Source organism: Pleurodeles waltl, chromosome 11 (assembly GCF_031143425.1).
Source record: "Pleurodeles waltl isolate 20211129_DDA chromosome 11, aPleWal1.hap1.20221129, whole genome shotgun sequence".
NCBI classification, from domain to species: domain Eukaryota; kingdom Metazoa; phylum Chordata; class Amphibia; order Caudata; family Salamandridae; genus Pleurodeles; species Pleurodeles waltl.
The window spans coordinates 556,851,360-556,923,448 of NC_090450.1; positions in this window are offsets into that span (position 1 = coordinate 556,851,360).

Here is a 72,089-nt window from a genome sequence, read left to right on the forward strand (position 1 = left end):
GTTTGGTTTCCAATGCAGCACAAGACTCTCTGATGTTTCCTCGGTTATACTCAGATACCTCAAATTTACCTCTGATCTCCTCAGATAAAGAAATCAAGAGGTTCTGTACTTCAGAATCATGGTGGGATGGACCTGACTCTAAAGACTTCATAGACAAGGGGCCCTGCGCCCCGCCACACTTCACAGTTGAATTTGCGCAGCCTCTTTCTCACCAGCCTGCTTCCCGTTCCCAAAGGAAGAGGCTAAGGGGGCCAACGAGCAAGGAAAGTTCTCTAAAGATTGTGGAGGCTGCATCTCTACGCTGCGTAAAGTGTTTCTCAAAAAAGGTGCAAGGGGAGATACCAGCTTACCCCCTTCAGATAATAAGCCTTGAGCGCAAAGAGCTTTACTGATATTACTAAGTTTATTATTATGCCTCTTTCTTGTCTCAAAGTCAGGCGGAAGGGGCACGGGAAAACTACCTTTTATAGATTTTATAGTCCCCTTCCCTTGTGCTCTCTTGTTACCGGACCCCCCCCCCTCTTACTGGGAACTGCTGAATTACTAATGAGAGCTTTTTGGAGGGCCTCTTCACCCTCCCCTATACAGCAAAAATCTTTCTGCTTCTGCGCCAATGGGGGGCCCCTACTAGACGCCCATGCTCTTAATTTTCACTGGCGTCATAAACAAGCTGACTCCCACTGAAATGGCTGAATAATACTAGCTGCGAGCCTGGGATTCCTTCCCCAAAACGTGGCCCCCGGAAACAGCAGAGGGCAAGATAACGTTTCCCTAGATGGGAAAGGCAGGATGCCTCAGCCCAAGATCCGATACGTGAGACGCTGAAGAAAATCTGTGAGAAAATCCGTCTCCACGCCTTGCCCTGGCTCACGCAGGGGGCTGAGACGGAGCGAGAGGCTCATCAGCTGAGCTGAATCTCGCGGTGTCCAGGCACGGTGTTAGGACGTTGCAGCACACAATTCCGTGTGCCGGCCGGAGAGAGCTCGCGACTGCGAAGCTTACACAGCCGCCATGTTCCCGAGCTCCGATCAATGTTTGTGTCTGTTGCGTGTATATGATTAGTATGTATATGAGTGGATGCTGAGTTTTAAGTTGCACAGAAACACTGTGTTGCCCTCATCTGCGAAGTGAACACCATCTTTTCTATATATATCATCCATGTCAAAGTGCAGGTTATTATTGTAATTGAGCCCATGTTATAGCCTCTGAGGAATGCTGAAACAGTTTAATTAATATGTTTCCTGGCTTTGTCTATTTGTGGACAGAATTCAGTTGACCACTTCCATTTTTGCCACTAAGGCAGTGCGAGGGAAAAGGTGCATTAATTGAACAGAGTTATCCTTCATTAGGATTTCCAGTCTTACCACAGTCAGGCCCATATTTATACTTTTTGACGCAAAACTGCGCTAACACAGTTTTGCATCAAAAAGGTTAGCGCTGACTCGCGCCATTTTTTAACACCACCCGGGCGTCATATTTAGGCAATTTGGCAGCAGATAGTGGACAAGATTAACAGTGTGGCAGAGGTCAGGAAAACTGTCACTGAGTGCAAGAAACGCTGGCATGACTGCAAGCGGATGACAAAGGAAAAAAAGGGAAGGAACAGGAAGACAGCACTGCAGACTGGAGGGAGGAGTCCAGCACCAGAAGAGGACCTGGACAAGATGGAGGAGATGGTTGCAGTGGTCATCCCTGAAGAACTGGTAACTGGTATCGCAAGACAAGACAGCTCAGACTACCAGGAAACAACACATATGCAGGGTAAGTTGCATGGGGGAAAAATATGCCAAATTTTTAAGTGCAAGATGGGGTAGCACATAGGTTACACACAATGCATGTCAGCCCTGCAAATCAGGCAGTGGAAAGGGCAAAGAGCCAGGGCATGGGACCCCCTGCACTGCCCATGCCAGGTGCATGGGCTTTGCAGGGGCACCCAGGGGCACACCACAACACAACACCAGCAACCTCTGCATGGGGGTTCACCGCCATGCCAAGGCTGGTGGAAATGCTGAAACAGACCAGGAGGGTATCGTTGAACGTAAAACTGGTCTGGTGTCACAGGACAGGTGGTATCGCCAGTATGTAATCTGCAGGAAACTGCCCAGTGCCAGGCCATTGGCCCAGGGGGCATTCCCCATTGACAACAGTTGCCACTACCACCTGTGCTGTTGGCGCTGGTCATTTAGGAAATGCCAGTTAGGTGCCCATAGGACAAACACACTGGAAATGAGGGTTCATTATGACTACCTGATCAATTCCCATCAAAGTAGCATCAGGCCCGATCCAACTCCTGTCAACTGGTCATGTCCATAGACTCGTTAACCATCAGACACTGTCACATACATAATGATGTACACAGCAGTAATCTCGTACTCATGCCGACCATCCCTTGGTTTACCCCTTTCCCTGTGTCACATTAGCTTCAATGCCACCATGCAGCATCTCAGGTATCATAGTGCAAGGAGGACTGCATTGAGGGGGAAGACATACATGTGTAGGAAGGCAAACACACCTGCACAGATAGAAGATGAAATGGAACTCTGGAAGGTCCATCAGTGCAATGCAATGTAGCACACATGCACAACCATCAACATGAGGAACTACCAATGATAACAAGAGCATTGTGTCTTGGCAATGCCATGCATGGGGTGGTGCTAGGTCTCAGCACCGCATGGGTGTATGTGAAAGATGAAAGACTCGGACCGGGGCATATTTCCATGTGTGGTGCTGTGGCATCAGCCCAGCAACACCCATTGCAAGGCCTCACCATGTAAGTGGAAGCATAGGGAGGGATTGATGAGGACAAGAAGGTGCCAAACCACAAATAGGACATAACTCACACCTAGAAGATGTGACGCAGATAATTGCGCAAACTGCCCTTTCCTACATGTGACATGCAGGTGGGGCATAGGGCTGAGAGACTGCAAACATTAAGTACAGGAACAATGTATGGGAACCAAGATCACAATGAGCCACCAATAGGAAGTCAGTGACGTAACATATCAACTGCCACAACACAGACACACTAATTTTACAAAGTCTCATTGCAGAGGACAATGGCTCTCCTGCGGATCTGCCTGTCCTGGACTACCCTGATGACTCGCTGACAACCATCAGCCAGGAGGCCCTCCAAGATGTCCTGGGAACCTTCCAGACACCACCTCAATGTCGCAAGGAGGAGCATTCATGGAGCAGCCATCCCAGAGGCCCCATCCACCACCCCAATAGTACTACCTGCAAGCTCTAACACAGCTGAGGACTCCAAGGACACAGGGACCACCTTTGGGAGGACAGTAGTGGGAGTCCAGCGGGAGCTGGCCAAAGAGGTGCAGGTGGGGATGCAAAGTATGCAGCCAGTCTTGAGGGTATGCACATGTCCATCATAACGGCCACTGAACAGACAGCAGCGAAACAAGGCCCACAATCCCCACTGCATGGAGTCCAGCAGTGTCTGAGGGACCTAACCACTGTCATGAGGGAGTTGACACAACACCTGCCCTCCCAGTCTCGCTACAGCATCCATGACAACAAGCTAGACTCCATGCACGGGGAAGTGGCATTGCTAAGGGCAGACATGGCTACCTACCACAGGGATGTTGCTGCCATACTCAAAAATCAGCAGCTCCTCTTTGCTGCAGTGATACCATATGTAGTTCCACAGATGGCAGCTGCTGGGAATTCCGTGTCCACTTCTCCAACCACTGAAGTGTGTGTGGCCCCCTCTAACCCATCACCACCACCACCATCAAGGGCAGAGGAGACAACACAGACATCAGAAGATCAATCAATCAATCAAAGGCATTTGTATAGCGCACTGCTCACCCGGAGGGTCTCAAGGCGCTGGGGGGGGGAACGCTACTGCTCGAACAGCCAGGTCTTGAGTTGCTTCCTGAAGGCGAGATGGTCTTGCGTTGTCCGGAGGTGGATGGGGAGGGAGTTCCATGTCTTGGCTGCCAGGTAGGAGAAGGATCTTCCTCCGGCGGTGGCTCTGCGGATGCGGGGGACGGTGGCGAGAGCGAGGCTGGCGGAGCGGAGCTGGCGGGTGGGCTTGTGGAAGGTCAGGCGGCTGTTGAGGAACTTGGGGCCCAGGTCGTGGAGGGCCTTGTGTGCGTGGGTGAGGAGTCGGAACGTGATTCTTTTGTTGACGGGGAGCCAGTGCAGGTCTCTCAGGTGTCCGGAGATGTGGCTGTGTCGGGGGATGTCCAGGATGAGTCGTGCTGAGGCGTTCTGGATCCGTTGGAGTTTCTTCTGGAGTTTGGCGGCGGTGCCGGCGTAGAGGGCGTTCCCGTAGTCCATCCGACTGGTGACGAGGGCCTGGGTAACCGTCTTCCTGGTCTCGGTGGGGATCCACCGGAAGATCTTTCGAAGCATGCGCAGGGTGTTGAAGCATGAAGACGAGACGGCGTTGACTTATCTGGTCATCGAGAGAGAGGAGTCCAGGATGAAGCCTTGGTTGCGAGCGTGGTCCGTTGGCTTGGGGGAGGCTCCCAGGGCGGGGGGCCACCAGGAGTCGTCCCAGGCGGAGGGTGATGATCCCAGGATGAGGACCTCCGTCTTGTCTGAGTTCAGTTTCAGGCGGCTGTTCTTCATCCATTCGGCGACGTCTTTCATCCCTTCGTGTAGGCTGGCTCTGGCGGCGTCCGAGTCGCTGGTGAGGGAGAGGAACAGCTGGGTGTCGTCGGCGTAGGTGATGATCTTGAGGTTGTGTTGACGTGCGATGGTTGCGAGGGGGCTCATGTAGACGTTGAAGAGGGTGGGGCTGAGCGATGACCCTTGTGAAACGCCGCAGATGACTTCGGTGGCCGCTGACCGGAACGGGGGGAGGCGGACTCTCTGGGTTCTTCCGGCGAGGAACGAGGTGATCCACTCCAGGGCCTTCTCCTGGATGCCGGTGTTGTTCAGGCGCTGTACCAGGGTGCGGTGGCAGACAGTGTCGAACGCTGCGGAGAGGTCCAGGAGGATGAGGGCCGCAGTTTCCCTATTGTCCATTAGGGATCTGATGTCGTCTGTGGCTGCGATGAGGGCGGTCTCCGTGCTGTGGTTGGCTCGGAAGCCGGATTGCGAGTGGTCGAGGGATCCGTTGGTCTTGAGGAAGGCGGCTAGCTGTCTGTTGACGGTCTTCTCGATGACTTTGGCAGGAAACGGGAGGAGCGAGATGGGGCGGTAGTTCTTGAGGTCGGAGGGTTCTGCAGTTGGTTTCTTCAGCAGTCACCTTGAGTGGTGGGTACATTGGATGGCAGATGCAAAGACAAGTAGATGTGTTGTAGCTGCCAATGTGACAGCTCAGTTGTACGTGGGAACGAAAATGTCAAGAGAGGGTTCTGGATGCAGGACAGAATCCCTAGGCCAACACACAATTCTCACTGTACACTCATGGGAAGACCATGATACCCAAGCATATGACACATGCAGTAAGGGAGTACCCACAATTTTATTATATAGGTATAAAACTGAACCAAAAACTATGAAAAATGCCTTTCCTAACCTAAAATATCCAACCTATACATTACCCACAACTGGCCCTAACTACCCTATGCTAAACTTAGATACCATGTTTAACAACACACTCTAAACATTGCCCCGCCACCCCCCTTATATCACGAGACACATGCAGGACAACATATACTAACCAAAACATATACTACCTGATCCTAAACAATTTTTTTTTTTTTTCTATTTTTGTGGGGGATTTTTTCACATAAATGCCCCAACATTACCCCCCAACCCACCCACAAACTAACATGTCATAATTTGAAAACCCACCCCCAAACCTACTTATCCTATCTAAACAACTAACCTAATCTAACCTATCACTAACCCCCTAAAACCCACTACAAAATATGAAAATAAATGAGGAGGGAGGGGACTGAACTGGGGGGGAACCGGAGGTATCAGTTCATAGGTTGGCTCTTTTGAGTGTCCTCTTGATGACCTTCAGTCTCTTGGAGTTCGGGTCCACCTCCTTCTTGAGGCTGTCCAGCTTCTTGAGGACCAGTTTCATATCCCACTGTAGGTCTTTAATGTCTGACATGTCCATGGCATCAGGCGTGGTGGGCTGTGGTGCAGATGTAGAGGGTGTTGCAGTTGGGGCAGAAGTGACGGTGGCGGCAGTGGCCCCCTGAATTGCTGTAGTGCTTGGACCACTCTGTGTGGGCAATGTGGGTCCCTCCTGGCTGAATGCCCACCATTCCCCAGTGGCTCGCTCCTTCCGACAGTGTTGTGACATCCTGCGGTACCCGGACTCCACTGCCAATATGTAGTGATAGCGCACTGCCCTCTTCTGGAACGCCCTGAATTACTCACTGTCCATGTTGACAGCTTTTAAATTGAGACAGGCAACCATCAGTGTCAGCATTGTGTGATGTGTGTGCAGATAATACTCTAACACTCTACCTCGATTTGCATATGCACTCCAAATCACATTCCAGATAATACAATGTCCCTGACTAATGTAACGGTAACGCTGCCTACCCATCATGTCATTGACATCAAAGCAATGCACCACAAGATTTGGAACCCAAACAACTTATCTGTGCACTGATTTAGTGCAATGTGTCACAATGCAAAGGCAGCAACAACTTCACATGGGTTAGGGCCACTAATCTTCATCATCTGAGTCAACCTTAAACCACACATCACCAGTAATTAGTAGATGTTATTGGGAGCATGGTATGCAGTTGGTAATCAGTGTTGATTGGGACACATGCAAGACTGATTGAGATGGCTGTGATCTACACTGTGACCATCACATCTACCTACAAATATGTTATTCCCCTACCCCTGTGCCTCAGGGGGGATGGCCATGCAATCCATCATCACCACTGTTGAGGTCAACCACTAAGGCATGTCCACTTATACATGGAGTTAGGGAGTGGACCACATGTGAGGAGGGCTGCCAACTAGGAACCAGGTATCCAAAAGGTCATTCACATCTATATTCATGTGTCCAGGTGTGGGCACCCATCAACACCTGATCTTCCAACACTATTCCCTAAACACCCGTATCCATGCCAGCACACGTCTAGCCTTGACCTGATGCACGCCTATTACAGACCACATAAGTCTCACGTAAACGGAATACTAGTTATGGGGCACCATGCTGGTGGACAGTTGCCCACCCAATCCTACATGTACATTACAATTCAGGGATGCACCAATTTGTATGGAAAACTGGTGCATCACTGTGTTGTGAGAATGACGGTATGACCCAATGCCAATATACTGACAGTGGTGCACTTCCAAGTCACAAATGGGCCTACATGTGGCTAGTTATCACCTTGTTCACACACTGCTGCCCATTGAGCAGCACAAGACTCCCAACATATGACTCTCTGCTCGTGAATGAGTAACCCTTGCATGGGACACAATGTCACCATCCAGCCTACTTTGAAATCTTAACATGTGCCAGCTCAATATATCTAGCATGGAGTGCAACACACAAGACTCACTCACACAACAACCACAATCACTACACAGGTCAGACATTATCACACTTACTGGATAGATCTGGGTCCTGAAATCTTGCCACTTCTCCAATGATGTAGGGGCAGGTCCACCTGTAAGACATGGATGGAGAAACATGCTCAGTGTCATCTCACTGTCAATACGAGTGGACAACATATGCCAGTGTGTAACATCTTAGATGAGTGAGCTAGTGATTCTGCTTGAAGACAGTGCAACAGACACACCACTGCAAACTCACATTGACACTGACACTCTGGTGATTGAGAGCCACACATCTGCACACATGCACTGGGCCTAAGACTCATGTAGTACTATACCCTACAACAACCATATTTGGGCAATCCATTAAAGATGGTACTCCATGGCATGATTTTGGATTTGGGTGACAAATCCATGGCACTACCCTGGTGCACTGCAATACAAGTGGCTCAGGTACTGTGGCTTGTTCTTCAAGGCACACAGATTAACTGTTTGATGGACTTAGGGCTCAATTTTTAGTCTGCAATTATCATGTGTTCAGTGATCCATGACTGATGTGGCACAGTTTTATGTTGGTAACAAATGCCCCACTGCCAGTGTCCCCTAAAGCGGGTATGCCCCATTTGCCAACATGATGACAGGCATCATGTAGGTGTAATGATGACATTGTAGTGCTATACATGGATTGCCCACTTTGCTGTCAGGATCCAGTGAAATATGAAATGCTGCCAGTGTCTTGCCTTATAATCATTAACACAATACTGTTAATGCCATGGCCCCTGAAATGTGTGACTAAGTGATAGTCGTACATGACTCAACAAACCTCTGACCTGCATTGTTAACATGTATAGACATGTGAACTCCATCTCAGTACTAGGACAGTTACACTTCGTTCTGTTTGCAATCAACCTGTCCACAAGCATTGCATGCGGCACGCCAACACATCTGCTAATGTCACTCAGGAGCATTCTACAGTAAACTTATGTCAATGGGATACTCGCCAACAGGGCCACCAATCACCACAGCCAGATGGTTGAGCAGATCCTGCTCTCTGGCCACCAGATCATTCCAACAATGCTTCAGCTGGTGCTCATTACTGCTGCTACAGTACACCCTCTTCAGGTGGTGGAGCACCTTGCCCCACTGCAGCCGCCTCCATCTGATACCCCTGTATAATTCTGCTCCCATCTCAAGCATCATTGGCAAAAAGTGGCCCACCAGCCACACGGAGCCTCTGAGCTCCTCCTCCCCATCCGTGTCAGCCTCGCCTTTCCCGACATGCCTCTCATGCATGACGTGAAAAAGTAAAAAGCAAAAGAAAATGTGACAAAAAAGGAAACTTACAGTCCAAACTTATTAAACCAAACTAACCCAACTAACATAATACCTGAACAGACATCCCACACTACAAGTACAAGGAGAAATACTGAAAACTACACAAAATCAAGTAACAGTCACAATTCACAGCAGACACAACAAGAGAGACACCAAAAGATACAAAAATCGCCTAAAACACAACACCAACACCAAGACACTGCCACACAGTGGAACGATGCACAGACTGTAAAGTAAAAGTGAAAGTGAAAGTACACCCACTGTACCATGCCTGTAAATAGGATTTCCTATTTCCTGTCCCCTTGCATCACGTTTGATGTCATGCGTGTATTTTTTTGACACATAAGATATTTGCATGACTATTTCTGATGCATTACCTACGTATGCTTCAAAATACGACGCATTACCTGTATGCTTCGATTTCACAAGATAGCTGCATGAGTGTAGTGCGAGGGAGGAATTCACGCTAATGGCCCATGGTTCGATACTTTGCGTTTGCGGATGTTTTCGACACATTTGCGTCAGGATCTTTGACTCTATTCGTGATTGTGTGATTTTGAACCATTGACCATTTATGCACCCTGTATCAACATGCAAATGGGATGGGATAGGCTGCAGTGTGTATTATTGTGTATGTCCGCATGTGGTAGACCATGCAACTTTTGTGATTTGGGTGTGTATGGTCTGTTACACCGATGTGTATGTTTCTGAATGAACGGCATGCAAAACTTTGGACGTCATGCATATGTATGCATGTGTGACAACTGTGTATCCACATTGTTTGGCAGTCAGAGATCTACAACAGTCATGGAATGTGTTTGTGAATTGTGTTGACTCATGTGATGTGTGTAACTGTTTGACTTACAGGGCATTACATTGAAGACGAAATACACAACTCAGGCATTGTTGATGATGGTTGATGAGTGCTATGGTGGATATGTTACTCCTCAACTGTCTCAAAATGTAGGTCATGAGTATATGGTGACTTCTGTGTGGACTACACATATGTCTGACATGTGTACATATTTGGTATGTAGTGTGTTTGACACACTGTGCCTAAATTCCACCCATATCATGTTTTGAACACATAAGTCAGTTTGTATTCATTACAATTAGCTATATTTATTGTGTTGTTGTGGTGGACCTGCTGCCCTAGCTGCCTATGTTCTCATTATTTCTGATTTGCATTCCACAGAAGTGTCCAGTCCAAGTGTGTGGGCATGTGCACCCTGTGTCCAGATTGGGCCCCATGGCAGTGGCAGGACTGATTTCCATGGAGGTGCTGTGCAGGGCAAGTGTTTTTACCATTGCTTGTTATACCTTGGACAATCAAGATGTTCATTGTCACCAATGATGCCTCCCCTTATCACACAAGCTCCTTCCAGCCATTGCAAGTCTCACACTTAGTATTGTCAGTGGTCTGTTCATACTTTCCTGTTCTTCTGATATTTTACATCCACTGCCTCATGTGTGGGGTCCTTGTTTACCTCATTATTGGAGATGTTATATTTGTGTGTCATGAGCTACAGTTGTACAAGTTGGCAACGTGGATGTAACTCATATGTTGTGGTCCATAGATTGTGTCCTTCAGTTGTGACATTCAAGTGATGAGTCTAATTGCGATATGTGTGAAGGTAACAGTACAATCATAAATATCACATGTGATGTTGCAACAGAAGTTTTCAGATATCTATTTGTGACATGCTCCCTGAGGTAATACTCACATTCCTGAGGTACATGTGATGGAGAATGAAGACACTAGAGCAGGACTGTGTGATCAAGTAAGGTGTTTATTTACACATATTTATAAGGTGTGTAGAGTGACTATAAAGTGAAAAAGTTGTGTAGGATTTGCTGCCTCTGGCACATTCCAGCAGCTGTGTTCTGGTGTTCCCCCTCATTTTCCCTGCCACTGTCCTCCTCCCCGTCCTCCTCAGGCAGTTCTTGGTCCGGCTCATATAATGGGATGTTCATCCTCACACAAATGTTGTGCAGGATAGCACAGGTCAGTATAATTTGACAACCAATGTGTGGGGCATATAGGAGGCTGCCTCCTGTGATGTCCAGGCACCTGAATCTGGAATTCAGGATGCCAAAAGTCATCTCCACAATGGTGCATGCCCTCCGATGTGCCTCATTATAGGCACGGTTCACTGCTGTGTTTGGGTTGGGGAATGGGGTCATGATCCATGGCTGGATCCCATAACCCTGATCCACTGCAAAAGATAATAGGAGTGAGTATTTTGTTAATGCTTGCAACAGGATTGTCATGTAGCATGGCAGATGATATATTGTGTTGTTTGTGACTCATATGCCCTAATTTACCGTCCTCTGGGATCAGCACAACATTTTATAGATCTATTCCCAGAATACGTTGCTGAGTTAATCTGTAACAAGCCTAATTTTACAATTGTAGGGCATTTTAATATGCATGCAGAAAATGAGGACAAGGCCATAGTACAAAACATTATGGGGGTCATTATAACATTGGCGGGCGGCGCAAGCTGTAACCACCATGCGGCCGCCAATGCGGCCGCACTCCCGCGGTGCCTATTACAACATCCCGCTGGGCCTGCGGGCGCAAACCTAGTTTACACCCGCCGGCCCAGCGGGGATGCGGCCACAACATAGGAGCCGGCGGTGTTGCGGCCGTGCGACGGGTGCAGTTGCACCCATCGCGCTTTTCACTGTCTGCTATGCAGACAGTGAAAAGCTGCACGGGGCCCTGTTAGGGGACCCATGCACTGCCCATGCCAGTGGCATGGGCAGTGCAGGGGCCCCCAGGGGCCCCAGGACTCCCCTTACCTCCAGCCTCTTCCTGGCGGTGCAAACCGCCAGAAACAGGCTGGCGGTAGGGAAGTCATAATCCCCAGGGCAGCGCTGCTTGCAGCGCTGCCCTGGCGGATTATCACCGCCGAGGCTAAAATGGCGGGAAACCGCCGGCCCCGGCGGTGCGACCGCAAACGGGTCTCCGTACCGCCAGCCTGTTGGCGGTACGGACGCCACTTTAGCCCTGGCGGTCTCAGACCGCCAGGGTCGTAATGACCCCCTTTGTCTGACATGAGAGCCTTGGACCTCACACAAGTAATCACAGGTCCTACACATAACAAAGCCCATACTATTGACCTGATTTTTAGAAACATAGCTAATTTAACAGTCTCTTCACCTACCCCTTTAGCATGGTCGGATCACTTCTTAATTGATTATAGTCCTCTGACTTCGCAATCTGGTAAATTTTTGTCAACCACATCTCAACCACAGAGACGTTGGCATATGCTCAGGGTTACTGATTGGTCTAACATATTAACTAGTACTAAACCAGCTTTGAATGGGAACTTGAGTAGTTCCCTAGATTCTGTGAATAAATGGATCACAAATAGTTTGGACATCCTGATACCCTACACAGTAAGGCGTGAAACCCCCTGTAGAAAGAAAAGGGCACCCTGGTTCTCGTCCCAGCTGCAGGTATTCAAGAGAGACTGCAGAAGACTGGAAAGGAGATGGAGAAAGTCCTATAGTACTTCTGCCAAACAAGACTATAGGAGAGGGATCAGACATTTCCACTTGGAAATCGAAGCAGCCCAGACTTTATTACTCGACAATAATCGAACAGAATGCCAACTCTTCTAAAGTAATTTTTCAGCTGCTAAAAGACATTGGGGGTCATTACGGCATTGGCGGTCGGCTACCGCGGCCCGCCAAGCAGTAACCGCCGTGCGGCCGCCAATGCGGCCGCACTCCCGCCGCCCCCATCACGACATCCCCGCTGGGCCGGCGGGTGCAAACCAAGTTGGCGCCCACCGGCCCAGCGGGGATGAGGCCGCAACATAGGAGCCGGCTCTGGAGCCGGCGGTGTTGCGGCCGTGCGTCGGGTGCAGTTGACCCGTTGCGCTTTTCACTGTCTGCTATGCAGACAGTGAAAAGCTAGCCGGGGCCCTGTTAGGGGGCCCCTGCACTGCCCATGCCAGCGGCATGGGCAGTGCAGGGGCCCCAGGACACCCCTTACCGCCAGCCTCTTCCTGGCGGTGCAAACCGCCAGAAACAGGCTGGCGGTAGGGATGTCATAATCCCCAGGGCAGCGCTGCCCTGGCGGATTACATCCGCCGGGCCATTGTGGCAGTAAACCGCCGGCCCCGGCGGTGCGACCGCGGCGCTACCGCCGCGGTCAAAATACGCCGGGAGGCACCGCCAGCCTGTTGGCGGTGCTCCTGTCGTTTTGGCCCTGCGGTTATAATACCGCCAGGGTCATAATGACCACCATTGTGCTAAAAGACATTGCCTCCTCACACTCGGAAGGGGTAAAAGCCTCCCATAAGCATAATAAGGATTTAGGCTCCTTCTTTCAGGATAAAATCACTGCTGTTTATTCAGCCTTTCAGGCCGACCCTGTGAGCCCCCTAAACACAGAGGTACAACCTTTTAATGGCACAGTTATGTTTTCAGATTTTCCCCCTTTATCCCTTGAAAGCGTTGTAAGATCTACGAGCACTCTTAAATCAGGATCCCCTCTTGACCCCGCGCCTTCTGCGATCCTAGCCCATGGATCGTCAATAATAGCACCCATTTTGACTGAGCTACTGTATCAGTCATTGGAGAATGGCAATTTCCCCTCACAATGGAAACATGAGATTGTTAAACCCCTCCTCAAAAAACTTAATCTAGACCCTTCAATTTTAAATAATTAAAGACCTATTTCCCTGCTATCAACCTTTGCCAAAATACTAGAAAAACATGTAACAGTCATTTGTCTGTTTATCTTGAGGACAACAATATCCTCTATCCCTCCCAAATGGGCTTTAGACCCATGCACAGTACCTAATCAGCTTTGATTTCAGTAATGGAAGAGGTTAGACGGCGCCTCGATGATGGCTTGGCCTCGGCAATCGTGCTACTTGATCTCAGTGCCCCTTTTGATACAGTAGACCATAGTATTCTACTCCAGAGGATGAGGGAGATAGGAGTCACAGAGACTGCGCTGAATTGGTTTAGTGAGTTTCTAAGCACACGGTCATTTCAGGTACTTGATCGATCTTTTTATTCAAGTCCTTTCAATAGTAGATGGGGGCTACCTCAGGGCTCTTCTCTTAGCCCTTCATTGTTTAATATCTATATGCTGCCTCTTGCCAAAGTAGTGGAACCCTTTGGCCTCTCTCTGATGTCGTATGCTGATGATACACAATTGGTGTTTTCCTTGACCTCAAAACACAATTAATTGGAAACCTTACTCGGACGGATGTCAGACTGTAAACTTAAACTTAATGCAGATAAAACAGAGGTCATGCTTTTGGGCTCCCAAGCCCCATTAAATCCGTCCCCCTCTGTTCTGTCTCCTCTTAGAGATCTTCCAGCTCCCAAGGAATATATCAAGAGTCTCGGGCTCTGGCTTGATCCGTGGTTATCCATGGATGAGCAGGCAAAGAAAATCTCGGCCATTTGCTTTGGCATATTCAGACTCCTTAGGAAGGTGTTCAAAATCCTTCCGTTCATGGCAAAGAGATTAATCATACAGGCATTGATCAGTTCATGCTTGGATTATGGGAACGCTCTTTTTCTCAGGTCCCCAAAGAATGTGAAAAGGAGACTTCAAGTGGTGCAGAATACTGTTGTTAGACTGCTCTTTAATATTCCTAAACATGGATCAGATAAATCTGCATTTCTCACTTTGCATTGGCTCCCATTGGAGCAGCGAATAAAATTCAAGGCCTTATGCTAAATACATAGGTCCCTACATGACAAAGGGCCCCCACAGTTGCGTTCTTTGGCCACTTTTTATAAGCCCTCACGACATCTTAGGTCATCGTCAGCAGCCTTGGCGGTAATTCCCTCAGCAAAAAAGACCAGATGGGGTGGAAGATCCCTGTCACATTTAGGCACGAAGCTGTGGAACTCGCTACCTCTTTCTTTACAGCTAACTGACCAGGAACCAACCTTCAGACGGCTACTGAAAACATGGCTATACTGATCTCCTTATGAAATTGTTGGTGAGGGTCTGCTGAAGAGCTGGGAGGCCCTTGGGTAGCTATGTGCTATATAAATCTGTTAACATAACATAACATATGTGTTTGTGGTATGGTGTGAGTTCCCGGCCTTCTGTAAGGTCTTGTCAGCACTGGGTTGTTGGACATGACAACTTGTGTTTGGCTGAAGGACCTGGGATATATGATTTGGTTTCCGAACTGTTGGTCAGTACGTATGTACCATGCGCTGTGTAGTGTCCCATATGTGTCAGTGTGCTTTCACTAGAGAGGACATGATACATCCACAGACACAATGGGTTCAGATGTGGTGGTAACATGGTCGCACTACATGGCCTGGACATCCCATCCATTTAGACGTGTCATTGCAGATGAAATGTAACACTGAGGCCCATTGAATTGGGTAGGTGACAATGCACAACACATCTCCAAAATTGGCAGCACTGACTTGATAAGTTTTGACAATGCACGATTGTCCCATGGGTGACTTGTTTTTAGGCAACCCTTTGTTGTGCCCTCTGCCAGTTACTCATGTGCAGTCGTGCACCTACACTACCAACCTTGCACCAGGGATCCTGGCTAACTGCCTTGTAGAGATGGATGTATCTATGCAGGAAGGGCCACGTCCCTATACATATGCTGTTTTGATGGGCAATTGGCTCTTTCAGTGTGTGCAGCAGTGTGCAGTGTGCATTGGTGGCATACTAATATGTGTTCATAGCACAGTCCACTTCCTTAATACAACCTGCAAACGGCACCCCTGGAGTGAGTCAGCATCATCATGCTATGTATCTCCTGGTGTAAGACCTGCTGCAAAACACATTGCACACCCTTTCCACGCTACATACTGCTTGGGAGGGTGGCCGATTGACTATGTGGCCTCAAGTCATTGGAAATAGTTAATCTTCCAAGTTGTATTTACAGTGCAGGCCATGACATTGTCACTGTGGGATTTAACATTGGTCCCTTGATGCTCCTGAGTGACAGCTAATGTTTGTGGCAGCCATCAGGTGTCCAAGGGTGTGTATCCCATTGTGTCAGGGTGTACAACATGACTACCAGTGTCACACCTCAGTGTCACCCTACCCATGTGTTTATGTAGTGGTATATGTTTTGTGTGTCCGACCGGGTTGTTGTGCTGTGTGTATATTGCTAGGTTTGGAGACTTACCGACAAGTAGGCCATTGCCATATTGTCCATCCTAGAAGTGCTCATTGATCCTTCTGTGCCGGAATATGAAGGAGTCATGGACACTCCCAGAATACTTTGCCAAGATGTTAGTAAACAGTCCCTGGTGGTCAACTATGGCCTGCACATTGATAGAATGTGTGTGCTTTCTGTTCCTGAATAGGTGCTCTGTTGCTGCAGGTGGGACGATCCAGACATGGGTGCAGTCAATTGCACCAAGCACATGCAGGAAGCCATGGATTTGATAAACCCCTGTTTTATCTCCTGCTGCTTCTACTGGGTGTTGGAGAAGCTGATGTGGTGGGGTGTCAGGGAGATTATGGCATCTTGAGCAGGAAAGCCGAGAATGAGGGCTGTGATACCCCAGCGACTAGGGCACCCGTTGTCTTGAAGGAGCCACTTGCCAACATATGCAGGACAGCTAGCAGCTTGGTTAGAGGTGGTATGTTATGTGGTGTCTGCAGGCTAGCTGTTAGTTGTGGCCCTATATGGCGCAGCAGCTGCTGTATGGCATGGCAGTTGAGTCAACAGCATCGAATGATGACCTGATCCCTGAGGCCAAGGAGGGTTGTCCTGTTTCTGAAAAGTCTCTCTTGCCTTCTGAGTTGCCTTTTGGGACGTGTTGGGGTGATGCTGGTTGCTGCCGTTGGTCCTGTGCTTGGCGTTGTCTTGCAAGCTTCATCAGTACATTCGCCATGTAGTCCTGTTGGTCTGTGATGTTGCTTGTGTGTGTTTTCCTTAAGTATTAGTGAGTTTGCCTCATTTTAATGCCTGCCCTGACCAGGAATGAAAATTTGACGCAAATCGTAGCTAACGTCATTTTTTGGGTCTGCCTCCCATCCGTGCGTCAAACTTGCCCAGTTAGATAAATATGGTGCTAGGTGCTTTGAGTCATTTTTTGGATGGGAACGCCTTCCTTGCATCTCATTGATGCAAGGTGGCTTCATGCATCCAAAAAATGACGTTATCTCCATATTTTTGATGCTAGACGAGTCTAGTGTCAAAGTCTAAATATGGAGTTAAGTTTGCACTGAATTAGCGTAAAACAAAATGATGCTAATTCAGCGCAAACAGAGTATAAATATGGGCCTCAGTGTGTCTAGGTCTTTACCACAACCATGCACAATCATGAGGTGAGGGGGTTGGCAATCTCGAATGCGTTCAACCAATGGAGGCAACTGCTGCCACTTTAACCCTCTTTGGCCAAACCAAGAAATATCCACATTAGGCAAACCCAGGGGCCTGTTAATGCTACTCTTTCTCGTATATTCATTAGCCCCATAAACATAGCTGTGACCTACAATCCGTGCTCTGAGCATTTTTAAAGAAAGGAGCAGTAGCACACAGTAGAAGGCTGCCGCTGAATGATAACATTTTCTGAATGTGAGGTGCTTAAAATAGTGAGACAATTTTGATTAGATATTGTATATAGATTGGAAGAAAAAAATAGGTTGTGGCATAAAATATTCTCAGTCAATTAGTAATCGGTTTTTATTTCTCCATAATGAAGTAAAGCCATTCTGGTCACACTAGCATTATGTAATAGTCAACCACACCTGCTACAGCAGACATTGATGCTTGTCTGTTGGTAAAAAAAATGCAATAAACTTTTGAACTACTGTTACAGTACAGGGTTCTAAATGTGGTTGTTATGGCAGCTGAGGTGAAGGAGTGTGTGGGGAAGGTGAACTGTTGAAGGACACATACAATTTTTTTTAAATAAAAGATGTTTTCTCATACAAAGAAATATATTTAATATTTTTTCCAATTCAGTGATATCACAGGGTGTAAAATGTTGAAGAAATTGTGAAAAAAATAATGGGACATATATTTTCAAACCCCTGATTGGATTCGCAACTCCATCGCAAAGTTACACGGGGTGGTCTGCACTGGGTGCCGTGATAGAGTCGCGATTCCAGGAGCATACAGTCACAGATTGGGCTTCTTACCAAGGAAGCTTTTCATTTTGATTATTAATAGGATGAGAACTTTAGATAAAATGCTACTGGGTATGAAAAGATACAGCCAAAGAAAAATAAATATTAATAAAACTAATTTTTGTTAAATATTTAGGCCCAGATTTAAGAAAAGTTAGTGCCTCGTTTGCACCATGATTTTTTACACAAAATCTGCGCCAACTTAACAGCATATTTAGATAGATTCTGACGCTAGAGCAGTCTAGCGTAAAACTTTTCACTTAGCGTAATTTTTTGGGAGCGCCACCGCACCGTGTGTCATTTAACGACAATGATATGCAAGGTAGGCATTCCCTCCTAAAGAACTAAGCTGAGCCGCTAGCGCCAAATTTATAACCCAACGGAAAAATGATGCATGCAAAGGACTGGCTCCAAAAAATGACACTACGTCCGAGTAGCATAAAATTTTTAACCCCTGATCAGACCAGGTGTTAAAATGACACACACTACTATCTATCAATCAATCAGTGTATTTGTAAAGCGTGCTTCCACCCGCCATGGTCTCAAGGCGCTGGGGGGGGGGGGGTGCTGCTACTGCTCAAATAGCCAGGTCTTGAGCCACTTTCTGAAAGTCAGCAGGTCTTCAGTCTGTCGTAGGGGCAGGGGAAGGTTGTTCCAGGTCTTGGCAGTGAGGTAGGAGAAGGATATGCCTCCGGTAGTCGCTCTTCGGATGCGGGGGACGGTGGCGAGGGCGAAGTCGGCTGAACGGAGTTAACGCAATGGGGTGTAGAAGTTGAGTCATCTGTTGAGGTAGGCTGGGCCGGTGTTGTGGAGCGCCTTGTGTGTGAGGGTGAAGAGCTTCAAGGGTATCCTTTTATTGATGGGGAGCTAGTGTAGGTTTCTCAGAAGGGGAGTGAGGTGGCTGTGGTGGTGGGCATCGAGGATCAGGCATGCAGAGGCGTTTTGTATGCGTTGCAGTCGTTTGAGGAGTTTGGCCGGGGCTCCTGCGTGGAGGGCGTTTCCGTAGTCAAGTTTGCTGCTGACGAGGGCTTGGGTGACTGTTCTTCTTGTATCTGTGGGGATCCATCTGTAGATCTTGCGGAGCATGCAGAGGGTGTTGAAGCAGGATGAGGAGACAGCGCTGACTTGGTCATGGAGAGTGTTGAGTCAAGGATGACGCCCAAGCTACTAAATAAGGGAAACACACAGAAGGAGCATTGGACAGCAACTGGATACCATGGAAGTGTTAACCCTACAGCTTGGCACCTGTAGAAGACGACAGTGACAATGGCAAGTGATACCAGCACCACCGCATGAACCACAAACACCACCAAAGCAGCCACAAATGCAGCATAGGAGACGGGAAAGGGTCTTTCACCAGCGTGCAAGCATCCTGGCTCTCAGGGAAGTAGAGGTGATCAGACTCTACTGTCTGAGGCGGGAGTACATTGTTCGCCTGCTCCATCACATTGTGCCGGACATCACAGCAAGAGTGCGGGGTCACACAGCAATTCCACCCATGACCAAACTCCTGGCTGTCTTCCACTTGCTGGAATCAGGTCCATTCCAGACAACTGCTGCACAAGTACGTGGGATCTCACAGCCATCCTTCTTTGCCTTCCTTACAAAGGTTCTGGATGCCATCATCAGACTCACACCCCACCGCATCTGGTTCCCCAGCACTTAGGAACTGCAGCAGGAGACCAAGCAATGTTTCAACCAGATTGCTGGCTTCCCGCATGTGCTGGGTGCAATAGTCTGCACCGATGTCCAACTAGTCCCTCCTGCAGCAACCAAACACCTCTACTGGAACAGCAAACATACCCACTCAGTCAATGTGCAGGCCATAGTGGACCACCGTGGAATTATCAAAAACAGCCTTGCTAAATATCCCGGAAGCATCCAAGATGCTCACATCTTCAGGCTCTCCACTATAAACCAACAATTCCAGGATGGACAATATGGCAATGGCCTACTTGTAGGTAAAATACCACACGACTCATAACACACACAGCACACCAAACTTGTAGTTCAAACAATACAAACACAACATCAAACATACATGGACTGGGAAACACAGATGTATAGACCACAACACATAAGCCACATGCCACACTACACTGCATGCAATGCACATCACCCTCACATGCGCCCATATCTACAAATCCCTGGCACCATTTGAATGACACATCACTAGATGGACAGGTGGAGCAATGTCCCCTATGAATACAAAAGCTGGACTCAAACAAATACATGTGCCCACAGGTTCAAAATAAAACACAGAGGCACACTTATACTGTGTTTGCGCGATTTTGTGCATCATTTTTTTACACAAAAACGGTGCAAACTTAACACCATATTTATATTTTGATGATAGACCCATCTAGCATCAAAATATAGGAGTTAACATCAAGTTTTTTTTAAATGCGTGCACCCACCTTGCGTTAAAGAGAAGGAAGGTAGGCGTTCCTGTCCAAAAAATAACTCTTAGCCCGTAGCGCCATATTTATCACCCGTCCAAAAATGGTGTACAGGTGGGCCTAAATAATGGTGCAAAGCCTACTTATGGTCATTATTTAATGCCTGGGTCAGACCAGGCGTTAAGGTACCTGTGGATCCATTTCCATTGCCAAACACCATGGAATGGGCCCATAGGTGCCCACCCCAGCCCCAGGAACACCCCCACCTACACCAGAGGATGGGGGACCCCATCCCAGGTAAGTAGGGTAAGTATAGGTAAGAATTTATTTCAAAGTTTCTAAGTGCCATTTGGGGGTCCTGACATGGGGCCCTCTGCATGCCACTGGGTGCAATGGCCATGCCCAGGGGACATTGGTCCCCTGTGCTAGCCACTGGGGTGGTGGGCATGACTCCTGTCTTTGCTAAGCCAAGAATTAAGTGTTATGGATGGTTGTATGTCAAGAAATTAGGCTAGGCTGGTTAACAGCATTTTCTTTCCTCTAACCAGCCTAGCATCATTTTTAGAGGCAAAACCCCCTTCACCCTTACCGCCACCCCCACCTGGCTAAGATAATTTTTTCTGACAGTAGCCAAGCTTAGCACCGGCTTGCGGCATTCCATAAATTTGGCACCTGGCTGGCAGTTTGGAATGACGCAAGCCGGTGGTAAACATTTTAACACAAAACAGCCTTAGCGCAGTTTTGCACCAAAAAGTATAAATGTGGGCCACATATCCTACACACATAAAACACTTACCAAAGAATCACTCTGCTATGTGATTTGCATTGGGCATTCAAACGTCAAACAACTCACATATTGGCACTGCTCCACATTTACTATGCTGCAGAGGTTTCAGGCAGCACTGATATCTATTGCCGCCTGAGTGGTCCCATCACCATCTACAGATCACCTAAATATGATATATATACTCATTGTGTACAACTTTTCCTTGTGTGGTGCATAGTGCAACACACATTGAAATACAACATCACCATCAATGAAAGATCATGTGCAGGAATGGACACCTCACAGCACACCAACAAACACGCCAGTAAATCCCACATCTCCATACCATGATACAAGGGCACCAACAATGGACGGTGCCAGATGTATTACTGACAGTGTACAGGGAGAGGCCAGAAATGTGCATAAATGAGGATACATGGAACTTAGCAGGGCTTGACTCCTGATGGAGGGCACTGCTAAAAAGCACAGCATGCCCTGTCCTGTCTTGCAGCTTTCTCAAAAATCATGCATACATCACAATGCATCCCATATAACTGTCCCACACTGGGCATATGAACCTCATGTGCATATGTATGCCAGGCAGCAATTGCGAACAACAACACTTCGTGCAAGGGAGGTATTGCTAAGGCAAAGGAGTGGGATTCACATACAATACATAGGGTCCTAGACCTGCTACATGGCACACAACGCACAAAATAGGCACATATGTCTACTACATAACTCATCTCCAGGTCTAAAGTGAAGGCACTAGGGCCACAAGTCAGAAAAGTTGGACAGCATCTAAAGCAGTGCTACCTCAATTGAGCACCTTAGTGCCTCCCTACAGTCAACATGTGTGTGCCGTAGTCAATATATGGTGCACCATGGTGCAGAATAGGTGCAATAGTGTCTACATGATGGATGCCATCGATGGACTGTGTAGGATAAATATCAATTGTATGGTGGAAATCCTGCCCAGTACATAGGCCCACATTTGAAGCAAGGGTGTGCCCCATTTTTACGCCAGCTCTGTTCAGGTGTCAAACGTACCAGATAAAAAATATGCTTTGGAACCTCTTATATACCTCTGCACCATTTTAGCTTTAGCCAAATGGGGGAACACACTCCGTACATACAAGATGCTTTGCACAGGCATAACATGTTGCTAAGGTATACTATGGGGGGGTCATTAAGAGCTTTGCGAGTGGAAAAGCCTGCCTGCCAAACTCAAGCGGTCAGGCTGCCACCAATGTGGCAGCCTTCCTGCGGGCCCCATTAGGAGTTCCCCACTGGGTCAATGGGTGGAAACTGTTTTTCTGATGCTGGCCCATCAAAGAACAGCCCACAACATTGAATTCAATTCAATTATGAGCCGGCGGCAGTGTTGCTCTGCGAAGGGTGGAACAGCACCCGTTGCTCTTTTCACTCTCTGCAAAAAGTGTGACAGGGCTGTCCATGGGGCTGCCTGCACTGCTCATGCCAAGTTCATGGGAAACCGCCATGTAAAAGATGGCGAAGAGGGAGGTCCATAATCCCCAAAGGGGTACTGCACTCAGCGCTGTCGGTCAGATTAGGACCGCCAGCACTGCCAGTCCCTCCAGTGGAGGAACACTGGCAGTGCTGGCGGTTTGACAGTAGCCCAACTGCCACGGTCATATTGTAGCGGTCTGACCGCCGCTTTGGTAGCAGTCAGACCGCCACTGCAGCCCTGGTGGTCTGAAGATAGTAATTAGGGCCTGAGTGTTACACAACATGGGTAGTGGCCCTTTCTAGATATGGCACTGTTATTATTTGCCTAGTTGGGCCACAATAGTGTCTTAAAAAATGAGGCTAATGTGGTGCAAGGATGTTCTAGGGCCTTGTAAATCTGATCCCCTGACTCAAATATAGAGAACATCGGACATATTTGGCATGAGTGAACTGTCAGACAAAAATTCCAGTTACGATCACTATGTACCTAAGCCACAACCCATGATCAGAAAGTGCATCACCACAGACCAATGCAACTATACCTCTAAACAGGAACACACACAATAGCAGATGCAAGTCTGATACACCACTCCACCCAAAACAAATATGGGCCATGGAACCTAGCAATTAACTTATGTGCATGATTTAAACATGTTCTAACATTCCTTTGCAGCTGACCAAAGTTACGGCATCAAACCATGGGTCATGACACCTTTTGGAAATCTTACAGCAGGTGCAGAGCGGGCCTACAATGAAGCCCACATAAGAACCAGAAATGTTGTGGAGTGGACATCTGCCTCCTTAAATCAAGCTTAAGGTGCCTTTATCAGGTGGGCAGATCTATGCACCACACCTTGCCTACAAAATTATCCTGGTGTGTGCCATTTTTCACAACATTTGTCTACGCACACATGTCCCCTGGGACGACCAAGTAGATGTCCCCAATGAGGAGGATGACAGCAATGGTGTACAACTGGAGGAGGGTGAACAACACAATACTGCTGCTCAAGTACGCAGAAGAGAACTAATTGTGCAAAACTTTTTCACATAGAACTGTACTCCAAAAATCACCTTATAAATAATTCAGTAAAATCATGTAAACTCAAAATGTACACAGCACACTCTTTTACACCATCAAATACTAACTGTATATTGTGCATATCTCAGAGAACATGACTACACCACAAAACTTGAAAACAACTTTGGGACATAGGCCCTGATTTAAGAGGTCCTAGTGCATTCTTGTGTAACATTAGTGTCAAATATCTTACGTTAATGTGGCCCAACTATGCAAATATCTGAGCAGCAGAAACGCATAGTGGCGCAAGTTAGGCACTGTGCCACTTTTTAACACCTTGTGCCACAAAATGCCTGCAACAGGCATTGAGGCCCATATTTATGCTTTTTGCCGCAAAACTGCGCTAACGCAAATTTGCAGCAAAAAGTTTAGCAGCCGGGCACTGTATTTATTGAATGGCGCAAGCCGGTGCTAAACTTGGGCTAGCGTCTTTAAAAAAGATGCTAGCCAGGTAGGGGTGGCGGTAGGGAGGAGGGGGTTGTGCATCAGAAAATGACGCTATCCTGGTTAGAGGTAAAAAGAAAATGCCTCTAACCGGACTAGCACCATTTCCTGGCACACAACCACCAACAACATTACTCTTGGGAAAGACAGGAGTCCTGCCCACCACCCCAAAAGCCAGCACAGGGAACGTGTCCCCTGGGCATGGCAATTGCACCCTCTGCCTTGTAGGGGGCCCATATTTAGGGCCCAGATAGCACTTTGAAAAAAATAAAAACATACTTACCTGTACTTACCCTAATTACCTAGGATGGGATCCCCTATCCTCCGGTGTCCCTCTGGTGGGGGTGTTTCTGGGGCTTGGGGAGGACACCTGTGGACCCATTCCATGGTGTTTAACAATGGAAATTGGTCCACAGGTCCCCAACACCTGGTCTGACCTAGGTATTAAATAATGGCTCAAAGCAAGCTTTGCACCATTATTTGGCCCCTCCTCCCACCCGTGCGTCATTTTAGTACAGGGGCATAAATATGGGGCAATGGGATAGCACTATTTTGTAGAGAGGAACGCCTACCTTACATCTCATTGACGTGTCTAACATCAAAATATAATTATGGAGTTAGGTTTGCACTAATTTGTTTTAAAAAAATGATGCAAATTTGGCACAATTGAAGTGTAAATATGGGCCTAAGTACTCACATGGGGAGTGTAGCTGGTGGGGGGGAGCCAAAATGGAACAGTGGAATCTAACAAAAACAACTGTGCCAAATATTGCCGCTAGATTTGACACCTGCTAAGAGTAGCTGTTTAAAAGGGGCACACCATTGGTACCAATTGGACCCTGAGTACTGTTCATGGTAAGGGCCTAAATCTTAGCTGGGACCCTGAACAGTATATCAATTGTGTCAAATACCTCATACGCTATTGCCCCCTACCCTGTCCCATGGTGTGGAGTCTGTAAAATACAGTGCACACATAGTTGTGGTAGGGGGATGCTAAGAGGGGGGGGGGAGAAAAGTGGCCCTGCACTGGCTTCTCTGCCACTTTACTTTAATCTGCCCCACAGTAAGGAGCAATAAACATCTTCTAATTAACTCACTACCACATGAATGTGTTGGTGGAATGTAGGCATTTTCTCTAGCTAATACTATTTACATTGTCACACACACATCACACAAGTGTGGTGGCTTGACATACACCTGTAGCAATCCAGGAAATTTACATGAAGACTGCTGTACAAATGTATGGGCTAGGTAGGAAACGTCTAGCCACTACCTACAGTGGCAGGTTTGTGTCTGCTAGGTAACCTAGCTAAGTCTGAATGACAATATCACACATTAGTACTGAGAACATACTTCTCTGTGCCACTTACATGTACTAGCAAGAGAGTGACATACAGGGACCAATACATACAAATGTCAAGGTGTATTTCAAACAAACAACTCAGAATGTGCATGTAAGCCATGCAACGTACTAACAAGTCACTGACTCTTGGCAAAATGTATTTGTGAAGAATAACATAGAAAGCTTGATTGTGGCATTCTCTCTACTTATCGCTAAGATGAGTAATCACAGTACCAAAATACACTCATTGGGAATGTTACACAGGTTGTGGAAAGCAAATGTGAACATGTGACGATGTGTGAAAAATGATGGGAAGCCACAGTAGAACAGTTGTGAGAAGTTGGAAGACTTTAAGGGCTGATCCTGCTGAAATGATGTATGGATACTAGTGGCACCTCAAAATACCAAGGGTCCAGCCATGGACCTGTTTGTGGACGAGCTCATCCTGAATCAGCTACAAATATGTGGACTACCACTTTTTTTATAGGTGGAGAGAGCCCACGGCATCCCAGGTGCACCATAAAAGCCTGAAGCACACACTTAGCCCAATATAGCAAGACTCATAAACGTCGGATACCAGAATGTGAGTCACCAAGCAACTTACAGTGCTCCTCCATTGCATATAGGTAAAGCTTGGGTTACCTCTGTCCACAATTTCTGTCTTTGGGTCCAGAGGCTGTACCGCGGTGTCCTCTAGGTGAAGAAGGCTCTGAGAGAATGGGACCACAAGTAAACAATGACTTATCCGGTTCAGCTTTCCTTAATTGCAGCATGCAAATCTCACTTTTTATCAAGCCCAGAAGCTTTCCGTGATTGGCTGGATTGAATGTCAAGTGGCAGGAGGGTCAAGACACTGCAACCACCCTAAGAGGCGCTGGGCAGGCAGCATGGCAAAGGAGTATAGTGAAACACTTGAAATGGGGTTTCAGGTCACACATATAACACGAAGCCTAGGGCATCGTCCTGATCACCCAAACAGATCTTGGGACCCATGGGGAGACAAGAGTGGCTTGTGGGATTGTAAATGTGGCTCTGGATATGTACCCAAAGGGTCTTGTGGGTGGGCTGGGAGCAGGCTATGATGGTCGTAAATCGATAAGTGGGAGCAAGATTGAGACAGAGGATATGAGACACCAACTTTGTAAAGACATTCCAGTAAGGGGCTGGGTGGAGGCCAGAAAGCGAGGTTGGAGAGGTGGCCAGTTTGAAATCTGCAGCTCAGTGTAGCAGGGAGGATGGAGTGATGATTGTAGAGTGGTAATTGGATAGTTGTTGTAGTTAATGTTCAAGCAAGATTCATCCGGCCAGTCAACATAGCTGAGGTACACAGGATATTCACTCTCACAGTCTGAACCCCAGCCAGTTTAGAGTCAGCACAACCCATGTGTGGCCCTTTAACCATACAGTGGAATGTCCAAAGTTAGTATGTCAACCCTAAGGATAGTATCCTGGAATGTCAATGGCCTAGGCGACAAAGTCAAATGGGGAGTGGTGCCCCAGTACATCAAACCATATTTCCCTGAGATGGTTCTCCTACAAGAGACTCACCTCCTAGCTCATAGGTGTAATGCCCTTCACCATTGGGGAAATAAAAAGGCTGCTAATGTGGGCCAAACCACCTCCTCTAGCGGAGTAGTAATGTTTGTGAGAATGCTGCCCCTGGTCATTTGGCAAATATGGCCCGATCCGCTGGGTCCCTATGTGGTGCTCTCTGGCACCTTGGAGGGGGGCATCTTAAACATACCTTCAGTAGATATCACAACATGACTTCACAACACGGTACTACCAGCTACACAGGCTTACAGATAGGGAAATAATCATGTGAGGGGACCTCAACGCTGAGTGATAGCATTCTCTGACAACCCTTCAGGCCCTTGGACTCAGTCATTAGCAAACTTCCTCACAGCCCAGGGACTGGCATATATCTGGTGTACCCTTAACCCTGCAAGCCAGCACTACATCTTTTTACTTGAGGATGCATTATAGTCTCTCCTGAATTGATTACTTTCTCATGCTGACTCACCAGCTATTAAAAGTCACAGAGGCCCCTAACTTAACCGCAAAGAATTTCAGACTATTCTCCCCTTTGGCTGATGTACGGCCGGGCTGAGAGGACAAACACTACCTGCATCATATTGAGCCCTTGGCACCATAAAGAGCCAAGAATTTAAGATTGAATGTTAGCTGCAAAAGACCATTTTTTTTCAGGGAAACAGTCTCCAGTCTGTGTTGTGTGTGGTCTACAAGGCAGTAGTCAATGGGGTGCGTCTCACCATAATGGCACAAGGGAAACAACTAAAAAGGGACAAATTGAAGGATTTTGATTGTGAGTTTTTGCCCCTTGAGGCCGGGTTGCCTGAGGAGGAGGGATCAGAGGGAGCCAACATCCTAGCCCTGAAGCAAAATTGATACTGAGATGTGGCCTAGGAAGCTGTGAATATGCACCATAGGGCAACACAGCACAACATCAATGTAATGGCGGACACAACAGGAAAAATATCGGCCTGTCTGGCCAGGTATGAGGCAGCGAATAGATGGGTACCTGGGATCCAGAAGGAGTCAGGGGAACTTGCTAGTGTTAGACAAACCATAGCCCAAATGTTTGGCCACTACTTTGGGAAAATAGATTATGCAAGGTAGTTTGCCACAAAAAAACAAAGCAGGTCAGCTTTGGGGTGACATCTCCCACCCAAACCTCACTACAGAGGATAGGGAGGCCTTAGAAGGTGACTTTCCCTGGTGGAAAGTGTAAGAGACATCAGGGATGTGAAGCCCTTCAAAGCATCAGGGCCCAACAGGGTAACAATGGAACCTTATAGGTTGACAGCCATTTAGCTTGCCTCACATCTGAAGCAGATGTATGAGAAGAGCCAGAAGGGTTAAGTACTGTCATTAAACCAGTGCCAGGCTTCTATTGTGGTCATCCACAAAGAAGAGAAGCCCAGAAAGGACAATATCTGTACCCTGGGTCTACACTCAAGACACAGTTAAAAAAAATATCAATGACCTAACCAAGCATCCAAAGATTAACCACACTGATTCTTGGCAAATCATGTGAAACAATGGAAACTGATGAGACATGTGCTACATAAACAAGCTGCCATTCCGCAGCGTATGATAGCTCAAGCCTGACAGCGAGTACCTCAAATGCAACTACACGTACTTGACCATGGGACCACAAACGTGCAGGTGTATGTCTGCATGGGACTGTGCATTGCAATGCAGATGATCCATCATGAGGATGGGAGATCACCACCCAGTGCCCCCTCAAACTCCTGAGTAGGCTACATTGACCTTTGTCACAGTCAGGGGCCTGCTGATTATGCACAGTGAACTGAGTTGAGGTGACCATCGTCAAACGGTGTTCATTCATGCAACAATGGCCCCGTATGGCCATTCAAATTGCAACAGGAGCATTGATGACTAGAGTGCCGTCACTGCATGAGAGCACTCCTGCCATACAGATTACACTCAATTTCATCAATCTGCCAATAACATCTATCTTTGAGTAATTGAACTTTGAAAATGTATATTGTTAACACAACATACTTAACATACCTAAAAGTATCCACACATGTCCCAGCTAGGTGGACCATGCTTGTTGCTGTCAATTTGCAGATGGACAAATGAGTACAATTTACATTATGTAATGTGTACGTGTCACATGATTACTTACAACTTATCATGACCAGTACAAATGCTCCTCCTCCATTGTGAAACATGTTTTACACAGATATGAGTACACAACTTTGGAAAAATGGCCTACATATAAGAAAGCTGTATTTGAGATTTGGTATGTGTCTAATCCATAAACACACCACTGTATCATGCAGCACTTATAAGACATGACCTATAAATTATCACACAAAATACATGTCACATATATACCTATAATAATGACACACGTCAGCACACCATCTCAAACATTTAGCATGCATGGGGAACCATATGTTACATATGTTGCTCTGCATCATTAAGAGGCTCATTATGACCCCGGCGGTCGGCGTTAATATGGAGGAAAGTACTGCCAACAGGCTGGCAGTACTTTTCTCCATATTATGACATTGGTGGTTTGGCTGAAGGCAAACCACCAATGTACCACATCGACCGCCACGGCGGTAATGACCACTGGACTGGAGACTTCACTCTCCAGCCCGGTTGCCGTCACTTGCCCACCTGTGGGATTATGACCCCACCTACCGCCATGGTTTTCATGGCATCCTTACTGCCACGAAAACCATGGCGGTAGGCACTATCAGTGACAGGGAATCCCTTCCCTGTCACTGATAGGGGTCTTCCCCACCCCTCTCCCCCTCTCAAGGTTTCCTCCCACCCCACCTTCCTCTCCAGACCCCCTTCATACACACCCCTCCCTTCACACATGCACATGCATACAGACACCCATTCCAACATTCATCTACGCATGCATACATCCATTCACACGCACACACACTTACATGCATACACACAGACACGCATTCACACAATTCAACATACACGCACTCTTACCCCAAACATGCTCACACATACAACACGCAACACACAACTGCATACACGCATGCAGAGACATACACACACACCCACACCCACACCCCCACACACACAACACCCCCCTCCCCTGTCAGAGCACCCGACTTACCTGTAGTCAGGGGGTCCTCCGGCAGGAGACAGGACGGGGCGCTGCTGTCAGCAGCAGCGTCTGCCAGCAGAACTCCGCCAGGCCGTATTATTCTCATAATACAGCCAGCAGCGGCCTACTGGAATTGCAACGCTGCTGGCAGCAGTGCCATCTTACCGCCATCCGTCTGCACGGCCAAAGCTGGATCTCTGCCATCCTTCTGGCGGAAATCCAGCTGTGGTCATGATCCACTAGATGGCTGGTAGCTGCGGCGACAGTCATTTGGCACCCGTCACCGCGACTGTAGGCATTTGTTATTGCTGGGGTCATAATGAGCCCCTAAGTCTGTTCCTTACAACACACCAGAGTGTGCAAATATGTGCACTCACATTTAAATGGCTTACAGGAAGTCAACGGCATCCTTTGCTAAAGATTTGTTATGGGTATGATATGCCTGAACGTGTATTGCACTTATGCATAGTAACGTACAGTCAGGATTCTGACTGTGATACACAGTAGCATCCCATATGTACACTCAGTACACATGCATAAACATGGATATGGATAAGAGTATTCATACACAGGCACATTTGCAAACTGAACCAGTCCTCACATGCATCACACACATACATACATACATATGGTAACACATTCCTATGTTACCGGTACACAATAAAATGCGCATGCACACACATGTAGCCATACCATAAAACTATACAGATGCAGCCTTTACATCAAAATCCACACATGGAAATTATGCGTCAAACATTTTGACACATATGGTACATCTCCATACAGCACAAATCACAAAAATTACACCTGGCACCATGCACGTCTGAACTGTTTTCCTGTCTCAGCCTTCCCTCAAAAACCCACGTATGCCCAGTTTGCATAAAAAAATTTGACGCATACCTTTGTCCTACAAACATTGCAAATTCCAGAAATGATGCCCGGGCTCTGCACGTCAATTGCAAGTCGACAGGCCTTGTCAGCATTAATGGAAAAAATCCACTCATTTCCGTCATGTATAAAAAAAACAACGCATATCAGGAAACGTGATGCATATGCCCAGGAAGTGATGTAACAGGTCTTCCTTGCTGCACACATGTTAAAGTGAATTTACTTTCACTTTTACTTTACAGTCTATTGTGTCTGTGGTTGAGAGAGGTTGGGAAGAGCTGGTGCTGGTTGAGGAGTGCTGGTTGCTAAGAGTTTTGTGTTGTGTCCTGTTGCTATTTAGTCCATTTTGTTGTATTTGTAAGTTTTGTGTGGTGTTATTGTCCTATCATTGTATTTGTATTGTCAGGTGTTAGTCTGGGGTAGTGTAGTTTGTTGGGGTATTTGGAGTTAGGTGGATTTATCATAATTGTTTTTGGGTCACTGGTTGCTGTGGTGGGAGACAGCAGGATGTCTGGGAAGGGCATAGCGCATGAGTCCAGATGAACTGGGGGAGGTTTCATTTGGTTAGTGTGCCACTAGCTCCCCAATATGCTGAGAACGGGTAGCTGTGTAATCATGGGCTACCCCACAGAGGCCAGGAAGCTGTACTGGGGAAGGTCCTGTTCCAGCTGCACAGGATCTTCAAGGTGGAGCGCACAGACCACCAGATCAATCACCGATGGGCAGACCTCATTGCCAGGGAAGGTGATCTCCTGGATCACCTGGTGGTTCGGGTTGTCGGACCTGTTGGTAAGTTATCCTGCAACATTGCTACATCCTCCTTTGCATGCACAGAACCGTAGGGCATTAGGAAAATAATAACATTTCATGAGAAAGGTGAGAACATCAAGGAGCAGATGTAAGAAAAGTGTTGCTGCACCCAGTGCAGTACTACTTTCCTTGCACCCCTTAGCACACCCCTACTGCCACCATGTGTGCGCCTTATCTTAGATACGGCGCACACATGGTGGCAGTAGCTGGGTGCTCAGGTGTGCAAGAAAAGTGTCATTGCACTGGGTGCAGCAACACTTTCCAGTTATCTGCCCCTAAGCGTTGCACAATTAACAGCTTCCTGTCCCCCAGAAAGTGTGACGTATGAATCAGAGACATGTATGTATGGGTAAGTCACATTGCTATATATGTTTTTGGGTGCTAGCTATGTCTGTCTGACTGGCATGCTGTAGATGGCAGTACGTCATTCTTAACACTAAGTTGACTAGGTCATTCAGCTAAACAAGTGCAGTGTGTAACTGTTGTCCATGCTAATCTTTGTTCACAAATCATAAAGTTATGTTTTCCTGTCATGTCTTGCAGGTGGCCCTCCACCCTACACCATAAGAGAGGTTTCCACTTTTGAAGAGCCTGATGTAACCAGTAAGTGTATGTCACAGGTGTATGCAGTGTTGTGTCAGAGAGGGTTTGATGTGTATTAAGCCATGTACAAATGGCATGTCTGTCAATTTCGACACCCTCATCTATCCTTGGGTATCAACATTATGTCTGATGGTATGCTGAGGATGTGGAATATATAGAATGTTGTACAGGTGCCAAAGTGTGCTGCTATGGATTAGTGGGTCACAGGAACATTTTCGTATGCCCACAAACACACTGATGTCAGTCACAATATGTGTCAGAGGTGCTGGCTTTCTGCGATGCATGGATGTAGTAAACATATGTTTTCCCAGCACCAGTTCCAGCAGAAATAAGAAAAGACATGGTAGAGGTGAAGACTAGGTTGGCTAGACTTGAGACAGACAATGACAGAAATTATACATTACTGGATTTTATCAAGCAAAAGCTGAATAAGCTGTAGGTGTGGCCACTCACCACTTCCATGGACCTTCCCTTCCGCAGTGTGCATTATTCAAAGTTTTAGTGGGTTTTAGAGGGTTTGACATAGGGTAGGTCGGACAGAGTAGGTTAGTTGCAGGATTTAGTAAGTCTAGTTTGGGGGTGGGATTCAGGCATTGTTTATGTTTGGGGGAGTTGTGTGGGGGTTATGTTTAGGGGTATATGTACAAACAAATACAACTTTTTTTTTTTTTAAATAAAAATAAATACAAAGAAATATATATATATATATGTTTAGAAAATAGGATTACTTAGTATTTGTGTAGATTTAGTTCATGTTTTCCTACATGTCTACTGTCTCATAAGGGGGTGGGGGGGACAATGTTTATTGAGTGTCATTACGTATATAAGGTAAGTTTAGAATAGGATAGATAACTGTTGGGTTAAGTTACAATAAGTTAGTATAGGTTAGTTGGTGTAGGTTACTGGGTGAGTTAGGTTCTTAATAGGTTATGTTTTTAGTTGCCAATAAATCCTGTTGTATTTGGGACAATTAGGTGTCCATGATGATTGACTGTCTGGGTGTTCTCATGTCTGCACTCGCCAAGATGGGGATATGCCTTAGGGTATGCATTCAGTATTGATTTACAGGTATGACTATGGCCCTCATTATAACAATTGGGTTAATTCCCACTTACCACCACGCTGACGGCTGGCAACTTACTGCTGCGGTAGCAAATATTGTTCACCATATTATGACACACACACACCAATCTGACAGAATACAGCCACATACACAAATCCGCCAGCCCAAAGGCCAGTAATAAAGTGACGGTCCCAAAACCCATACCGTTACGCCAACAAAACAATGCCCACCACATTATGACCTACGAATCACTGCGGCGGACATTCAACGACGGTAAACCATTGGCGGTACACACCGCCACGCTCAGAATGGACCAAAACAACACAAAATTACACACACCTGACACCCATACACACACCACACCCACACACCCACACCACTATAAAACACACACCGCATTACCCACAAGCCCTTATGAACAATTGCCACCAGGAGACTGAGAAGAAGAGCACAGAGACAACCAGACACACACACCACTTATACCCATACACCCCTCACGCACTCCACATCACACACCCCACCACATTACTCAACACACCCTCACTAACACACATCACATAGCATCTATGGCACCACAGAAGCACCCCTATTTCACTGAGGAGGAGTTAAGGGTCATGGTGGAGGAAATTGTCAGGGTAGAGCCACAGCTCTTTGGAGCACAGGTTCACCAGATTTCTATTACAAGGAAGACAGAGCTATGACAGACAATCGTGGACAAGGTCACTGCCGTGGGACAGCACCCAAGAACAAGGGACGACATCAGGAAGAGGTGGAAAAACCTACAGGGGAAGGTACGTTCCATTGCAGCAAGACACCAGCTCACCATACAGAGGATGGCGGTAGACCCCCACCTCCTCCCCCACAGCTCACAGCATGGGAGAAGCAGGTACTGGCTATACTGCATTCTGAGGGACTCGCTGGAGTAGCCGCCGGACTGGACACTGGTAAGTCAACATTTAACCCTTATCACCCCCAATACTGCATGCCATCACCCCCCCTCACCCTCACTCCCATTACTCCACTCCATCCCACACACTGCACCCACACATCTCACTAATCCCAATGCCAAGCCCTGCATGCCATACCAATGCATGGACACCCCCCCCAGCCCTGCATGCACACCCATCACTAAAGCATGCACAGCATAGGTAAACTAACATAACCACATTACATCACCATATACAAGCAAAAGCTAGCAGGGTAATACCAACCATAGAGGGGAAGCTACAGAAGTACACATGTCATACACTTGAAGCATAATATATCATTTACATCCCCAAAGGTACCCCAGCCAATGTCAGTGGAGAGGCGGTGCCACCACTATCCAGTCCCCAAACAGAAGAGGCTCCCAGTGATGACAGTAACTCTGGGCTTCAGGATCTGGAGCACCTACCTGGCCCATCAGGGACCACTGGACATTCGGTCACCCAAGGCCACTCACAGACCACCACAGAGCCTCCCCCATCAGGAACCAACACCACAGCACATACCCAGCGTACCCACACCTCTGTCTCCAGGACACGCCTATCAGCAGTGTGCCCACCTGTACAGTGACCCCAGGCCACATCTCACAGCCAAGACAATCAAGGAGATGGGTTCCGTGGCAGTGGGCACACCATTCAGGGGACAGAGGCACAGGCCAACAGGGACACTGGGAAGACTGCTGGGCACCAGGGGGAGGACAGGAGCAGGGAACCGACTCTCCAGGAAGCACTCTCCCAGGTCCTGGGAGCCTACCAACATTTCCAGGACACGATGGGCCAGATCCTTCACAACGTGCAGGAGAACAGGTGGCTGCAGGAGGGTCAGTATCAGGGGATCAGGGAGGACTTGCAGGCCATCAACACCACCCTGATCTCCATAGCAGGGGTGCTGCGGACATGGCCAACATCATGAGGGAGGCTACAGAACACCAGTAGGCCCCTACCACTAGCCAGTCCATCGACCAGCCCTCCACTTTCACTGCCGCTAGTGCGCAGGAGGCCCTGCCACAGGACCCACAGGCCACCAGCATCCCTCCCACTGCAGAGGTTGAACCACCCCTCAAATGTTCCCTGCGAACCAGACAGAAGCCAGAGACAATTGCCAAGACTACCGCCAGGAAATGAGACTCTCCTGATTGTCCCCCTTGTGTCCCACTCTGTCACCTTGTCCACCTTTCCCCTATATTTTTTAGCACTACAATAAACACCCTTGGATAAAACTCGACTACTAGTATTTCATGTATTGCAAATTTGTATTGATTGAAACAGCTACAACCATTGCATATGAAATGTACATAGAGAGAGTATAAAATGAATGACCTTCTGCTGGCTGTTGTGATCACATCAGGACATTATTGTCATACCACCAATATCTGTAAAATGACAATCCATAGGGAACAGTACGTAGGGGAAAAATGTGGTTATTGCCAGCATGCCAATGCCACACAGAATACAATGGTCATAGAAATGTGAAGTTTCACTGTCTCCCCTGTGTGTGTCTTTGGAAGTACTGATGGATCACTAATGTTCTGTTGTCCACATCCTCATTCTCTGCCTCCTCATCCTCACTGTCCTCAGGGTCTACTGCTGCCACAGGGGCATCTCCAGTCTCCTCCTCCTGCAGAAAAGGTATATGGCGTCTGAGGGCCAGGTTGTGCAACATGCAGCATGCCACTACTATCTGGCAGACCTTCGCGGGTGAGTAGCACAGGGATCCACCTGTCAGATGGAGGCACCTGAACCTTGCCTTCAGGTGGCCGAAGGTCCTCTCAATTATCCTTCTCGTTCGCCCATGTGCCTCATTATAACATTCTTCAGCCCTTGTCCTGGCATTCCTCACAAGGGTCAGCAGTCACGATAGGTTTGGGTAACCAGAGTCACCTGCAAATGATGAGGGACAACATTTAGCCACACACTATCCTATTTGGCTAACAGCATACGTATACACCAACATACATTGGGTAGGGACCAAGGCTCACCTATAAGCCACACCCTGTGCCTCTGTAGTTGGGCCATCACATTTGGGATGCTGCTATTTCTCAGGACAAAGGCATCATGCACCGAACCAGGATACTTTGCATTGATGTGGGAGATGTACTGGTCCACCAGCACACCATCTGCACATTCATGGAGTGGAAACTCTTACGATTCCTGTACACCTGTTCATTTTGCTGGGGGGGACAAATGCAATATGTGTTCCGTCAATCGCCCCAATTATATTGGGGATATGTCTCATTGCATAAAACCCAGCCTTCACAGTGGCCAAATCTTCACCTGTGGAAAAACAATGTAGCTGCACATGTGTTTTATGAGGGCGAACAACACTCTTGCCAGCATTATTGAGAACATTGGCTATGATATTCATGCTGCCAAGCCCACTGTCACTAGGAAAAAAACAGTTGCCAGGAAATGGAGCACAGATAGGACTTGCACAAGAGGGGGGATCCCAGTCGGATGATGGATAGCTGATATCAGGTCAGACTCCAACTGGCCACACAGCTCTGTGATTGTGGCCCTGTCCAGTCTATAGGTGAGTATTATGTGCCTGTGTTCCAGTGTAGCTAAGTCCACAAGGGGTCTGTTCATGGGGGTATGGCTCCACCTCCTATTCATCCGCAGTGGTAGTTATTTAAGGGACACAAGAGTGAGTAGGCTGTCACAGATGGAACAACTATACCACAACAGCAGTCCACATCGTGCAATCATGTATTGGGACAGAGTAATTTGCAAAGTATGTGTTTTTTATCCTGTGACGCAGCAATTATTGATAGGCCTGTTCACCCACCTGAAATGACGACCACCTGTCCTGTGTGAAGGGACAGGTGGAAGTGAGGTAATTCCACCGACGTTGTGCGCTGTGGCGGTAAGCGGTCGTGAACTGCCGTGCAATTCCTCATTGGATAATATTGTGCTCTATGGGGTACAGTGGCCAATGTGGATGTACGCCGGCCGTGACGGTATACACCATGTGGACGTGACCGCCATTTTATTTCTCATTCCTCACTTGTTTCCTGACCTCCCACAGGAGAGGACCTACACTGCATGTGCTGCTGTGATCCGTGTCTGGAACCTACCCTGGCCTGTGTGACCTGGGAAAGGGCCCCAGCCTTCACTTCTGAGGAGTTGGAGCGACTGGTGGATGGGGTCCTACCCCAGTACTGACTGCTGTATGGGCCTCCAGACCAACAGGTGAGTACACTGTGGGCACGATGCATGTGGCATGAATGCATGGAGTTGTGGGTGAAGGCATCATGTAAGGGTGGGTGGGGGGGTTGGTGGGTTTCCTCTTGGCGGTGTGCATGTTGTGAACTGGCCTATTTGTTTTGCAATGTTGATGTGATCGGATTTGGTGGGCCATGTATGTGACAGGCTGGACTGTTCATTTAATTAAGTTCTCCTGTATCTATTACCTCTGCAGGTCAGCGTTAATCAAAAGAAGGGATTATGGCGTGCCATTGCCAAGGAGGTTCGGACCCTGGGGGTCTATGGCAGGCTGTGCATCCACTGTTTCAAACTGTGGGATTGACCTGAGGAGCTGGGCACAGAAGACTGCAGAGGCCCAGCTGGGGATGGCCTCCCAACGAGGAAGGGGTGCCCATCGGAACCTGACCCCCTGATGGCCCACATACTGGCGGTGGCGTACCCTGAGCTGGATGGGCGCTTGAGGGCATCACAGCAGCCACAAGGGGGGGGCACTGTGGGTATCATTACAACTTATGGCTGGTGGTGTGGTATCTGGGGGGTGGCTGTGTGTTAGTCTGTGCCCCTAAGGCCAGGCCAGACATAGCAGTGTAGGTCCTCTGAAGGGTAAGGGTTACATGGCAAATACAAGTATCCTAGCTTGTTAGTATTCACTTCTAGGCAGGGCTACGTGGGTCCCAGGTGTGCCCCAGTTGGTGGTGTGTGTTCTTCCTCATGCCTTGGTGAATAGCCATATCACTGGTAGTATACTCCATAGTGTGTAGGCCTTTTCCCTGTGTGTGAAGATGCTGTGTACGCCAACAGTGGTGTTGGTGCAGTCATTGATCCAGTGTATCCTTTATCTCTCTCCACCCTTTCTTGTTTTGTCATCCTCTCCTTATCTACACTAGCATCATCTGGCAGAGGAGCAGAGGCACTGGTAACAGAGTGAGCTGCATCCCACAGGACCATGGAGGCAGAGTCCACCGATGACGAGGGAACCAGTGAGATGGAGGGCAAGGAGAGCACCACGGCGGAGACTGGAGGGGACAACAAAGACTCTGATAACTCCTCCGAAAGGAGCTCCCTGGTGGTGGCAGACACCTCTGTGACCACCCCGGCTGCAGGTACAGCCGCCACCCCTGTACCAGCACTGCCCTCCCAGTAGCCCCTCAGCGAGTTGCCCGTGCCCGCTCACCCAGGAGGGTGGGCATCTCCTTAGCCCCAGGCACCTCAGGCCCTGCCCAGGTGAGCCCTGCTGCCCTGAGTGAGGAGGCTATTGACCTCCTGAGATCCATCTCTGTAGGGCAGTCAACCATTGTGAATGCTATCCAGGGGCGGGCATCCCAGATGCAGCAATGCAATGCATTCCTGGAGGGCATTCATGGTGGATTGGCGGCCCAATAGAGATCGATTCAGGCTCTGGCCTCCTCTCTGATGGCAGCCATTGTCCTTGTTTCTACCGCCCCTCCTCCAACTTCCACTTCCCAGTCCCATTCTCCTCAACCCCAACCCATCCCAAGCACACAAACAGAGAAGCATGCACACAAGACAACACTCAAGAGTGTCACAGGCAAACGCAAGCACCACACTTCATCCTACAGGCACTATACCATTGCAGACACAACAACATCCACTGCCTCCACTGTCTCCCCTCTTCCTCCTCCTCCACCTCCCTCCCAGTTACGTCCACACTCACACCTGCATGCACTACATCAATATCCACTACCAGCATCACCATACCAAGCGAACACAGACCTCACTGTCAGACACCTCCACAACATCCATGCACGCGTCCCCTGTGTCCTCTCCCACCATGTCTGCCCCCCTACTAAAGGACACAAACGGAAGCCCTCAGACACCCAACAGCCATCCACCTCACAACAACATACAGCCCATGCACCTGCACCCAAATCCAGCAGACATACGACTCCAACAACCATTCACTCATCCTCCACTCCCATTCCTCCCTCCTCCTGCTCCAACGACCCTAAAAAGCTTTTGCTTTCCCAAATTGACCTCTTCCCTACCCATCCCTGTCCCCGTCCTGCAGGTATGGGAAGGGTACCAAGGACACAGCCCAGCACCTCAGCCAAAAGGTCCACGGGGACAGTGGTAGCACCACCTACTCGTGGTGGTAAGGATACAAGACCTACAACACTGAAGGGAAAGGAGCCAGCACCACCTGGGATGTGAGGGAAGAGTCCTGCACTAGCTGTGAGAAAGGGGAAGGAACCTGCACCAGCTGTGAGGAAGGGGAAGGAGCCTGCACCAGCTGTGAGGAAGGGAAGGAGCCTGCACCAGCTGTGAAGAAGGGGAAGGAGCCTGCACCAGCTGTGAGGGAGGGGAAGGAGCCTGCACCACCAGGCAGAGAGGGAAAGAGACCATCCACCCCTGCCAGGAAGGGTGAGGGATCCCGACCCATGTACAGAAGGACAAGAGGCACTCTACACCAGTGGAAGCTGTCAGGCTAACACTGCCACCACCGCCAGCTGTCACAGGGCCCCCACCGCAATCCGTGGATGTGCAGCCATCAGTGAGTGCAGGGGCTGCCCAGGAAGCTCCCCCAACCACCACCACCCTGCAACCATCAGTGAGTGCAGGGGCTGCCCGGGAGTCTCCCCCAACCACCACCACCATGCAGCCATCCCTGAGTGCAGGAGCTGGCCAGGAGCCTCCCCCAACCACCACCACCATGCAGCCCTCACTTCTGGCAGGCGCTATGTAGTTCACCCTACAGTGGCTACTGTGCGGGATGCCCCCTCCAGAACCAATGGGCAAGACACTCACTTGAGAGACTGTGGCCTTGCACTACCCAGGACAAAGTAATGGCCATGATGCCCCCTCCAGAACCAGTTGGCAAGACACCCACTTCAGAGGGCTGTGACCTTGCACTCCTCGGGACAAAGCAATGGCCATGTTGCCCCCTCCACAACCAGTGGGCAAGACACCCACTTGAGAGACTGTGGCCTTGCACTCCCCAGGACAAAGCAATGGGCATGTTCCCCCCTCCAGAACCAGTGGGCAAGACACCCACTTCAGATACGGTAGCCTTGCACTCCCCAGGACAAAGCAATGGGCATGTTGCCCCCTCCAGAATGAATGGGCTTGTTCCTGCATCCAGCTGAGGTGCCACCCCCCCCCCAAGGTGCCTGCCTATTTGCAAACTGATGCCCCTGCAGTGTACTATCCGGATGTGCTCAGGATTCGAGTTGGGACTTAATTTAAACTGTGCCCTGTGGCCATGTGGGCCCTTTGAACTTTGGACTGGGCAGTGTCCCTTTTTTGTACATGTGTACATATCTGTTTCATTGCCAAATCAACTTATTATTTTTTAATGTGATCTGATTACAATCACTTTCATCAATTCCTTTTGTCCTTGCAATTTTCTGTCGATTTTTGAGGACAAATCGTTTTTGTAGTGCAGCTGGTTGTGTGTATGGTGTGTGTGTCTGGTGTGTGTGGTGCATGTATGTATCACTGTCTTTTTCCTCCCACCCTCCCTTGTGTGCTAGGCAGCTCTACTCACCGTCGTCATCTTCGTCTGCGTTGTTGTTACAGGTGGAGCATAATGTAGAAGATCATCGGGAAAACTTCCAGTTCAGGTTCCATGGCGGCGTAGTTCTTCCCTGTGTCTCCAATCGAGAGTCCTTTCACTTCTGAGCTCTGTTTCCACCAGGCTTTTGTTGGCATTGGTATTGCCCTGGAAAAGGTGGCAGTTTCCTTGTCTTCTGCCTGGTTGTTGGCGGCTACCGCCATGATGACTGGCTGTTTATTGGAGATATCACCGCCATGGTCATAATTTGGTGGATTTACTGCCAGCCTGTTGGCGGTATTACCGCCACTTTATCACCCTCCGCCAGGGTCGTAATGAGGGCCAATGTGTATTCCCAATGACCAAGAAGCTGTCTGATTGGCAGCACTATGACATCAGCTGCTCAAGACAGTTTTCAGCGCACTTCCTGACACTCTGATTGAGTATGGATACAATATCTTTGACAGGTAATGATGCAACTTCAATTGTCAATGCTAAGATTTGTCTTAGAAAAGTTTTGTACAATAAACTCCACCTTATTTGGTGTATGGATACTGGCCCACTCACAGCTCTCTGTCCCAGTTTTAAATATGCTCTTCAGTTCCTCACATATTTGTTGTATTTGTACATTCGTCAGGGACATTTCCTGACACTTGAGTTCTGAACCATTCATGCCATATGTCAACTTGCATGGAAATATGTTCAATATGCTTGGGAGGATCAGTAAGGTGTTTGTAGTCCACAATACTACTGGTCACATTTATCATGTTTGAGTCCTAGTGTGTGCCTTGGTGTATGACAGTAAGCCATTCATGTAATTTGGTTCTGTTCTCATTGACATTGCTTCATACAATGTAGACATTTATATAAGTTGATTAAACACTGAAAAAAGTGCATGATACATGTCATTATGGTGATTTACTTACATGTACAAGTTTATTTTCCAGTGCAGTACATTGTCCAGTTCACTGAACCCATAAAAGAGCCTGAGCCATTTGATGTACATTCAGAGTCCAAGGGTGAGGGACAGGTCATGAGACGTGTAGGAGAAGTGTGCATTAGTGAGAGGTGTCAAACTTGGCAATAGGTAGGAATAGAGACAATGACAGTCCATAGAAGATAAGTCAACAGTAGTTGAGTGAAGTGGGCACATTGCCAGCTGACACTGGCATGATCTTGCGCACAGAACAAAGGAGATACTGTCCTTGTGGCACAGACTGGTGCTACCCAATGGTTTTACATGTGAGTGTTGTTCCTTTCACATTTTCATCCTCTGATGTGTGTGGTGCCTCCTGTGCCATGGGTGGTGCTGTTGTTGTAGTTGAGGGGGCCACACACACATCAGGGCATAGAGATGTGGAATCAAAGGTCCTGGCAGCTGCCATTTGTGGGAACACATAAGACATCACTACAGCAAGGAGGAACTGCTGATTTCTCAACACCGCAGCTACATCACAGTGGTAGGCAGCCATGTTTTCCCTAAAAGAGGCCATTTCCCACTGTAGGGATGCCAGGGCATTTTGTATAGATTTAGGGGGTCATTCTGACCCTGGCGGTCTTGGACCGCCAGGGCCAACGACCGCGGAAGCACCGCCAACAGGCTGGCGGTGCTTCCTGGGCCATTCTGACCGCGGCGGTAAAGCCACGGTCAGAAAAGGGGAACTGGCGGTTTCCCACCGGTTTACCCCTGGCCCAGGGAATCCTCCATGGCGGCGCTGCTTGCAGCGCCGCCATGGGGATTCCGACCCCCTTCCCGCCATCCCGTTCCTTGCGGTTTTTACCGCCAGGAACAGGATGGCGGGAACGGGTGTCGTGGGGCCCCTGGGGGCCCCTGTACTGCCCATGCCACTGGCATGGGCAGTGCAGGGGCCCCCTAACAGGGCCCCAAAACGATTTTCAGAGTCTGCAAAGCAGACACCGAAAATCGCGACGGGTGCCACTGCACCCGTCGCACCCCAGCAACTCCGCCGGCTCCATTCGGACCCGGCTTCATCGTTGCTGGGTCTTTCCTGCTGGGCGGGCGGGCGGGCGGCCTTTTGGCGGTCGCCCGCCCGCCCAGCGGGAAAGTCAGAATGACCGCCGCGGTCATTTGACCGCGGTGCGGTCTTTTGGCGGTCTCCGCCCGGCGGGCGGCGCCCGCCGCCCGCCGGGGTCGTAATGACCCCCTTAGCCCTTTATCTATCATGCTGCTGCCACTTCGAGAGTACATTTGTTGAAACCTCTGCCTCATGAAAGCAGTTATATCTGCCAAGGACTGCTGGAGTCCACGTAGTGGGGAGTGGGTGCCTCTGATGGCACCTGAGTTAACTTTATTCAGACTGAGGCACCTCTGTACTCCCTCCAGGCTACCTGCCATGGTCTACATCCCCAATCCCACCTGCTGTACCAGCTCCTGCATGACTCCTACCACTGTCCTTTGAAATTTGATATCTGGGCCCTCAGAGTCCAGGGCTGTGGCAGGACAGGTTGGTGCTGTGTGTTGGTAGTTGTGTGGTTCATGTGGGCCCCGCAATGCTTTGTGTCCTCCCTGTGACTGGAGGTGGTGTCTGGAAGGAACCTCGGACATCCTAGAGAGTCTCTTCATTGATGGAAGGCAACTGGTCATCCATCTAGGACAGGCAGGTCAGCAGGAGGTAACGTGTCACCCTCTGCAATGGGACAGTGAAATGTCAATCTTTGACTGCAGTGGCTGTTGACATGGTTCATCATTTACTTGCTACTGGTGGCTCAGTGACAGTAGTTGTTTATTATATGTTACATTGTGCAACACACATGGTGCAACCTTTGAAGGTATTTGGTGCATTAATCCCACACCACCCTATTCCTTGCGGACCCCTTCCCCCAACCACTGACACCATGGTAGCACATCATTTATATTTACTAGTCTAATGAGTGTTGTAACTATTTTGATGCTTTACTGCATTGGCAAAATGAAAGATGGCACTAGTGCAGCAAAGTAAAGGGAGGTCCATAGCTTACAATGCTTGTGTCACTGTGTCATCTGACTTTAGCAGGCCTCACACATGTGGTAATTAGATGGCACAGTCCAACCTTTATGGATTGTCAGCCCTATTAGTTTGTCCCTCCCTGCATAAGGGGCATTTCCTTGCACACAGCATATCTGCCACAGGTATATGTTGGTGTAAGGGTGTACAATGTGGATCAATGCATGCATTTTGTGAGTTTGTTAATGTGGCGTTTCCGCCCGCCGGCCCAGCGTGAAACTCACCACAACATTGACGCTGGTTCGTAATCGGGTTGCAGCAATGTTGCAGTGCGTCAGGTGCACCAGCACCCATCACGCTTTTCACCGTCCGTAATTCGGGCAGAGAAAAGCACGACGGGGCTGTCCGTGGGCCCCCAACGCCCCCTTACTGCCAGCCTTTGCATGGTGGTCCAACTGCCATGCAAAGGCTGGTGGAAAGGGGACTCATGATCCGGAGGGCAGCGGTGCTTTCAGCGTATCCCCTGCCAAGAACACCAGGCAGCTGACATGCGGCAACCTGGTGGTGCTGGTGGTTGGACCGCCACTGTCATGGCTGTCTGACTGCCATCGCGAGTGTGGCAGTTTTAAGACCGCCATACTCGTAATGAAGGCCCTAGTGTCAAAAAGCGTGCCACAAAACGTTGTAACGCCACGTTTATAGCATTAACGTCATTTTTCTTTCTGGAATGTCGCAATGGTTAGCATCATTTTTTTACGCTAACCTTTCCTTAGTGCCATGGTGCAACATTTTTTCAATGTGATGCATGGGGAATGGTGTTAGCCGGCTGTAATTATTTTGACGCACAACTGCGCAAGTGTAGGAAAGTCCTCCTTTTTGCCCTGGTCACCCCCACACTTTTTGGACAGGTACTGGTGATTACTGACTCTTGGCTGTGCCCTGGGTACTGCTTACCAGTCCTAGGGCCAGTGCTCTGTGTAAAGTGGATATGCAAATGAAGCTAATTATAATTGGCTAAGTTAACCTACCTATAAGTCCCTAGTATATGGTAGGGCATGTAGGTTTAGGGACCACAGCATAGGTAGTGCACCCATAGGTGCACTACTGAGGTGCCCAGTGTCATTTTAAGGGCAGGCCTGCCTTGCTGGCTGCTTTTAAAATAAAGTTATATGCAAATTTGAATTTGGAATTAAAAGTAGTTCCAAGTCTTAAACAACCTTATTTTTACATATAAGCCACCCCTAAGGTGTGCCCTATGTGCCCCTAGGGCTGGGTGTCATGTAACTATAAGCAGGGACCTTATAAAAGTAGTTTTATAGACCCTGGTGAGGTAAATACAGCCAAATTAATTTTTCCCTCATTGTGGTGAATGGCCTTCATAGGCTAGAATGGGGAGACTTTATTTTTATTTTTAAAGTCCCCTTAATTGACAGATACAAGAGTTTGGTATCAAATTAATTGTTATAATAAATCCCACAACTTCCAGTTGTGGGATTTAATATAACTTGTTCAGGTAAAGAGTTTTAAACTTTACCTGAAAAGTTGACAATTTCAGCCCTGCATTGTTTTTGCTGCTGTGCCCTGATTGGCCAGCCTCTGGCAGCCTGGCCAGGTTGCCTTGATGAAGTGTGAAGTGGTCTGGCTTCACACAAAGAGATGTGCCTGTGGGAGGGAATGAACCCTCAGCAGATGGTGAGGCAGGAAGGGGAGGGCTGCCAAACTGGTCTTCAAAGGCAGAGAAGGACATTTGGAGCAACCCAGCAACACTCCCACATCCTGCAACCCCAGACAACTAGGTGCCCCCTTGATTAGATTAGGAGAGGGCAGGAGAGGGGTGTGTTTATGATTTTTAGCCACACCAGTGGGTGGGCTCAGCCAGATGTAACCTCCAAAAATCATTTTCAGCCATGATGGATTTTTGAAGAATGTTGTCTCCTGGGATTGATTTTTGCCACACTTCCCAGGAAGTGGTCATCACAGGGGGAAGGAACCTGCACCTGACTGGAGAATCAGGATCCCCCTGTTTTTCACCCAGGATCAAGGATAAAACTGGCAGACCTGCACCCACACCTCAGATCCCCATCACATTCCAACAAGGAAGAACCAAAGGAGAAGAAGGACTGCTCTGCTGGACCCTTGGCCTGCACCTGGAACCTGCACTCAGAAGGACTGCACCAACTGACCTCTGCCCAGTGGCCAAAAATGAGTTTGCGCCAGTGCATTCTGGGAGTTGTAGTCCACACCCCCAAGGATCATCTCAGAGCTTCTGGACCCTTGGAGTGAGCTGTGGACCCCAAAAGAACATTAAAAGAACATCTGAGAGAAGACCCAGAAGTTTGGAGAACTTTTGGAAAAAAGCTCCATAGAGGGACCGACCCGCTGCAGCAAATCTAGCCGGCTTGCCTCAACCGCGACCCGGCCTGATTTGCGGGTTCGTCCCGGTGAAGAAAATCTCCCAAAAAGAGACTAAGTCCGAACGTAAAAAGTTGACCGGGACCTCCCAGCCAGCGTATCCGAGGAGGGCTCCAAGGACGTCGGATCAAGATCCTGGTTTACCCCGGTCGAAGGATTTTCACCTCGAAAAAACGACTAAGTCCGAAGATAAAAATCTCATCAGAGGATTCCCACGACGCGTATCTGGAGAAGGGTTCCAGGAGGTCGGATTGGACTGGCAGGTTCGTCCAGCTGAAGGAAATCTTCAGAAAAACGACTAAGTGCGCAGGTAAACTTTTGACCGATGCCTCCCGCGGCCTGTAGCCGAGCCGGGCTCCATCGCGGTAGGCCTTTAACTTTGACTTTGCCCCGGTCGAGGTGCAACCAGATGACCCGATTGGCGCTTTTTGTTTCTAGGTGCTAAAAAAACAATAATTCTTTAAAAATTCATATCTCCGGTTCCCCTTATCTGATTTTATTCGTTTTTGTGTCATTTTTATAAATTGGTTCTGGATTTTTAAACTGTTTCCTGTGTTTTATTTAATTTCTGATTTGTGATATTTGAATGCTTTACACTCTGTCTCCTAAGTTAAGCCTTGTGACTCGTTGCCAAGCTACCAAGGGTTGAGCTGGGTTTAATTTACTGAGACCTAACTGGTCCTAAATGGAGGTTAGTGGCTTATTGCTAAGTGTAGGTACCTACCTGCTCTTACCAAAAGTGGCAGTACACCTCCTGGTAAATATGGAGCAGTGGTTAGCGCCACCGGGGCATCACAAAAAGTGATGCTCCGGTGGCGCTAGGGGCTCTTAAATATGCCCCAATGTTTGCATTTGCTGTAGATACACTCACTATAAAAGTCAAACACGAAATGTAGACTTATTTTTCAAAACTGAAAGGGAAAACAGAGAAAAGTGGCAAGAATTTGATGCTTATTTATTTGTAGAGGAGTGTTTTGGTTTGTCCACTCTGCAACTTACATGTAAGTACTGCTATGATAAGTTAGAGGACAAGAGACCACCACCTACAGCAGTGTATCACAGGTTAGAACTAGTGACTATTCCAGAACAATTAGAAGACTTAAATGTATAAGAATCTATCCTTATATAAACTACTCATCCATTTCAAGTGATTATACGATCAGAACCAACAACAGGTAAATTGCATCCAACAGAGTTATTGAAAGGCCTTAAAGGAAGAATAGTGTATTTGTCATTAGCCTTCAAAAAATGTTGAGGCTGTAGGAACAGAAGAAGACAATGAAGATCTACTTACTATTCAGGTAAATGGTGTAGCAGCTAAGAACAATACAATTTGGCAAGCGTTGGTTGATTTTAATAAAGTTAAACAAGCAACATTATACCTGGTACATAATAATGTTTATTACAAAAAATTTAATGTTGAGCCTAATGTTCCAAATATTGATGATGATGACAATTCAGTACCAAGTGGACAAATAGAAAAAGTAGATCTATCCTGATCAGAAAAAATGTATGAGCACTACAGCATCTATCCATTACATTCTAAAGAAGTCATTGGTAATGCTATAGACTTTTAAAAAAAAGGCAAGCTAAAGGAGCTCTAATGTGTGGGGAAAGAGTTTAGAGAAATGCTGTTTCCCCGCACTTGTTTCCCTCAGGAAAAGGAATTTGGTATGATGACAGCTCCCTACAAATACAAGCAGCTGAATACTGATCAGCACAATTGTATTCAGAGAATCCAAGATTCAGACAGTGTATCCCATACATATTTCACCTTCTGTTTGAGAGTGACTTGTCTGAACTTTTGTATACAGTGAATCACATTCTGAAAACAGGAGTTAATCTTCAAAATATGTCTGCATGAGATTTTGTTCACAAAGTTCTAGAAAAGGGTGAAAACTTAGAATATGACTTAATTAATTTAATGGTGTGCCAATGCAGCACCAATGAATACTGGTTCCATTGTCATGGAGAACTGAAGCGTATACTGAGAAATCTAGGACGACCAACCAAGTGTTTCACACTGAGTTAAGCAGAGTATGCATGGGATAATCTTATTAATTTCTTGAGAGAATAAAACTCTAATTTAAAAGATGTCAATTTGAAGACAGCTGGAGAACTGTGCTGATTAGATTCTGCTAATGTTGTAGATATTTCAACCACAGATTCAAAGCTATGCTTGCTTTTATCTGCAACAAAAGCAAAAGAGTGACCAAAACATGACCTGTCAAACTTGTAAATCAAGTGTGATGTATACATTGCTTATACAGAGAAGTGGGAAATACATTATAGCAATGTTTCAACAATGTAGAGAAGATGGCTCAAAAGTGGACACTGAGATTACAAACTTTAAAGCAGGTCAAATATCAATATCTTGGAGAACGTACTACACTTTGGCTATCATCTTCCATAGAGGCCTTAATATTACATGTGGACAATAAACTGTATATTTAAAGATGCAAACTGAAAGGACAGAATGCAATGCTAGAAGTCTGCAATTGAAGCAAAAACTACCTTTCAAACTTCCTAATTCTCATTTATTGTTTCTTCAAACAAAGTTCTAAGGTGGACGAGTAGGATAATACTGGATACAGTGTTCTTCCTAGGGGTATTATTACTACTTCACACATCATTTGACCTAACAACAGTGATGTCTTCAAAACGATTTGAAAAAGTGTTGTATGTATATGAAATGTATTCAAACAGATTTCCGGAAACAATGGGAATACACTCTTCCCTCTATGTTGATCATCACTGTGCTAACTTAACTCCATATTTATATTTTGACTCTAGATCCATTTAGTGTCAAACTATATGAGTTAGTGTCATTTTCAGGAAGCACCAACCCAACTTGCGACGAATTGCTACAATGATATGCAAGGTAAGCTTTCCCATTCAAAAAATTACGCTACCCTCCAGAGCCATATTTACCTCCCTACAGTACAACAATGCACACCTAGGAGGTGGAGCCACAAAATGATGCTAATGCCGATTAGCATCAAAATGTAATGCCTGGTCAGACCAGGCATTAAAAGGATGTTAGCCACATTTTCAAAGGGACACACCATGGAATCCACCATTATGTCACTATTTTGGGCACATAGATACCCACCACAACCCACAGCATCACCACCGCTCACACCACAGGGACAGCAGACAGTGAAAAGCCGCATGGGGCCCCGCGACTCCCCGTACTGCCAGCCTTTTCCTGGCGGTTCTAACCGCCAGGAAAAGGCTGGCGGTAGGGGGACTCGTAATACCCTGGGCAGCGCTGCTAGCAGCGCTGCCCTGGCGGATTACTCCCACCGTGGCGGGAAACCAACGGCCCCGGCGGTGAGACCGCAGCGCTTCCGCCGCGGTCGTAATGGCCCTGGAAGCACCACCAGCCCGTTGGCGGTGCTTCCGTCATTTCAGCCCTGGCTCCTGTACCGCCAGGGTTGAAATCACCCCCATCATAATTATATCAAAGTTTCACTATTATTCCTCTTCTTTCTCTTTAAATAGAGATCGAAGGACAACTTTTAGCAGTAATGCAGGTAATTAGATGTTGCTTCATTAATAGATAATCCATGCACATACTTACACACCTTAAAGGCACTCATGCACCATTTGACTCACCCATTCAACCCCTCAGGCACCCAGACACTCACCCATTCTGTCACTTATGCACCCATTCCTTTACCCATACAACCATTCACACACTGTCATCACCTATACACCCACTCACACACCCATTCACTCACCAAGTCACTCGTGCACCCATTCACTCACCCATACAGCCACTCACTCAACAAGACAATCAACCATACGCCCACTCACACAACCAGTCATTCACCCATACAGACACTCATGCACCCATTCACTCACCCATAGAGCCACTCACACACCCAGTCCCTTACCAATACAATCACTCATGCACCCATTCACTCACCAAAACAACCACTCATGCACCCTGTCAGCCATCCATACAGCCACTCAAACATGCACTCACTCACCCATACAGCCACGCATGCACCTATTCACTCACCCAGTCAGTCACCATACAGCCACTCACACATGTAGTCACTCACCCATAGAGCCAATCACACACCCTATCAGTCACCCATACACCAACTCATGCAGTCAGTCACTCACCAATACATCCACTCATACACCCTATCACTCACCATCACAGGCACTGATGCACCCAGTCACTCACCTATAGAGCAATCAGACACCAAGTCAATCACTCATACAACAACTAATGGAGTCAGTCACTTACCCATACATCCACTCATACACCCTATCACTCACTCATACTGGCACTCATGTACACAATCACTCACCTACACAGCCACTCTGTGCCCAGTCACTCACCCATACAAGCACTCACACACCCAGACACTTGTCGGTACAGTAACTTGTGCACCCAGTCTCTCAGCCATACAGTCACTCATGCACCCATTCTCTTACCCATACAGGCACTCATGCACCCATCAATCATGCATACACCCACTCACTCACCCATTCAGCCACTCATGCACCCAGTCTCTCACCCATACAGTCACTCATGCACCCATTCACTCAACTATACATCCACTTGTGCATTCTATCAGTCATCCATACAGCCACTCAAACATCCACTCACTCACCCATAGACCCAGTCATGCTCCCATTTACTCTCACATACAGTCACTCATGTACCAGTCACTCACCCATACAACCACTCACACACCCATTCACTCACCCATACATCCAGTCATGCACCCTAACACACATCCATACAGCCACTTATGCACCCACTCACCCACCCATAGAGAAACTCATGCACCCGGTCACTCAGCAATACACCATCTAATGTGCCCATTCACTCACCCATACATTCAATCATGTAGCCACTCACTCACCCGTACACCCACTCTCGAACACAGTTACTCACCCATAAACTCAGTCATGCACCCATTCATTCACTCATACAGCCACTCACACACCCAGTAACTCACCCATACCGTCACTCATGCACCCAGGAACTCACCCATAAAGACATTGGCACAACTTATCACTCACCTTTACAGCCACTCAGACACCCAGTCACTCAACAATACAGCCACTCATGCACCCAGTCAGTCATCCACACAGCCACTCAGACACCCAGTCACTCACCCAAATAGAAAATCACACACCCAGTCTGTCACCTATACAATCACTCATGCACCCACTTCAATCACCCATGCAGCCACTCACGCAGTGTCACTCACTCATACAACCTCTCACGCACCCTATCAGTCATCCATATGCCACTCAAATATCCACTCACTCACCCATACAGCCAATAACGCACCCAGTCAGTCACCATACAGCCATTCACATACCTAGACACTCACCCATACAGCCAGTCAGTCACCCATACACCAACTCTAGCAGTCAGTCACTCACAAATACATCCACTCATACACCCTACCACTCACCCATATAGGCACTCTCACACCCAGTCACTCACCCATACAGCCAATCAGACACCCAGTCGGTCACCATACACCAATTATCCAATTAGACACCCAGTCACTCACCCATACATGCTCTCACAAACCCAGACACGCACCCATAAAGTCATTCATCTACCCAGACTCTCATCCATACAGTCACTCATGCACTAATTCTCTTACCCATACCGCCACTCATGCACCCAGTCACTCACACATACAACCTCTCACGCACCCTATCAGTCATCCATATGTCACTCAAATATCCACTCACTCACCCATACTGCCAATAACACACCCAGTCAGTCACCATACAGCCACTCCCATACCTAGACACTCACCCATACAGCCAGTCAGTCACCCATACACCAACTCATGCAGTCAGTCACTCACAAATACATCCACTCATACACCCTACCACTCACCCACCCAGTCACTCACCCATACAGCAAATCAGACACCCAGTCGGTCATCAATACACCTCACAAACCCAGACACGCACCCATAAAGACATTCATGCACCCAGACTCTCACCCATACAGTCACTCATGCACTAATTCTCTTACCCATACAGCCACTCATGCACCCAGTCACTCACGCATGCAGTCACTCATGCACCCATCCATGCACCCTATCAGTCATCCACTCACTCACTGATAGAGTAACTCATGCACCCATTTACTCACCCATACAGCCACTGATGCACACAATCACTCACCCATACACCCACTCATGCATCCTTTCCTCACTCATACATTTTATCATGCACCTTAACACTCATTCATAGAGCCACTCATGCACCCACTCACTCACCCATAGAAACACTCATGTACCCAGTCACTCACCCATACATCCATTTGTACATCCAGTCCATCACCCATGCACCCACTTATGCACCCATTCACTCACCCATACAGCCACTCATGCATCCAGTCACTCACCAATACAGCCACCCACGCACCCACACACTCACTCATACAGTCACTCATCCACCTATTTACTCAACCATACAGCCACTCATGCAACAACTAACTCACCCATCCTCCCCCTCTCGAACCCAGTTACTCACCCATACATTTATTCATGCACCCATTAACTCACCCATACAGTCATTCATGCACCCAGTCAGTCACCCATACAGACATTGATGTACCATATCACTCATCCATACAGTCACTGATGCACCCAGTCACTTGCCCATACAGTTAGTCATGCACCAATTCACTCACCCTTATAGCCACTCACGCACCCAGTCAGTAAGCCATACAGCCACTCACACACACAGTCACTTATCCATACAGGCAATCACACACCAAGTCACTCACCCATGCAGTCACTCATGCACACATTCATTCACCTATACAGCCACTCATGCATACAGCCACTCAACTCACACTCACAGACATCCATACAACCACTGGATGATGTCATCAATGATGCCATCAGTAATGTCATTTGCGATGTCATCAGTGATGTCAACAGTGATGTCAATGACCATGTCATGAGTGATGTAATATGTGAGGTCAAAAGCAGTGCATTACGGGGGCGCAAGTTATAGTTAGATGAGGTAACTATGACTGGTGATTTTCACTGGCTTTGTATGTCTGAAATGTTAACCTAACTATAATGCCTGTGTAACCTTGTTTTTTTCAGTGACTATATATATATATATATACATACATATGTTCACTGATGTGATGTCAGTTATGTCATTCGACATTTGACATGTCATACGTGATGTCACTGACCATGTCATGAGTAATGTAATATGTGAGGTCATAAGCAATGCAATGCAGGGGTATCGTTAGGGCTGGTAACCTGCTGAATTTCTATGGTTTTGTGCAAGTAAATTCAGTAGCTAACCATAATGTCCCTGTAACATTTGTTTTCTTCAGTGAATTTCTATTTTTTTAAATTCTATCTCCTAACTATAACTTTCCTGTAACCTTTGTTCTTTTAATGAATTTCAACTTTTTTTAAATTCTATTTTCAAACTATAACGTCCCTGCAACCTTTGTTTATTTGTAGTGGATTTCTAATTAGTTTTTTTATTCTGTTTGCTAACTATACAGTCCCTGTAACCTTTGGTTTTAAGTGAATTTCTAAGATATTTTTGTTATTCTATTTTCTAACTATAACGTTCCTGTAACCATTTTTAAGTGAATTTCTATGGTCTTTTTTAATTCTATTTGCTAACTATAACAACCATGTAACCTTTATTTCACTAAACTTCTTTTTTTTTAATGCACCAAGGGGATTGACTGCAGGGCCTGGCCTGTGGTCGAGCCCTGGGGCCAACCCCCTGCATGCATCAAACCTCGTGCATGCATCCAACCGCATGCCATGCACTGCCTTCAAGGGAAAATAAGGAGATGGTGCACAAAAAATGGGGGTGTTGTGCATGCCTACTGCTTGCTTTTGCCCATTCACACTGCATTCTCCTTGCTTCCCCCTCCAGTTTTCTGTCTGCATGCTCCTTGACTTTTCCTCCTTCTCGCTGCTTTCTCCTTGCTCTCAGCCCCATTTTGTGCATGTCTGCTGCTTGCCTTTCCCTTCTTCTCACTGCTTTCTTCTTTCTGTCAGCCCCGTTGTCTGTTGCTTGCCTTTCTCTCATTCTCACTGCTTTCTCCTTGCTTCCCCCTACCCATTTTTTGCATGTCTGCTCCCTGCCTTTCCCTTCTTCTCACTGCTTTCACTGGAGTCTCGGCCCATTGTGTTGCATGCCTGCTGCCTACCTATACCTCCTTCTCATTCCCTGGGTTCTCAGCCCCACTGTGTGCATGCCTGCTGCGGGCCTGCCCCTCTTTCTCACTGCTTTCCCCGGGCTCTCAGCCCCATAGTGTGGGTGCATGCTGCCTGCATGTCCCTTCTTCTCACTGATTTCTCTGGGCTCTCAGCCCCATTGTGTGTGTGCCTGCTGCTTGCCTGTCCCTCTTCTCACTGCTTTCCTCAGGCTCTCAGTCCATTGTGTGCATGCCCCCTGCCAGCCTGTCCCTCCTTTTCACTGCTTACCCAGGGCTTGCAGCCCCATTATGTGCAAGCCTGCTGCCTGTCCGTCCTTCTTAAAGCTTTTTTCAGGCTCTCAGCCTCGTTGTATGCATGCCTGCTGCCTGCCTATCCCTCCTTCTCCCTGAATTCCAGGGCTCTCAGCCCTGTTGTGTGTTTACCTGCTGCCAGCCTGTCCCTACTTTTCACTGCTTCCCCCAGCTCTCCATCCCATTAGGTACATGCCTGCTGCCTGCCTGACCCTCCTTTTCACTGCCATCCCCATGCTCTCAGACCCATTGCGTGTGACTGCTGCCTTCCTCCCCTTCCTTCTCACTGCTTTCCCCACCTCTAAGCCCTGTCACGTGCATGCCTTTTGCCTCCATTTCTGTTATGAATGATTCACTACTTTATATTGGCTTTCAGTCCCATTGTGTGTATGCCTGCTGCCTGCCTACCCCTCCTTCTCATTGCTGTCCCCGGGCACTCACCCTCGTCATGTGCCTGCCTGCCTGTCCCTCCTTTTCACTGCTTTCCCATGGCTCTCAGCCCTGTTGTGTGCATGCCTGCCTGTCTATCGTTCTCACTGCTTTACCACTGCACTCTCAGCCCTGTTATGTGCCTGGCTGCACCCTGCCTTCCCTCCTTCTCACTGCTTTTCCTGGACTCTCAGCCATGTAGTGTGCATTTCTGCTGCCTGCCTGTCCCTCTTTATCACTGCTTTTCCTGGGCTCTTAGCCCTGTTGTGTGCATGCCTGCTGCCTGCCTGTACCTCATTCTCACTACATTCCTCAGGCTGTCAGCCCCATTGTGTGCATAGCTGTTGCCTGACTGTCCCTCTTTCTCACTGCTTTCCCTGGGCTCTAAGCCCTGTTGTGTGCATGCATGCTGTCTGCCTTTCCCTCCTTCTCACTGCTTCCCCTGGCCTCTCAGCCCCATCATGCGCAGGCCTGCTGCCTACCTTTCTGTTATGAATGATTCACTGCTTTCCCCAGGCTCTTAGCCCCATTGTGTGCATGCCTGACTGTCCCTCCTTCTCCCTGCGTTACACCGGCTCTCAGCCTCATTGTGTGCATGCCTGCTCCCTGCCTGCCCTTCCATCTCACTGCTTTCTCTGAGATCTCAGCCCCATTGTGTGTGTGTTGCTCCCTGTCTTTCCCTTCTTCTCACTGCTTTTCCGGGGCTTTCAGCCCTTCATTTGTGTGTGCCTGCTGCTTGCCTGAAGCTGAGTCCCAAAATGGCTGCCTGGTTGAAGTGATGACAGACAATCATATCTCAGCATGAGATCTCCGGGATCTGCAGCTCTAGATATCTATATTTCTTTTCCCTTTAATAACACAAAAACCACTGAACCGATTTACACCAAATAACCAAAAGCATGCTTTCCTGACCAAAAACTACCTTTCTGCCAAATTTGGTGCAGTTTCATCCAGCAATTCAGGCTGCATCCGTGTATAAAGACACTACGGGAATTAACATGGGAAACACACTATTTTTTTACCACTCCTTTTTCTCAGTCCTTGCTTGATGGATCACCCTGAAATCTTCCAAGCACAACAAGACCAAACTTGACACTTCTTTGGTAAAATTTCATGAAGATTCGTCAAATGGTGGCAAAGATCTAGCCAAGTCAAAAAACGTTTTTCAGAGCAAATTGTTGGGCAGTTACAAATTGCCTATCAAAATGATGTTGAAGGCAGTGTCCTGCCTTCTGGAACACCAACCACAAGGATCACTGTGAAAATACCTTATCATAGTATTTTTAAGAATGTAGGGCACCTGTCTTTTAGGACTGTATACCTGGACATGTAGGCCCTATTCACAATGGTAAGCATACATTTACACTTGTAGTAAATTTGTTATCTTTGGCTAGTCACCATTTCCAAGTATAAATCTACTGCAAAGTGTAGACTTATTTTTCTCCACTCACTGAAACACGGGTTGGAACCAAATTGACAAATGTAAAGTTACTACTCGTTCTATTTTCCAGGCAGGCAGATGTTTCTGCAACCAGCATAGGCATCTCCACACACGAAAGTTAGCAGACGATGGACCCGGAAGCCTCAATGTATTAATTCGTGAATAGAACTTTGTAGTATGTTTAGTAGTGTTATTATAGTACTACTAACTGTACCACAAATTGTGGTTTGTTAATATGCCCCACAGTACATACGTGGCTGTTTGACCGGTATTTCAGGCAGGAATCACATAAGTCCTGTGCATCCCAAAAAATAACTGCTTAGATGCAGTAAACACTTCACTATCCTCATTAGGTTACAACAATATAAACAACAATACGAAGAGGAAAAACACTCCACCGCTCAATTACAGCAAAAATAGTGTCAGTTAATTACTAGTACTCCACCACTAGCAGTGTGGCTAGAATTAGTACATCAGCTGCTGTGGCACTGGGGCACAGGTGTTTGTGTATTTCCTTATACCCAAATTATGGATGTTATCACTACCTAAGCAGAACGTAGGAGGACCAAATTTCCTTGTGTGCTTTAGTTTTCTCCACTGCTGCACAGTCCCCTTCTGCTAGAGGACATCTCCGTGCTCAGACATGAGAGCCAGTTAAGCGCTTGTTTACAGACTGTTGCCTGGCAACTCAAAAACAACTATTCTAGTAACCACCTATTGAGACAGCATTATTATTTAGTGGCACACGCATGCCAGTCTTACCCTACGGAACGAAACCACCTCACCAAGACAACTTTTTACCTTTCTTTAATTTAGAAAGTACTAATTAGGGGCTGCAGTCTACATAGAAAGAGGAAAACACCTCCATTGATTGTTTTTGTGCAGGGTGTCCCTTCCTGCACAAAAACGATCATTCCTACGATGAAGACACCCTGCAAGAGTGCCTTCGCAGGTGCAAGGCAGCCAATTGTGCACCAGTGTAGTGGAAGAAGACTGGAATGCGCCACATCTCACATATACTGCGCGTTCCTGCCCTTTTCTTTTGATGCAGAACAGCACAGAAAAGTGACTTGGTGTGCTGCCCTAAGTCAAAAAATAGTAACTGTGCACTTTGTTTTTTTTTCCATGAATTTCTAATGTTTTTTTTAAATTCTATTTCCTAAGTATAACACCTCTGTAACCTTTGTTTTTACAGAGAAAAGAATATATATATATATATATATATATATATATATATATATATATATATATATATATATATATCCCGAATACTTGCACTTTTGCCATGAATTTTGAAAAATAAAAAGGACATCTTTGGATTCCCACTGGATTTCGCCATTCCTTGTTTCTTCCGCCAGATGGATGGATTTAGATAGGGCTGTTTTCATGGGGTGTGGAGAAAGACGATATATATATATATATATATATATATATATATATATATATATATATATATATATATATATTCTTTTTCTATTGTTTTAGGTACATTTTATTTATGATGCAGTAAATACCACCAACGATATTGTTTGTCAACAGCCACCAAATTCTAAACTTTAGAGCACTGCTCAAAATGCCAATAGCAAAACTACCGCTAGCTCTAAATCTACCACCATAATATGTGCATGAAATAACACCCATTCAAGGGCATGCCAATTAATCATGAATGACACGGACAGCAAAATGCATCTGTTTACAAGAGGCAGAGCGGAGAGCGAGGCTAATGCATGCGGAGTTATATTGGTAATAAATGGATAATTGAAAGCCCATAAACACATCCACACTGTACAGCAGGCAGCGGAAAGAGGGCCCGGCAGTTACCATAAGGCTTGGGATATTAACGGCCCGGCTAATTGAAATGATGGGCAGGCCCGGGCTGCAGGGTTCGGATAATGCGGCAATTAGCAGTTACACAGAGGCGCCAAAGTTGAAAGTATTTGATGTAATTATAACCCCCTTATGTCACTTAATTATCCAGCAAATAACTTATTGATCTCACATTATGAGAAATTGAGTTGGCAGCCAATATATGGGCCTCGGCAAGGACGCACCAACGGAAAACGGGGATGGAGGGCCTCTTTGTTATATGCTTCTAGAAGCTGAGCTTCCAGTCCTTTGATCAGAGCTAGACTATAATGTTATGAAATATTACAATTGAATGTCAGGCATTTAGGCCCTCATCATGACAATGCCATTCTGCCATCAGGCCACACAGGCAGCCTCAACCCTGCCGGCCCTATTTTGAGTTCCCTGCTGTGCCGGCGGGCGGAAACAGTCTGCAGCCTGCTCCTAATCGAGCCCGCAGAAATGTGGAAGTGCAGTGGGTGAAGCAGCACCCGTTCCGCAGTCCACTGCCCATAATTTGGGCAGTGGAATGCGCGATGCGGATGCGCATGTCGGCCCCTGCACTGCCCATGCCAAATGCATGGGCAGTGCAGGGGCCCAAAGGGCCCCCCGAGTACGCCATTCCGCCAGCCTGTCCATGGCGGTGTAAACCACCATGTACAGGTTGGCGGATGGGAACTCGTAATCCCCAGGGCAGCGCTGCTTGCAGACCTGCCCTGGCGGATTACAACCACCAGGGCCGCCAGGCGGCAGGCTAGCGGCAGCCTGGCGGTGTTGGCGTTTGGACCGTGGCGGCTCCGCCACAGTCATAATGTGGTGGTCTGACCGCCACCATGACCGCCAGGGTCATAATGACCCCCTTAGTCTGAAAGGTCAATAAGGTCATAGTGGTAGAGCAAGTGGGTCATGGCCCTTTTTGCAAATAATAAAAAAAATGGCCCTCTGAGTCAGCCCTAAAACACAGCCACAAAACACAGTTACAATTGTGACTAAACGTGCACCTCCCACCCCTGTCCTTCAATGTCACTTCACCTGTTGCACTAATCAAACTATGCTCCGAGGTTTGAAAAGACGTCACACGATAGTGCTGATGGGCCCATATTAAAATAGATTATACTGCCCAGGTCTGCGCAGTAGCGCACCTCTACCTGGATGTGCTAGTTGCAGACCGAGACAGTGCTCTCTACAGTGTTCCCCATCCATGTGTAATCTTCTGCCAGCATTGCAAACATTGTATAAGTGAAAAGCAAACTAGTTGTTTAAAGCCACCAATCTGCTTTTCACTGGGGATGGCAGACAGGACCAACATTTAAATTAGGGTAGGGATTCTCCTGCAGTCTTGCGCAATGCTAGACGATGCACCATGGACGTCAATTCATCAAAATGCCAGTGGTAGCGGAAGTGACAGACCATGCCATGTGACCCGTGTCTAATGTCACAGGTAATGACATCACACAAACGTTGACTTGGTGACATCACAGGAAGTGACATCACCTGCTCTTTGACCCACTCCGAGGATGTCACAGGAAGTGACATTGAAGTGCATTTGACCTGATGACATCACAGGGAGTGACATCACATTACCTTTGGATACATTGAAGTGCATTTGACCTGATGACATCACAGGGAGTGACATCACATTACCTTTGGATTCCATGAAATCAGAGGAAGCAACATTGCATGACCTTTTGCTTGGTGCTGTAACATGAAGTGATGCATCTACCTTTTGATTACTTTCATCACACACATAGACTGGAAAATCTATCTACAGATAGAAAAGTAGCATCCTATAAAACAGACATACTTCAAATCCTATTGAAAAAGCAGCTACATACATTGTTTCAGGTAGTATCTGCAGATATACAATTAAGATATTGTAGTATTGATTAAGAACCTATTAACAACAATGGAAAATACTCTAGTCAAGTTGAAATCAGCCATTATCAATGTCAAATAACTTTTAAAATAGGAAGGCTGATGAGCTATAATGTTTAAAACAAGTTCACTTTCTTGTTTGTTTTAGAAACTGAGGCCCATATTTATACTTTTTTAGTGCCGCATTTGCGTAATTTTTTTAATGCGAAAGCAGCGCAAACTTACAAAATACAATTGTATTTTGTAAGTTTGTGCCACTTTTGCGTCAATAAATGACGCAAATGAGGCGCTAAAAAAGTATAAATATGGGCCTAAGATTACCAAGTAATTAAATCTAAGTCTTGGACCATAGATAGCAGTCCTATTTAATGCAGGCCAAGTTCTCCCAGCAATCTTCCTTTCCATGACATGGCATACATACTTCCAGATCTGTGGAGCCAACGCATATGCATCTCAGCATAGGCAAGTTTTTGAACATCAACATGAAATAGTGCAGAAAAGGGAACACAGTCACTTGCTTGTTGTGTACAAACGGCATGTAATCGAGCCCATGAATGATTGCACACCCCAAAATAAAATGTTCAATATAAGTCACACTTATTTGCTAACTCTAAAGCCCTGTGAAAGATGTTTCACTAAGCTTGAAATCCTTTTTGATTGACGTGCTCCTATTTATGATAGTGTGCTGTTTGTACACCTCCCACTGCATTGCGCAACATGTCACACAGCACCAGGTCATTGGGTAGCCGATTGGAGAGCTGAGCATTCAGCCACACACTGCTGTGTGCTTGCTAGCACCTTTAGGGGCATTTTCATACTCTGTTTGCGCCGAATTTGTGTCAAAAATGTTGACGCAAATTCGGCGCAAACCTAACACTATATTTATACTATGACACCCGACCCCGCGAATGTCAAAATTCCTCAGTGTGCGTCATTTTCTGGATGTGGGAAACCGCCTTGCGTTAATGACATGCAAGGTAGGCGTTCCCGTCCAAAAAATGACTTAAAGGCCTCTGCGCCTTATTTATACTCCCGTGTCATTTTGACGCACAGGAGCGGGCGGGCCTTAAAAAATGGTGCACAGCCTGATGTGCGCCGTTTTTTAATGCCTGGGTGATGGCAGGCGTTAAGAGACCTGTGGGCTCACTTCCATGGTCTCTGACCACGGAAGCAGTTCACAGGTGCTCTTCCCTGACCCCAGGGACACCCCCTGCCACCCTCGCCCACCCCTGGAGGACACCCATGGATGGGGGACCCATCCCAGGTAAGTAGAGGTAAGTATAAATTTTTTATTCTTTAAAGTGGCATGGGGGGGCTAACTTGGGCCCCCCTACATGCCACGGTGCCCAATGGCCATGCCCAGGGGACCAAAGTCCCCTGGGCATGGCCATTGGGCAAGGGGGCATGACTCCTGTCTTTGCTAAGGGAACTGTCACACTCACACTCAGGCCCTGCTGCAACACCAACATGAGCCTGACTCTGAAGAGATCCATCAGTAGTCATGCAGCCGTGCCAAGGGGACTGGCCAATGTTGGTAGCGCTTTCATGCGCTACTAGATTGATGGCCCTGCAGGTCAAGTCAAGTGACTGAAGAAGTCCAGGCCAGCAACAGATAAATACAATGTATCTAACTAGAAACCAAGGACTGTGCGCCGTCCGGCCCCGGGACGGTTCACCTTAGTAATGAGTGAGTTCTTTCCTCCCCGGCCCAGCTTGCAGGCATGATGTGCATTGTCTGCAGGTAGGGTTTCTGCTTCAGCAGTGTAATCAAGCGCTGCACACACGCATACAGGCTGATTTTATGCCATCTGAACGTTGGGAAACCAGGGGGCACAAGCAAAGTGGTAGGGGTGGCAAGGGGAGGCGTAGGGGGGTCACACTGCAACCCCTAATTGATGTCCATGTGGTGCACTGGCTGTATGCCACCTCTATGTTGTGCGCACTTTCAGTGCAACTTCTGACAGCTCGCTGAGTATATACAGCACCTATGGAGAGGCAAAAGCTTCTTTAGTTGCGTAAGGAGACAACCCTATGAAAACGAGGGAATTACCTCTTGTGATCACACCATTCCATAATATGCACTGGCACAAATGGTATTATGAAAAGTTCTGCACAAGCAACTGTGTCCCCTTATAATCCCAAGGACACATGAACAATCGTCTGTACCGGCCTTGGAGCAAATGTTTGCAATAAGATTCCATGTGCCTCTAAAAAATGTTTGTGTGTAACAGACTCCATCAAAAAGTAGGTTGCCTACTTCTAAGAAAGTCTACTAGAGATAGAATAGATTCCCTCATCGGTCAGGTTCACTTTTCTACTTTTTGCAATGGAAAATCTACTTTAGAAACAGGCCAGTATCACAGACATCAGGATAGCAGAAGAGGTAACAAAGATGATACCATAGGGTTGACCCATTGTCCATCTACAGTCCATCACCAGTCTCTTCTTTCCTACTGAGGGCCATATTTATACTTTTTGACACAAAAGTTAAGGCGGGCTAACACCATTTCTTTGCGCCACCCATGCGTCAAACTTATACTTTGACGCATGGTGGCGCAAACCACGGGTTAGAGCCATTTTTTTACTCTAACCATTGCGCCGTGCTGTAAAGCAAAATGACGTTAACGTGGGGAAAATGACTCTAATCTGGTTTGCGACGTTTCCACCGCATTGGCATCAAAAAGCGGTGCAAACGCAGCAAACAGTGACAAGGAGCCCCAAAATGGATCCCAGAAGAGACCCCAGGGAGACTCCAATCTACCAGGATCTAGCCAGGAGGACACAGACAAGACCCAGGGGAGAGACAAGAAGAAAAGGAAGTGTTGTTTCAGTGCAGGGGAGCATGAAATACTGGTCAGAGTGGTGACGGAGCACCAGCATCAACTTTTCATCATTTCAAAATTGGCAGGAGAGAGGCAATTTGGCAACAAATTGGCGACAAGATAAACAGTGTGGCAGAGGTACGGAGAACTGTCATGGAGTACAATAAACACTGGCATGACTGCAAGCGCAGGACGAAGGAAAAAAAGGCAAGGAACAGGAAGGCAGCACTGCAGACTGGAGGTGGAAGTCCAGCATCGCTGGAGGCCCTGGACGAGATGGAAGAGATGGTGACAGCCGTCATCCCAGAGGAGATTGTCACATGAATCGCAGGACAGGACAGAGCAGTCTACCATGAAACAACACATATGCAGGGTAGGTTGCATGGGGGACCAAAATGCCTAAATGTTAACTGCAAGCAGGGGGCGGTACATACCTACTACACAATGCATGTCAGCCATGGAAATCAGGCAGTGGAAAGGGCAAAGGGGTACGGGTGCATGGCCTGTGCAGGGGAATCCAGGGGCATAGCACAACACCAACAACCTTTCCATGGGGGTACTCCGCTATGCCAAGGCTGTTGAAAAGGCAATGCCAGTCCAGGAGGGTAGAGTAGAATGTAAAACTGGGCTGCTGTCACAGGACAGCTGGTATTGTCAGAACGTGAACTAGGGGACAATGTCCAGTCTCAGGCCATTTCTGTAGCATTTACCATTGACAACAGTTTCCACTACCACCTATGCTGTGTGTGCTGGTCAAGTAGCAAATGGCAGTTAGGTACCCATGGAACAGACACACCCAAAATAGAGGGTTCAAGATGACGACGTGATCAATCCCCTTCAATTCCTAACAAAGTGTCAATCCTGTCAAATGCGCATGTCTATAGGTGCAATGAACATCATGTATTGTTACTTACATTATGAAGTACACAGCAGTAATGTCTTACCCATGCTGCCCATTCCAGGGTCTACCCCGTGCCTGTGTTACAATAGCTGCAATGCCACCTTGCAACATCTCAACTGTCGTACTACTAAGACAACACCATTGAGGGGGAGAACATATGTGTCACACCCGCACAGTCATCAGAGGAAATGGAACACTGCCAGGCCCATCAGTGCAATCCAATGTAGCACACATTGGCAAACATCAACATGACACACGACCAATGCTGACACCTGTATCGTGTCATGCCAATGCAATACATGATATGTGATAGGTCTCAGCAACGTATAGGGGTGTGTGAAATATCATAGACTGAGTCAGTCCCATATTGTTATGTGTGGTGCAAGTGGCAGCAGAACACCCACAGGCATTGCAAGGCCTCACCATGCTAATGGAAGTAGAGGTTTGGCTGAATAGGACAAGAAGGTGGCAACACACAATTTAAACAGAACCTACACCTAGAGGATGTGACGCAGACAATTCCCCAAACTGCCCACACTACATGTGACATGCAGGTGGGGCATAGGCCTGTGAGAATGCTAATTTTAATGACGGGAACAATGAACAGGAACCAAGATTACAATGTTCCACTAATAGGAAGTCAGTGACGTCATATTACAACTGCCAAAACCCAGGCACACTAATTGTACAATATCTCATTGCAGAGGACGATGGCTCTCCTATGGATATGCCTGTCCTAGACTACCCTGATGACATGGATGACGAGCTGACAACCATTAGCCAGGAAACCCTCCTAGATGTCCTTGGAACCCTCCAGACCCCACCTTCAGCTGCAAGGAGGAGCACAGATGTAGCAGTCATAACAGAGGACCCACCCACCACCCCAATAGTACGATATGCCAGCTAAAACACAGCTGAGGACTCTGATGACACTGGTACCACCTTTGAGAGGACAGTAGTGGGAGTACAGCGGGAGCTGGCCAAGGAGGTGTGGGTGAGGAGGCAAAATATGGCAGCCAGCCTTGAGGGGATGTGAATGTGCATGATGACATGCGCAGAACAGTCAGCAGCCATGCAAGTCCAACAATCCCTACTGCAAGGACTACAACAGTGTGTGAGGGATTTCACCACAGCAGTTACGGAGTTGCCATAACACCTGGCATCCCAAACATTTCACTGCGTACTCGACTACAATCATGACCCCCTCAGGGCCGACCTGGCTGCCTACCACAGCGATGTAGCTGCTATACTCAATAACAAGCAGGTCCTCCTTGCTGCAGTTATGCCCTCAATAGCCCCACAGTTGGCAGCTAACGGGAATTCAGAGTCCACTTCTTCAAACAATGAAGTGTGTGTTGCCCCATCAAACCCACCACCACCAAGAGCAGAGGAGAAGACACACATCAGAAGATGAAGACAAGGAACAGATCGCCTTCAGCCGTAGGAGTACCCGGTAGCACCAGTCCATGCCACATGGGCAGTGATTTTCCATATGTCCTGTGCTTGATAACATGCCAGTCTTGCTACAGTTGGTAACATGCACTGTTCTCCAACACACTGTTTACCATACCACAATGGACTGCAATTGTCTCTCACTTCCTAATTGGCAATTCATGTTCCTCTGCACTTAATGACACTCCATCACAGCATGTCCAATGACATGTCCCTCACCATTGCACTTGTGTTGCGTCACAATAGAAGGTGTCACACTAATGGACTCACAATCATGGACTATGTAAACACAACCACTTTGTCTCTGTGTAATGTGACACATCAACTGTGTAGTAGATTTGTGATGCATGTAACATGCCAATGGCCACAGAATGGCAATACAATAGTGTAGATAGAATGTGGGCTGATATCTATACACAAGTGTCTGGATTTTATCATCATCTGTGCTGCCTTTGGCTTATTTCTGAAGTTAAAGCATCACAAACAGTATAATGCTGTGGAGAAATGTATATGTCAGGCCAAACATATCTACAAGATGAAACTCAATGTGGCCCACATTCCCTATAACACATTCATTATGTATGTGACATATGACTCTAAACTTTAATCCTACACCCACACCATACAGCAGGAATGGATGTGTATGAGTGTATGGACAATAATGTCACCTGGGAGTACAATGTAATAAATCATAGTGGTGATCTATGTATACTGAACTTCATAAGATTATGACACCACTCAGTTTGTCAGAGTTCACATGAACATCAGGCTGCAGGGAGACGTCCCACAGTGCCCAAGGTTCCAACACAGGACTCAAAGGATGACAGATTTGAAATCACACCAACCTTTACAATACATTGGGAACCATAGTTACCTTGAGTGGTGGGTTCAATGGATGGCAGATGCATAGAGAAGTAGCTTTGTTGTAGCTGCCAATATGACAGCTCATTTGGAAGTGTGAATAACCATGTCAAGAATGGGATGTGGATGCAGGATGGAACACACAGGCAAACACACATTTGACACTGTACACTCATGCAAAGGCCCTGATCCCCAAGCATATGACGCATACTGTAAAGGAGTACATCAAACTTTATTATATATGTATGAAAGCAAACTTAAACTATGTCAAACACCTAAACTAACCTAACCTATCCTAACTATACCTTACCCACAACTGGCCCTAACTACCCTAAGCTAAACTTACTTACCACATGTAACTAAACACTCTAAACATCAATCCCCCAGCCCCCTTATATGACGGGACACGTGTAGGACAACATATACCAACCTAAACATATACTAACTAAACCTAAACAAATATATATTTTTTTGTATTTTTTTTGTAATTTATGTATTATTTTTTTTTTTAATACACATAAACCCCAACATCATCCCCTACCCACCCACCCACCCACCCACAAACAAACATGTAATAATATAACTCCACCCACCCCCACCCATCCTAACTAAACTAACAGCCTACTCTAACCTATCACTAAGCCCCATAAACCCACAAAAAAAAGCGTATGAGGAAAGAGGAGGGAGGGGATGGAATTAGGGGTGAGGAGCAATAAATTCAAAGACGGGCCCTCCTCAGGATTTTCTTTATCACACGCAGTCTCCTGCTGTTGCAGGCCACTTCATGCTATAGACTGTCCAATGCGGTGCAACATACGTTGCATGTCCCATTGGAGGTTGCAGAAATCTGCCATGTCTATTACTCTAGCTGTGGTGGTCTGAGTCGCACTTGATGTTGCAGGTGCTGGTGTCATGGTTAGAGGTGGTGGTGCAGATGGTGCTGCTGTTGGACCTTGTGCTGACGAGGTGGAGGGACCAGCTGGAGTGGCTGTCATCCCAGTGTCTACTGTGCTTGGAGTTGGTGTGACAATACCGCCTACCCATCATACGGTACCCAGCCTCCACATTGAGGATGTGTCGGTACCGCACTGCCCGCCTCTGAAATTCTCGGATTGCTTGTGCATTCATGTGGGCAGCTGTAAAAATAGAGACAGACAAACATCAGTGACATCATTGTCTGATACATGGACAGATGATAATCTAACACCTCCTCACAAATAACACATGCAGTCCAAATCACAGTACAGATGATAGAATGTCCCTGAGTAATGACATGCCAACGCAGCCTACCCATCAACTATCTAATAGCACAGCAATGCACAACAAGGTGTGTACTTAATTAAATGATCTGTGCATATATGTAGTGCTATTCGTCACATAACAAATGCTGCAAGTACTCAACATGTGACAGGCCAACTAATCCCTATCTTCTGGATCAAATTCAAGGCACACACGACCTGTGATTTGTTTATGGAACTGGCAGGATGGTATGCAGTTGGTAACCATAAGGGGCATTGTAGTTTGGCACACACGAATGCTTGAATTACATGTCTGTCATCTACACTGTGACCATCATACCTAGCTAAATATATTTTCTCCCCTTAACCCTGTGCCTCGGGGGGTATGGGCATGCAATACATATTTTCAACCATCAAGGACAACCACAAAGCTTTGTCCAGCTTTACATGGATTTAGTCAGTCTACCACAGGTAAGGAGGCCTGCCAACTAGGACTGAGTCAACCATTGGACAATCACATCTACATTCATGTTTCTATTTGTGGACAACCATCAACATCAGATCTCACTGACACATTTCCTAAATCAACCACATTGATGCAAGCACTCATCTGGCCTTGACCTGCATGCACACCTATGACATATCACTCAAGTGCCACGTAAATGGAGTGCAACATGTGGAGCTAGATGCTGTGGGACAGTCACCCATACAGTCCTACATGTTCATTACTTAACAGGGATGCACAAGTTGGTGTGTAAAACAAATGTATCACTGTTCTGTTTGAATTAGGGCATGACTTGCTGACTAAATTATGACACTGGCCACCTCCAAATGAATTTTTGGCATACATGTGGCAACAAATCACCTTGTTCACCTGCCCATGCCTATTGCGCAGCACTCTACTCCCAATATATGACTCTCTGCCAGTGAATGTCAAACACTTCCATGGAACACTATATCAACCTCCAGTCGTCACATATCAGATCACGTGCCAGCTCATCATATCTTGCAATGAGTCCAACACACAGGAGTCAATCACACAACAGCTGCAAACACAACACAGGACAAACATTTTAACACTTACTGGATACTTCTGAGTCTTCAAATCGAGACACTTTACCTATTGTGAAGGGGGCTGGTCTACCTGTAAAACATAGAAGGGTGATATGTGCTCAATGACTGCTCACTGTACAAAAGTTGGAACAACAAATCACTGTGTGTGACATTTTATATGATAGAGCTGCACATCAGGCATGTAGGTACCCCAACAGACATACCACTGCACACATCCATTGACACTGTCACTCCAGTGAGTGATAGACACACATATGCACACATGCACTGGCCCTAACAATCATGTGGTGCCAAATGTGATTACTCAATTTAGTGCTTAATACATTCCAGATGGTACTCCATTTCATCTTTTGTAATTGGGAGACACATGCAATGCCACATTCCTGGTGCACTGCAATACCAGTGACTCAGGTATTGTGGCTTGTGCATCAAGGGACAATGAGTAACTGTGTGATGGTCATGTGGGTTGATTTGCTTTCAGGAAGTATTGTGTTTTCAGAGGCCCCTAATCGGTGTGCCAATGTTGTATGTATGTTACATATGCCACATTGGCAGTGCACCCTAAGCCGTATATGCCCCCTATGACAACATGATGGCAGGTATTCTGTGTGTTACTTGATGACAATGTTACGCTAAACATGGATTGGCCACTTTTCTGATTCAAAACTGCAAAATGATGTATGCTGACAGTGTCTTAGTTGATCATTGTTGACAGAATGCATGGGCACAGGTGTAGTCATTGCACCTGAAATGTGTTACTCTGGGCCATGTATACCTGTATCAGGTATTGTAAATCACACATTGCCAGAATCAGCAACTTACAAATGGCAAGTTGGGTGATCAGTGGTAGTACACCCAAACTGACACTGTCTGCTAATGAAGAAAGGGGCAGCAAATGTCCTACTTCAGCAATCATGATGAGGTAGGTCTCTATTTGAAAACACCTTGGCAATGGCAGCACTCACAGGAATGCTGGTCTGCTGAGTTCAGTAGACCACCATGTCTGTGACTGCCTTCATAGTGAGAAGTTTACATTTGTAGAAATGCTGCAATATTTCAGCAGAGGTGTACCGAAAGTAATTTACCAACCTATTTCTTCACTAGAAAAGTATCATGGAAGCACTCAGTGGTCCCTTGCACAACATCATGCTCAAAAATAGTTTGTGACCATGCATTCACAAAGAGCAGGGATCCCATGCTGACCCTTTCACTTCAGAAATTGGGTTGGCACCAAAGTGACACAGATGGCAACTGCACTAGCTCAGTCCCCGCAATTGTGCCCAAGCAAAACATGTTGTTGGGCCCTGCTACTCAATGATAGGATTTCAAGGCCTACTCCGAAATGCCACAAGATGACCCTGTTTTGTGATAATGCAATCTGGTAGCATAATGGCCAATTTGGGTTTGGCCATGTGAATGATTATTTGTCCAGACGTAAACACTAAAAAACAGTGAACTTAGGCCCAGATGTGTAATTTATTTTGTGTCGCATTTTCTTCATTTGTTGACGCAACAGCTGCGCAAATTAGCAAAATGTATCTGAATGTAGCAAGTGTTCGCTACTTTTGCGTCCAGAAATTACGCAAATGTAGCGCAAACAAAGTAGAAATATGGGCCTGAGATAATAGTGAAGGTTATGAAGAGCTTGGTACGTACAACCCTGAATACTGTTCGGACATGGTTCCACAAAACTGTGGACCACATTGTTTCCATGTATTACCATGTGAAATACATCCCATTCCTGCTACACTCACAGTTTGTTCAACTTGCATTCCACATGTCCACAAACATTGCATGCAGCATGTCACAACATCTGCTACTCTCACTCCAGAGCATTGTACTGTACACATTAGTCAATTTGGTACTCACCAACAGGGCCACCAATCAACACACCCAGGTAGTCCAGCAGGTCCTGCTCTCAAGCCACCAGGTCAGCCCAGCGATGCTTCAGCTGGTGATCATTGCGGTGGGTGTTGAAAAAAACCTCTTGTGGAGCAGCACCTTTGCCCACCTCAGCCGTCTTGCCTCCGTGTGATACACACAGCCTCCAGCCTCCAACCTCAGGGGGAGGAAGTAGCACACCAGCCACACAAATGCCCCTAACTCCTCCTCACCCATGCGCCCCAGCCGTGGCCGTCCCGACATCACAACAAAACAATAAATCAAAAGTAAAGAGGGAAAAACAGGGAAAGGAGGTAGAAAAAGAAAACGTATCTAACCCAAAGACAGCCCAAAACTACCCCAACTAATACTACCCACAAACAGACTCCCAACCGTACAAAGACAAATCGAAGTACAATTAATGACACAAATCCACTTACACAGGATACAAAAGACACTTACCAAACACCAAAAGACAATATAAAGAGCACACAGAAGAGAAAAACACAATATTTACAGAGAGACAATCCAAAACACTGGCACACAGTCTAGAATAATCGCAGACTGCAAAGTGAAAGTACATCCACTGTACCATTTCTGCAAACAGGATATCCTATTACACCACTTCCTGTCTCATTTGAGGCACGTTTTGTGTCTTGCTTGTACATTTTGGATGCTTATGGGGTTTAAGTCAATATTTTTTGACGCATATACATTAAAATCCCACACATTCATGGATCAATACATTTTCAATGGATATCCGCATGCCTGGGGTGCGCTGGTGGAACTAACGCCAGGGTCCAATTGATGTATAATGTGTGTGAGCGTCATTTTTTAAGACATATGCATCATTTTGTAATGCATATGCATCAAAAATTCTGCCTTAAGCCGTGTTTGCGTCATTTTTCTAATTTTAACATGCATGCAGCCTATAATTAGACAAAGATAGGATGGTATGACCTGCAGTGTGTGTTCTAGTATTTGGGCACATGTGGCAGACCATACTGCTGAGGCCCATAATACTCATGTTGTTGTGCAGGATTAGCTCTTTTAACTGATGCAACAGCAGCACAAATAATGGAAAATAAATTGGATTTTTCAAGTTTGCGCAGGTGTTGCATTAATAGAGGACAGCAAGGCTGCACTACTAGAAAATGAATCATGGCCTTTGTGTTTTGGGTGTGAATTGTCTGTTAAAATTATTTGTGTGCCTCTGTGGGAACGGGATGCAAAACATTTGGCATAATGTTCATGTATGAATGTGTTACAAATGGGTATAACCATCAGATGCCAATCAATGAGGTACATCAGTCATGATATGTGTTTGTAATATCTGTTGCCTCTTAT